The 71,540-nt window shown below is 39.2% G+C and overlaps 5 protein-coding genes across 6 annotated transcripts; 1 reads left to right on the forward strand and 4 right to left on the reverse strand.

Annotated features, from left to right (window-relative positions):
* Positions 1 to 6,324: 6,324 nt before the first annotated feature.
* Positions 6,325 to 13,357, reverse strand: gmppaa (GDP-mannose pyrophosphorylase Aa). 2 transcript variants are annotated; one of them, XM_079254504.1, is made up of 13 exons: positions 13,222 to 13,357; positions 12,601 to 12,698; positions 11,999 to 12,102; positions 11,618 to 11,810; positions 11,425 to 11,484; positions 11,210 to 11,340; positions 11,038 to 11,052; positions 9,156 to 9,290; positions 8,855 to 8,952; positions 8,730 to 8,776; positions 8,453 to 8,545; positions 7,717 to 7,885; positions 6,325 to 6,580 (listed from the first exon to the last, which is right to left on the reverse strand). In XM_079254504.1, exons 1-13 carry the CDS (start codon positions 13,259 to 13,261, stop codon positions 6,480 to 6,482), a joined length of 1,284 nt encoding a protein of 427 aa, XP_079110630.1. In that variant the 5' UTR covers positions 13,262 to 13,357; the 3' UTR covers positions 6,325 to 6,479. The 2 variants fall into 2 exon arrangements, with proteins under 2 accessions (XP_079110630.1, XP_079110631.1); XM_079254505.1 differs by lacking the exon at positions 11,038 to 11,052.
* A 4,337-nt stretch (positions 13,358 to 17,694) lies between these two features.
* On the reverse strand, positions 17,695 to 23,619 carry pnkd (PNKD metallo-beta-lactamase domain containing; the record flags this gene model as incomplete). The annotated part of the gene is made up of 9 exons (XM_079254834.1): positions 17,695 to 18,436; positions 19,431 to 19,546; positions 19,742 to 19,828; positions 20,954 to 21,117; positions 21,537 to 21,629; positions 21,930 to 21,988; positions 22,568 to 22,680; positions 22,894 to 23,009; positions 23,462 to 23,619. 9 exons carry the CDS (start codon positions 23,617 to 23,619, stop codon positions 18,263 to 18,265), a joined length of 1,080 nt encoding a protein of 359 aa, XP_079110960.1. The 3' UTR covers positions 17,695 to 18,262.
* A 1,360-nt stretch (positions 23,620 to 24,979) lies between these two features.
* Positions 24,980 to 29,380, forward strand: LOC306766982 (protein lifeguard 3-like; the record flags this gene model as incomplete). The annotated part of the gene is made up of 11 exons (XM_079254855.1): positions 24,980 to 25,235; positions 25,332 to 25,399; positions 25,526 to 25,590; positions 25,704 to 25,757; positions 25,903 to 25,953; positions 26,052 to 26,091; positions 26,290 to 26,327; positions 26,443 to 26,530; positions 26,906 to 27,001; positions 27,128 to 27,181; positions 29,231 to 29,380. The coding sequence occupies 11 exons, from the start codon at positions 24,980 to 24,982 to the stop codon at positions 29,378 to 29,380; spliced, it is 960 nt and encodes a 319-aa protein (XP_079110981.1).
* Positions 29,381 to 29,750: 370 nt separating this feature from the next.
* Positions 29,751 to 55,622, reverse strand: dars1 (aspartyl-tRNA synthetase 1). Its single transcript, XM_079253847.1, has 18 exons — positions 55,505 to 55,622; positions 53,331 to 53,433; positions 49,649 to 49,678; positions 49,273 to 49,330; positions 47,770 to 47,862; positions 46,401 to 46,503; positions 42,357 to 42,459; positions 41,764 to 41,844; positions 40,256 to 40,315; positions 36,721 to 36,832; positions 35,371 to 35,505; positions 34,250 to 34,397; positions 32,614 to 32,760; positions 32,299 to 32,341; positions 31,778 to 31,858; positions 30,510 to 30,621; positions 30,316 to 30,387; positions 29,751 to 30,182 (listed from the first exon to the last, which is right to left on the reverse strand). Exons 1-18 carry the CDS (start codon positions 55,525 to 55,527, stop codon positions 30,091 to 30,093), a joined length of 1,596 nt encoding a protein of 531 aa, XP_079109973.1. The 5' UTR covers positions 55,528 to 55,622; the 3' UTR covers positions 29,751 to 30,090.
* A 2,789-nt stretch (positions 55,623 to 58,411) lies between these two features.
* Positions 58,412 to 60,294, reverse strand: cxcr4b (chemokine (C-X-C motif), receptor 4b). Its single transcript, XM_079254545.1, has 2 exons — positions 60,230 to 60,294; positions 58,412 to 59,995 (listed from the first exon to the last, which is right to left on the reverse strand). The coding sequence occupies exons 1-2, from the start codon at positions 60,236 to 60,238 to the stop codon at positions 58,868 to 58,870; spliced, it is 1,137 nt and encodes a 378-aa protein (XP_079110671.1). The 5' UTR covers positions 60,239 to 60,294; the 3' UTR covers positions 58,412 to 58,867.
* Positions 60,295 to 71,540: the final 11,246 nt, after the last annotated feature.

Genomic DNA, 71,540 nt, shown 5'->3' on the forward strand with positions numbered 1-71,540 from the left:
GAGGCATTGTTTACTCACTGTTACGGGCACAAACTGAACCTCGTCCTCTCGCAGTCTGCACAGGTGATCCCTGACTGTAAAGTCTTTTTCAAGACTCTGGAAGGCCTTGCTGCTTATTTCAGCAAATCCACAAAACGCAGCAATCTGCTGGATGAAGTGGTCAGAAGACGCATTCCACGCGCAGCAGCGACCTCCAGGCTTGTTCAGACTGTCTTGTTCCACTATGCAGAACTTCTTGAGGTGTTCAGGCTCATTCAGGAAAACCCTGATGACTGGGATGGACCAGCTCTGACTTTGGCCTCTGGTTTCAGCATCTGGCTCTCCAAAGCGTCGACCTGCTTCCTCCTCATGGTGTACGGCGCGGTTTTCCGTGTTCTTCAGGCCAAGGTGATGGACATAGGATTCTGCACTCTACGGGTCAGAGACACGATGAAAGCCTTGAGCAACCAGCGCGAGTCTTTTGACTCATTTTATGCGCAGTTTCAGCAGCGGTGCAAAGTGCTGAACTTGGTGCACAGCGACACCCGCAGCCGCTGGCTGCGACGTCAGCTGTTTTACCGCATCCTGGATAACATCAACTTACACATGGAGGCCAGATTCAAAAACTTGGGAGAGCTGGATTTTCTGACTTTAATCAATCATCGAAATTTTGATGTATTGTCAGCCAAATTTGATGATGCAAAACTGCCCAGCCTTGCTAAATATGGGAAGCATTTCGAGTTTGTGAGGCTAAAGGCCGACCTTTATTGGCCTGTACAGCTCACAGATGACCAGAAACAAGTCACCTCATGAACTGCTTGCTTTCGTGGTTGAACACAACCTAGAACACACTGTTCCAGAGGCTGCAAAACTCTTGAAGTTGGCGTTGACCATTCCAGCCACCACAGCATCAGCGGAGAGGTCTTTTTCAACCTTAAAACGGATCAAAACCTACAGCCGCAACAGGACAGAGCAAGGAAGACTTTCATCTCTCGCTCTGATATCGATTGAAAAGGAGAGGCTCATCAAACTGAAGGCAAACACAGAAGAGTTTTACAACGCTGTGATCAGCAACTTTATCCAGAAGGACAGGCGCATGGACTTCATCTTCAAATAAAGTAAGGTTAAACTCTTCCCTCCCTCTCTGTTGTTATGACGGTGTTCACGTCTAAGCCATGTGGTGATTATGGTCCAACATCACGTTGTTGTTTTGTTTATGGATCTAAAATACTGACATGAATTTTTTTTTTTTATTCTTAAACCTTAATAACCGTGTAAATTGCATAACAAAGGTACGTGGAGCTGCACATGGCTGCAGTAGAGTATTCTTGGTTTTGGTGTTGCGCTCAGGTATTTTTACATTAAATGTCTATCTGGGGTGTGGACCCTTGAGATACCGACGTTTCAGCACCGCAGACAGCTCCGAGTTGTCAGTCTCTCTACTTATTGCATTTGGGATACAATCAGGCTGAGCTGTCATCAGTTGCGTAAACGTGGACGGTCCATACGTCTCTGTTGAATTTGCTAAGCATTAAGTTCGTAAGATTCTCCGTTATGATTTACGGGAATTTGGGGGATGTGGCAACTTCTAACTTGTATGTCGGAAAATTTAGCACTTCTGCTGTGTATTCTGTGTCCAGGTTGATTAAATTAGATTTCCTTTAGATGGCTGTGTAGAGGAAATGTTCTAAGAAATTGGGAATTTTTCAGGAATAATAGTTTTAAGTGCTGTTATATTACAAGCAATGATACGAAGCTTTGGCTGCTGCACTTGGTGCGGAAAGGCTGGTTTGCTGGATGGGTATATTGCCAGTCACAAATGGCTGTGCTGCGTATGTATGTCCAAGCTCATGCGTGCTCGCTGCTGTGCGAACGAGCATGTCCATGAGTTTAGAGCGGGGATGGTGCGCACAAAAATATTTTCACAAAGGCATATAACCATAATGTTATTTATCCTACTCGTTGTCGTGGCGTAAAATTATTGTGAGAATCTTTTGTTAGATTAAGTAGGGAACTTTTATAAATGATCACTTCATTTAAAAAAAAAAAAAAAAAAAAAAAAAAAAAAAAAAAAAAGAAATATTGTCACTTGCAATTTGCCACTGCCTACCTAAGCCTAGAACTCACGGCACGTGCCTGCTCGGCATAACATTTTTTTTTTTTTTTTTTTAAAGTTACTTGTAATATTTAACTAGTTGGACAGCAATTTTGATTGTGTAACTAGTGGTGTCTAACTTGTAAAATATATTGCTTACATATTAGGATTAGCAAGGCACTGTTTTACTGTTGATACAGCACTCAGTTTACTGTTGCTTTTTTCCTTTTAAGAATTTTATATCAACTTAATCCTGTAGTTAAAAACTGTTAGAATAAGAAAAAGGTTATTTAAAGTTGGATTAAGTTGTGATTATAGCCCCTTAATCACTAAATAAACCTGAGAGGCAATGAACATTTACACAGAAACAGCTAGCAACCCTTTTATCAGCTAACAGCAAGTTATAGCAGAAGCACTGTGTAGTTACCTTTTCTTTTTTTTTCTTAAAAATCTCTATATTGAAGTAGATAGGAGTTTCTTAAGATGTTTCAAATGCCATAGTAACAAGTTAATAACTATTTTGGATATTTTTAGTTGCTTGTCTTCATTCCGCCATATCATAAAGATTTTCCAGAGTAGCCAAATGCAGGTGTGTTTTGTTCATGTTCAGAAAAGCAGATGTTTGTTTTCTCTTTAGAGAAACTAATATAACCTCTCATCACATTAAAACTCCACAGAAATTTATGGAGGCATTTAGTGTTTACAATAACTTTGAAAAAAGAGAAAGCACACAAAAAACTGAAACATTTAGTATTATTTGAAAAGCTATTAAACTACCAGTAGGCCTGTTTTGTTTTGTTTTTTAATTATTTTATCACATATGTGAATAAGTAACTGATGTAAATATTTTTGGAGGGAACAGAGAAAGTGTTTGGAAACAGAGAAAGAATTAGAGCTATGGCATAAATAAGATGAATTAAATGGATAATGACAAGCGCCTCAATACTGCAGCTTACATTCTAATAGGAAGGTTGCACAGATGGACAGTATCTCTTGGCCTTTTGAAAATCTGCAGTTTTGGAAGACCAGGCTACAACTCAAGTTTTTCAAGGGTCAATGGCAATGAAAGAACAGGTTGGACATTGCTCAGCAGCCAGAAACTTCGAGCATCTGAAGCGCAAGTTGGATTCAAATGACCGTGACCTTAATGTTGCTGGAAGAGAGGCCAGAATGCTGGATATCACTAGACAGCTGATCAATGGATAGCTCCATGGATAGAGATAAGAAACAAGGACGGAACAAACCTGGACTCTGAACTAATCAGAACTCAATAGGAATTAAAAGTAGTTTGTTTTGTTTTTTTCTAGCAAAGAATTGTGTTTTCTTTGAAACAGTGTCCAACACTTAGGTATTTATATCATATATATATATATATATATATATATATATATATATATATATATATATATATATATATATGTATATCCTTTGACTGCAGAGCATTCTTTCTGTCTTTGCTACTCTATGATCAATCAAGTCATTTCACTGATGATTAAAATTGACATCTCAAATTAAAATACTTCACTTTGGTATTTATTTAAAAACAAGCAGGATAGATGCAAAAACAAAAGATATATAAAATATATCTGTGCTTTTGTTAATGGCAGGGGGCTTGCTACGTTGCTGCCCTCTGATCACCTCATCATTATCGTGTGTTATCACAGATTGTTGTTATAAACTAAATGGATTCTGGAAGCATTGCAGACCCTAATAGATACACTTAGACTTTTCTCATGCTTCGCTTACAGAAGCCCTGTCAGCCCTGACTCCCCACCATCGGACAGACCTTATGTCACACCAGTGACTTGTCAGTAAGTGTAAATAATTAAAATGGTCTCCGTGTAATATAGATGCGTACAAACTGTATGAAGCAGATTTTCAAGGCAAACTTTTGTTTTTCTTTGTGATTTTTTAAAAGTATCTGTTTGTTTTATGAATACATGCATCTGTTAAAACAATGGATTAAATCCTTTGTTAGTAGTACCGCCTGTACCCTCAATGATTCACAGTGGAGAGAATCAGAGTTACATGTAACAACTTAATCTTTCAAGGTACGACTACATGAAGAGACAGAATTACAAGGCACCCTGCTGGCTGGGATGAACTACAGTTTGTGATAAGCACAACTGGATTATTCCCTTTGACTGGTTTACATGGGTTAACTCCATACAGTTAAATTAGCTGCAAAGACACTGGTAGTTTCCAGTTGTCTTTGCAGTCATGCAAAAATTGTTAAACCTTGTTACTTGGTAAGCATGTTGCTGCACTCAGTTTCAGAGCTTTTACATCATGCTGCAGCTGGTAAACACCTCTTTCTGTCGAGAATAGTAAGCTTTTCTTACTCTCACAATTCACTCACTAGAAATGTACATACACATAGGTGTTATGTTCTCATCAATGATGACTGGAGCTGATAAATATCCACAGCTTCGCAGATGGGAATTTAACATTGGGCTGAATGCTGATTAAACACGGCCTTTCACCTAAAACCAAATGCTTTTTTTTGTTTTTTTTTTCTTTTTTTTAAACCACTTTAAAAAGAGCTTAACCCCAGTGCCCTCCTCATATTTAATACCCTCTGGTGAGCAGGTCTCAAGTTGGTTAAGTGGTTTATGAAAAGAAAGAAAAATAAGCTGAAAAAATATTAATGTATTCATTTCAGAACAGGTTTTTTTTTTTTTTTTTTGTATTGGCATTTTTTTCTTGCCCACAAACATCACTAGAGGGGGGAAAAAAAAAGCATAAACATAGAATAAATATATTATACAGAAAAAAAATTAACTGTCAGTTTATCCTAAAATTCATGCCACTACCTGAAATATTCCCCACATTAAAGAGAAAAATACTGTAAAACTAAATTTGATATTAAAAAAAAAAAAAAAAAAGCCACAGAAGGATAAAAAGGTTAAAAAGTTATTTTGCTGGCTGTGAAATTAAGCATTTTGCGATGAGTCTTCATATTGTCATAACGACTGGTTTGGTATTCATCTTCTTAGGAAACAATTATTGAATGAGTGAAGTCACGCAACTTGACAATTAGACATGAATAAATTATGCAGAAAATCTTATTAAGGAAAACAAGCAGAGACATTAACACTCAAGTGAAACGAGAAAAACTGTTTATCTGACCACAAAGCAACATTCAGTTGTAACCCAGTATATTTGTGAACTTCCAGCTCCACAATAAACTCACTAACAGGTGAACAAACCAGTTTCCTAATGAGGCTGAAGTCCAGATTAGCTAAGAGCAACTTGTTATTACATTAAGATTACTAAATTTAGGACCTGCAAGCTTTACCCCCACTGTGATCCCTTCTCTACATTCCCAATATGAAGGCGGGAATCCTATTTGATCTAATGAGTTTTAGGGCCAACTTGCCTTTCATGTTAGGATCGCTCAGGTTTTAGCCCCACTGATAAGATCCCACCAAAGGGACGCAAGCAAGACGGAGATGAGTCAGCCTTTTCAATAAACGAGGCACGAAAAATCACTTTTGAAGAACAGTTACATTTAAATAAATCCGTGAATAAAAAAGGCCATTAAGACGTTGATAGACTTGATTAAAAGTAAATTATGCAGCTATTCCTGTACAACAAAGTACATCGCTCCTGAACAGACACTCCTAGCAACACTAAACAAAAGTACTGACGTGATCATGAGTGCTCAAGGGCTTAATAAGCAAATGTTAATATGCTGTATAAAAAAAAAAAAAATTGGAACAGCTTCTTCGGTGATTGCGAACACACAATTTAAAGCATGCCGCTATTGGGGGGGTGATGGGGAGGGGGTCACATTTTAAAAGGCAACATTTCTTGATTGCAGTGTAAATCTCAATCCTGCTGATTTATGTTGATAGTCTTTAATTTTTTTAGACTGACAATGAAGCTGCTAAAAGCTTTCAATCAGAGCTCCGCAGAAATAATTACGACTTAAAATGAACAGCCAGTGATTTTTATTTTCAATTACTCGTCTCACATTTAGGTAACAAACCAAGTTTGTCAAGAATAACCTTGAGAACTAAAAAGGAGCAGTGTATAAACTTTTCTTTAATGCACATATTATATCCAGCTACATATATTACACTCCTTTCTGCAGTAATTTTACAGTTGAGTTAAGCTGATAAGGGGAAAAAAGCCCCAATAAAAAAAAACCTCTGGCAAGACAGCACTGCTCAAGGTGAATCAACATGCATGATTAGCCTCGCTGTAATGCTGTTGACACCCATCGCTGCATCAAAGCTCGAGGACAAATATATAAAAATCTAGTTTTCAAAACAATTTAATGAGGTCTCCATACATCCATTTTTGACATCTTATATACAGTAACTCTGAGGCAGTGCCAAGGCTCGGACAGCAGCCTCTTTCATCAGTGTCGGCAGAGGGACAGAAGCGAGAGGAAGATAAACTAGAGAATGATTTGGTTTTTGAAGCCGCGGTTCAGGTCTTTGTGTGGAAGCACAATCGAGTTCAGTATAATCACTTCGGATGGGATGGTGACGTTACAACCTGAGAAACAAAACAAAGAGTGAAGACATTATTTTGCTGTTCAGCCTTGCGACAGGTGACTGGATTTAATGCGTTTCTGCTCGGCTGGAGGGGAGTAAAAGCACATGAATGTAGCCTGACATGTGACCTTGGGAGGTTATTACAAAAATATTGAAATAAAAATGTAACACCCAAGAAAATTTTGAGAATGAAGAAAAAAAAAAAGACTTTAAGGAATGCTTTTAAAATACAATGAATACAAATATTGAAGGATTTTAAAAGTAAAATGGAAAAGGAGGACACAGTGTGGCAGTCGTGTTGGGTTTGTATTCAGTCAGACTGGTGAAAGTGTGACAAAGTGTTTCACTGGCTGATTCATACACTGTGTACGTTAAATTACGGCTACAGGACCAGCACTGGTAAAGGGAAAAAAAAAAAAAAACCTTGAATAATGAACTAAGACATGAGTTTAACTTTTATTTTCTGAGACCAATCTCATTAATGCCACCAGGAATTTCTGCCTCTGTGTGTCCGTCTGCTCGTATTCATCTTCATCAACAAGTGCCTGTTGTACAGCTAGAAGATCCTGAGTACAGTGCTGAGTTTTGTAGAACTTCAGATGGAGGAATTGGTCTCATTTTAGGACACATCTTCAATTTTACGACTTCGAATCAAGTCACGTCAATATAAGGTAAAAAGTTGTTGAATCTAAGATATCATTTAAATAGATTAGACCTAAAAGAAGCCTTGTTTATTACCAAATGCACCACAGTAATTCTGCATTAGATGTTCCCTGGATGTGAGAAGTCACTACCACATCAGTTTCTGCCTGAATGCAGAAAGTGGAGAAAAACATGGTTCTCTCATCAACAGTCAGGCAGTTCACCCTGACTGAAGCAAAAGATGACGTAAGAGGTGATCGTTGTTCTGATATTTTGGTGAATTAACCAGGAAAGACTTTGTATTTACTTTCTAAACTGTGTCTTTGGGGGTGAAGAGTTCACAGTTTCATTAAATGGAGCATTATGGTGAATTTGTCATGCCACATGAACGCCTCATTCCTCACAATGATCCAAGTAATAACATAACATGACAACAGGTGTATGCATACTTGTATATAGTGAACCGAAACATGTCTGTTCATATAGAAGGCTTACCGAGAATAGTAATGGAAGGTGTGAGTTTTCCATCTCTGAACAGAGTCTCGCTGTCAATCTTTGCAAATGGATCATTTGGATTTGGGTCACTTGGGGTTCCTTCTACTCTTGCCCACTTTCCAATGATGCTATCCCATCCAACAATACTGTTCAAAACACAGCAGTGATCCTAAAAAGACAAACAAACAGCAAAAGTCATCTTGTGTTATAACGTTTATGATGAAAAACCATCATCAGAAATCTGATAAAGTAAGTTCCTGTTCCCATAAAGAGCAACAGTTCATTTTATTTTGTTTCCTCACGACCACGAGCACTTATTTAGAAGTTAAGCTCAACTTAGGTAATGTCCTTGCAGGTATTATGCAATGACAACTAATAAATCACCAGCAACATTCATTCTGAAAGGCGCCCAGTCGCCTCTGGAGACAAAGGATTTAATTATGCCAGCTTCAAATTTATTTGACACATCTTTACGAGGAGGAAACGGCAACAATATTTCTGATGAGACAGGAGGATGTAAACGTACATTTCAAACATGTCAGTGCAGATGCATTGACAGTGTTACTAATAAAATGTAAAGTGAAAGAGCAGGTCAATTTACCTTGAACTGAATTAATATAAGGTCCACTAACTGTAGGCGGGGGGGTATACTGCTATGATGCATTCATGATCAAAATCTTGTCTTAAATATTCCAAATTGTCACTTGATAATGTGGTAAAACAAGTCTTTGATTACCTGTAGAGTTGCACCGTGGAGAATGATGGACTCTCGGACTCTGACCCCAGCTCCAATAGTCACACCAGTGCCAATGGAGACATTGGGTCCCAGCTGCACGGGGAAAAGAAGACCATACATCAGAGTGATAACTAACACAAACTTCATCTGCCAACACAGATTTAACTTAGGCCCTCCAGTTACTTAGATGTGAGGACAAATAGTCAATAAAATATTAATAACACAAGGCTGCTCTGCTTTTATTTATAGTTGGAACACACCATGAAACAGCTCTTACCATGGCAGTGGGATCAATATTGGCTGTGGGATGTATGTAGACATTTCCTAAACAAAAGAAAGAGGATGTAAATAGAATTGTGTCTACATCTGAGAAAGGAGCCCAGCTATGGTGGGTTAATTTACCACTTATTTTAGGTCCTCCCTCCTTGTTCGTTGCCAGTCTTTCAGGATGACTTGTGTGATACTGATTGAGGTACAAGCGACTGGCATAGATTGCAGATCTACAAAACAAACAAACACACAACAATGGACGTTCAGTTAATTCGAGACTGCAATAGTTTGTCTAATTTTGAAGAAACACTCGCGTTCTGCATAAGTATCTCCTAAACAAGGACACAACAGGAATGAACATCAAATACATTCCACATAATACCCATGTTTGACAGATGAGGTTATCTGCACTGTAGATCGTTTTGCTGCTTACCCTGCAGATTTAATCTGGCTCCAGAAGCTGAGTGTTTTGTAGACAAAGAGTTTACGCTGTCCAGCCAGGGCAGTGAAAATATCCTGCTCCAGCCTGATGGCCTCTGCTCGGTGCCAACCATTGGTGGGCTCTTCTCTGTGAGAGAAACATCATCAGACTGTGGAGATGCTCTGCAAACCAGTTTTTGAAATTCAGATCCTGTACAAAAAGCTATGGATTATATTTAAAAGCACGCGTCTGCACCTCCGCTGACCCTAGATGGACTTGATTTTCTTAACCATCCACACCTGCAAGTATGTGGACAGTTGCATTGCACCTGCTTTTCCAAACTTCAGTAGAAAAGCTAATGCACGATCCAGCAGTAGCCAAGTCAAACATGAGGCATTCCAGTCAAAGCTGGTCGCAGCGCGATCAGGAAAACTAACAATTCCCATTTGGATGCTGGAACTAAACGACGCAGTTAATCTTTTCACGTAGCCACATAATGAAAAATACAATTAAGCTTTGCTCCTTATGCATATAAAAAGTCACAAAGCCAGAAAAAAAACTTTAGCAGAAGGTGAAAAGAAATTGTGTACAAGAAAAAAAAACAAAAAACAAAACAGCGACTTTGTAACTTCTGAAATCTTTTAGACATATATTTACTGCCCAACGATCCAGCCTTAACATTAAAATGCAAGTTAAAATCCAGATGCTAACTTTGATGGTGTCCGTACTGGGCTGAAACCACAGCTGATTAGTAGTACCGGTAATCCAAAACTGAAGTAGAAGAGTCTACATGTTCCATATTAATCAGGTTCTTTGGCATAGTGTATTGTAAGTGCCTAGAGATGAAACAGCATGTTAAATATTGATGAAAAGAATATTTTAAAGAATTACTCCCATAATCGAAGCTTTACGGAAAAAAAGGAGGGGATGTGGTTTGAGGCAAAGCGGTCCCTGAGAGACTGCAGTCGAAGCCCGCTCATTTCTATCAAGCATCTCTGATGTGTTCCGCAGTTTTGCTGACTCGGCGCCCAGCTTAAATTAAGCGCTATTGATGTTAGCAGGTGAATTATGCATAGCGTGGTTGTCTTTTTGTAACAAATTCAAAGTGTCCTTGGTGGGCTAATTGTTAGGTCAGCTACTTTGGACTGAATGTTAATATACAAAAAAAAAATAAGGTGTCAGAGAGTATTTAAAAAGCTTCTGTAAGGCGTGGCTAACAATTGTTCCATACGCACATTTCCCTAAAATTAAAAGAAGAGCACATCTGGAGGGCAGAAAGTATCAAGAGCTTCTGAGTTAAAGGACCAGTGCAATTCCTAATGGCTACACACACACAAAGTTAGACCAACTCTGCTCCAAGTCTCTCCAAAAAGTCTTCTAGACAAGGAATCAGCAAAAGTTCTCACTGTCTTTAAAAAAAAAAAAAAAAAAAGTGAACAAATTGACATTAAATGCAGGAAAAAAAGTCCAGATAATGAAGTTGATAAACATGATAAACATCTGTGAATTTTACACACACATTAACTGCGCATTTGCTTTCAAGAACAGGGTTGGATGAGAAGATCTCTGCTCTCTTTAAATATGAACTGACAGACAAATGGAAACAAAGCAGCTTCATATTTACCAAACACAGACGAGAGATTTGCTCCTCCAGCTCAGAGACAAAGCGAGTACATATACTGCTCCAAAAGTCAAGCGAGCAAGTTTAGCACAAGCTACAACAACATAAAAAAAGCTTATTTTCAGAAAAAATGAATAAGGAAAAGAAGGTGCATTTGGGAAAATGAGCGCAAGGACAGACTCACACAGAATCCTATGCTGTCTTGTTACAGTTGATATGGCTACAGCTCACAGCATACAACTCACACCATGCAGCCTAAATTTACCAACTTACCCATCATATGGATAACTGACGATTGTGTGAGGAAACAGAAAACATGGCATGGAGGAGAAGGGAAGGAAAAAAAAAACAAAAAGACAAATGAAGAGAACCAAAGAAATGAGAAAAATGGTTTTTGACATGCATTCCCAGGTACAGACAGCAACGAGAGAGAGCTGCAACTTACAGCAACATGTCCTGTTGGTTCTTCTGAAAGACGGCGCCGATGTGCTGGAAGATCTCAGGGTTAAAGAGGTAAACTCCGCAGTTGATGATGTCACTCACAAACGTGCTCGGCTTTTCCACATAGTGCAAGACCTGCAAAGAGCGACATTAGAAATGTTTACAATTCAATATCAACGCATGACTATCTACAGAAATAACAAGATAACGGTTACATACCTCATTCGTGTCTTCATTTTCCACAATACAGCCATAATTCAAGGACTGCGTCCTGTTCGCCTGAGAAATAAGGAAAATACGTATGATGCATTTTAACATCAGGGGTCTAATACAACTATTTCCATCATGCCAAACAAAACACCGCAAATTCACAAGTTCTCCTTAAAAGCTGCTGCCAATCCTGGAGTCTCACCGTTGTCCCCAGGATGACAAAGCTGTTTGGTTCTCCATGTTCCTTCTGGAAGCTGAGCATCTCTGTGAGAGGAAATGCCGAGCAGACATCAGCATTCAGGACAAAGAAAGCCTCTGGACTGCCAGAGACAATCTGATCTCTGAAGTGATAGATGCCCCCTCCAGTACCCAGGGCCGCATACTCCTGTAAGTACCTGCAGTGCAGAGCCAAGAAGAACGGCACAACAAGTCATTCTGCAAAGTTGGTGAACAGTAGCAAGACAAGCACTTCTACAGGCATGACCAACGTTTGACTTCATTGTGTGTTCTCATAACTAACACAGAGTTGTCAATATTTGTTCAAGAAAATCCACATTATTGCTAATGATTTGTTGCACTGTACCTGATGGAAATTTTAAACTCCTGCTGCATGTTAAACAGGAATCTGTTGAGTTCTTCATTTGGCTGATAAAAGCCGATGAGCAAAATCTCCTTCAGATTTGGTACCTGTAAAGTTTAGTCTGTTGTTACACTGCGAGGACCACTGCCTGCATCAGATTACCAACACCGCCCAAAACCAACAAACCTTTCACCATTTTAACCTTTTGATTGGTTTAACCGCTACATACATACAACTAAAGCCAAGAATATATTCATAATAAATGAATTTCTTATTTTAAAAAGATTTCAATAATCTAAAGTAATGATCACATCAACTTTTTTCTTTTTTTATTCAATATATTTAATGTACAACTTTTTATACGTTATGTTGAGCAACATATTAAACTGTGCAGCTCAACAGGACTAAATCTACTATTCTGGAGAGATATGATGTTGGAAAAATGAGTTTTTTTCTCTTATCAAAAATCAAGTTGAAGTCTAGCCCGAGAAACACAAATAAATTTCTGGATTGTCTTGACTGCTTTCTCTGAAAATCATATTAACCAAGTGTCTTGCTTTAGAATAATTTACCCAGACACAAAGAAATGCACCATTACTGCTCACCTTGATGCATGCTTCAATGTGGTGCTGAAGCATGGGGACACCGGCTACTGGAAACAAGGGTTTAGGCACTTCAAATGACAGCGGCCTGAACCGTGTGCCTGAAAAAAACATAGAAAAACTGTCCAGCTGATCACCCACAAATTAAATGACAATGACATCCCTCATTTTCAGTGTGTTTCAGTGTGTATGTATCTAAACCCTCAGTGACATGTGATCTCCTGTTTTATTCTATATTATGTTAATCTTCTGTCTTAAAGGTATACACAAGTTTAAAAAAAAAAAAAAAAAAAAATGAAAAGTCATCAATTATTTCTAAAGTTGGACTATCTTGTTAAATAGGAAAATGAATTTCTTGTTCAGGAAAAACTTGCAACGTTTTGTCAGTGTTTACTGAATAAACTGTGTTGTTACTAGGACGTATTTGCTGGGGTTTTGGTCCAGAAACTTTATCAGGTTGGACATTTATGTTGGTTTTCTTTGTGAGACATCCTCACTTCATCGTTGTGCCACGTCAGTCATATAAACAAGCTCGGCTAGTTTGTTAGCATTAGCAGCTTAGCTACTACATAACAACATGCACATGCTTGACGATTAAAACACAACAAAAAGATTCCCTCTCACCTTTCTGGGGCCCCCCAATTAAAATGACTGCTTTCAACATCTTTCCTGAGGAGCTGCTTTGTAACAGAAGCACCACCTGGTAGACACCTGCAGCAGCTGAGTGTGTTGATCACCCACTTCCTACTTGTGACGTTGCGACGTTGACGAGATTATCGGAAAAACACGGAGCAGATCATCGTGGCGTAGAGGAGCGGAGTGGAGCATCTCTTACATTTCAGCAGCTTTGGTAAATGTTGCAAGGCGGTTCTTACTGTAGCATAGAAACTTAATGAAATGATAACATGAATGAAATGTTTGGATTAAGTCTAAATCATACATACAATTTGCAGTACACAAAAAGAAAGAAAAGAGAAAGGAAGGAAAAAAGAAAGAACAATTACCTCATATGCATAGACTTAAGTCTTAAATCTCACTTTTATTCTCTGGCTTTTAACACCGCGTGAGTTGTGTGGTCCACTGTGTCTTTTACTTATTTATTTATTTATTTATCTATCTATTATGTCAATTTTATTAAATTATTTATTGGATTTTACCTGTTTATTAGGATTGATTTAAGTTTATTACTTTGTATTTATTGATATTTTAGTATTGTAACATTGTTTTTGTTTTATTCTGTGCAGCACTTTGGAAATTGTTTACATTTATAAAAATGTGCTATATAAATTAAGTGGATTGGATTGGATTGGATAGACTGAACCATGTTGCAAAGGAACATGGACTACACTTCTGAATGCACTACCTATGAACATGACTAGCACATGGCAAACAATATCTTCATGCAAAGGATGCCCTTTGTGTTCGTTTAAAAATAAAAAATCCAAGAAAGATTATAAACAAATTTGCTGAATTTAGCACTGACAGTGTGTAAGATCTGCTTATTTAAATGTTTTGAAATTTAATTTTGGTTTGATCACAGAATTCCTTAAACAAGTGTTTTGTTCATTCATTTATTTAAGATTTACAGTCTTGCTTTGTCCTGAACAAATGGACTGGCACCTAATTTAAGAAACAAGTTTTTTAGTGTGTGTATAAAACATGATCCTAAAGGGGATTACATTGTGGATAGAGTAGTAGCACAACAAGCATAGGAAGCCCCTCTTAACCAACTTGTAATGATATTATTTGTAAAGCTGGTTCATCCCATTTATCTGGATCCAAACAAAGTGCAAATGAATACACAGTTAATATAATGTACATGTGACTAATCCTCATTAAAATAGTTTTAGGCAAGCTTCAGACTGTATGAACGAGAAACTTCTCAAAGATTTTATGGTACTGATGGTGAAAAAAAGAAAAAAAAAAGCAATATTTTCTTTGTTTTCTATGATCTTTCAATGTGTTAAAACTCGATTATTCTACCTCAGTCTCACATGAATGACTGGTTGTGATCCCTTTTAATATAATATTTTATCACCATGCTTTATCAACTGAAAACTCTTTTAGCATTAATAAATCTGTTTTTATTCTTTTACAGACTACCCTCTGCATCTACATAAAGTAGGTTATGTTCTTATTTGAGATGAAAAAAGTTACAGGAGAGAGAAAAATAACTCAATTGTCAGTTTTGAACGCTCATAAAGACAATAAATAACACACAGAAACAGCCCTGCTATCATATTTCCTCATTAAAACATAACCTGAAGTAAAACCGTCTCCCGTGTGGCAATATTCATAACTCAAACATATGCAAATAAGGTGCAGATCTGCATGAAACAAACAGAATAAAATTTTAGTCAACAATCACCAGGGGAGACAGTGTTCTGTAAGAGATGCTTTTGCTGGAGTGAAGGAGGACTTGCTTTCAAACCTCTGGCAAAGTTCAAGGATCTTTTTTTTTTCTCCATTCCTGGCCTTGAACACCTTCGCAGAGGAAGTATTATTTTATAACATGTTTGAAGCATTAGGCTTTTTCTGGTGTTTTGTTACAGATAGGGGTATGGCTCAGGAACAACTAATACTGTTTTAACTAAATAAATAAGCAGAAAAAATAAAATCCCAAATCCTTTTGTCTCTGTTATAGATGAGGTCGTTTTTCTTACCATCCATGTGTCAAACGGAATATTGCACATATAAAAAGTCTGCAGCCATGATTCAGGGCTTGTTCTTATCTATTCAGCTTCATTATCCTGAAAAACTTGTTTTTCCAGTTTGCTATGGCTAATCCATGTGTTAAAAAAAACCAAAGCGTTAGGTTTCATATCTCAAACCCATAAGAACCCAGTGTGACATATATGATCCATACAGTTTGTGAGACATTTGGTATCACTTTATGGTGCCATCTTTGCTCAAAATCCTGTGGAACACAGTCAGATTTTTGTCTTCTGCCCCTTAATGTACACCAGAAAGAAGATTACACTAAAAAATGGACATATTACTTGGTAATAAATGGTAAATGAAAACTGTAAAATATAAGATTAAATGGAAATATAATGACCTCATATGAAAAAAAATTGGACTTGCTTTAACATATTTCAGTCTTTATGGGTTAAAGAGGCCGTAGCTATAACTGAGCAAATCAGACAAAAGGTAACAAGAGGACCAGTTTTAGTGTACAGCATGAAAAAAACTGTTTCATGAGCATTAAAACCCATGAACTCTTCTAGTATACATCAAACATGCACAAGAGCATATTATGGATGGACTCTTTCACAGATTCTTTAACTTTTATCATTTTCAAGTCCAAACACAACTTCCAGACATTTTGGCAAGTTTTCTGACATACAAAAAAGCAAACAAAAAGAGGCTGAACTCTTCACTTATTTACTTTATTGAACCATTATTTAACAGACACAAATATATAGGAAATAATTTAGATTCTCTCTCTCTCTCTCTCTCTCTCTCTCTATATATATATATATATATATGTATTGTCCAGAAGAAACGTTGAACAAGGAGAAACGTTGCAAGTTTCTCCTGGACAACAGTCTGATCGGTCAAGCAAACACAGTATGCAGTATGCATACTGTACAATGCATACAGTGCATAGAGTATGCATTATGCAGAATTATCTGGCATCCTGCTTGAATAGCCATCGGCCTCTTGGAAAAACATTTGTGTGTCAAAAACTCCATATACAGTAAATCGTACATGCTAAGCATTGATGCACCCCCCACACCTTTTACCAATCAGTCTCTATGGCCAGTGCCATTTCTGGCGCAGAGAGCCAGGCATCAGCTTTTTGCGTCCCAAAAGCAGCAGAAATTCTTTTAGCAAATAGTTTTAAATCACATGGTGTTCATTGACGTGTTTTTTTTTTTTTGTTTTTTTTTTAAAGTGATCCTGATCACAGTGACATGAAACCTTCTAATGCAGTGCAACCTAAAGGCTTAAAGGTCATACACATCTAACAGTGGTTTCCAGCTTTGACCTTTATGTTGTTTTTCCTTGAATCTGTTCAAAATACTCTGTTCCATGTTGAAAAATGGATAGTCTGCATTTTTCCCCACATCAAAAATGTTTTTAATCATCCAATAATTCCCTTAGATCCCCTGATGGGTATTAAGTTGGTAAAGCATATTCTTGCGTGAAAACATAAAACAGAAAAAAAAAACAACGAAAATGAGAAAAAATTCTGGAAATACTGATTTTAAAAAAAAAAAACACTAAAAAAAAAAAAAGAGGATGTCCACTTAAAGTTTTGTTTATTGACTCTTCTGACATGTCATTTAAACTGGGCTGCGTGACGATGAGAAACCGGCTACTGTCACTAGCAGCTCATATACACATAACAAAAAGCCAAAATAAAATCTAAGAAGAAGATTAAAGTTTTATAATTCAGGGCACTGAAGCAACAACATGGCTCATCCCAAATACAACATTCACATGTTAATTCTTGTCACAGCAGAATAAATTCTTCCAAAAATATGCACATTTCTTTCTCCCAAAGATCTAATATTTAGCTTAGAAAATTCCTTCAAATAAAATTCCAGCCAGTGTTTTATGGCATGCTTGCATATCTGAAAGAAAATAAAGTTTAAATAAAATCCCATTTTTTTTAAATTTCAGAGAAAAAAGATCTGTACAATTATTATAAATAGTTTGATTAAACATAATCCTGTCTTCATTATAAATGCAGTCAGAAATCTGCATACAAAATGAATCCCTTCAAAAAGCAATTTCACACATTCCTGCACATCACCAGTCAGGATCTTCACGTTTTGCAGTTCACATTCATAAAGTGAAAGAATATCTAAACAAAAAATTGAACAAATTATGTAAATATCAAAATATGTGTTGAGAAAAATTCAAAGCAGAGGCACAGCAGAGTTTTTTTGTTTCAACTTTGGCCCCAGTTGTTAGTTTTCTTCTTGTAAACAAATTCAAATTCTCAGAAAAACAACTATTTCAGTACCAATTTAGAGATTCAGCATTTTTAAAACACTCACATCAAAACCTAATTTTCTTTTGTAATCTGTGTGAAGCAAACAAAAAGGTACCCGAAAGACTGCTGAACACAAGATCAGACTATCAAATATTCTAACACAAAGTCTCTCCTGTTAAACATTAACTTCTCTTCAGCAGCACTGCAAATGATCAACAAGGCCAGAAAAAAAGCCTGTGTACCAAAAGATGGTCAAGAAAAGCTCTTGAAGACTGTCATTGTTTACCAGTTATCCAAAGACTTTAACCGGTGGAGTAAACTATGAAATACCTGGCAAACTATCTAGACTTATCTGTTGTCTTCCTGTGTTTTCAACCAGAATAAAAACTCTTGATTGTAGCTATTTATAAAATAACCTAAACCACTACTCGTGCAAATCTACAGTATATTATTACATGTATGTCACTATGTCATAAAGGTACACAGCTCCACAAGCACATTACAAAATACCACAGCACCTGAAACGACGACAGGACTGGTAGTAAAAGTAGCGTTGATATAACAAAGCAGAGACTAAGTCTTCCTAGTGGTCACAGATTCAGGTTGAGAAGAATCCAAAAAGCCTTAATGCCCCTTCACATTCACCACACAGATCAGCTTTTTCTCACAATGATCACTGTGCAAAAGGAGCCTTCTCCTTCAGCACAGCTCCCTGTGCTACTATCTCCTGTTGTAGAAGTCTTTGCGTCTCCGTAGCTCCTCCAGCACTCGAGCTCTGAACTGGGTCCAGTCTTCATCCTGGAACTGCTGGATCCCCAGCGCCACATGGAGCTCCGCAGAGTGGCTGCGCAGGAAAGGGTTGTACTGCTTCTCTTCACCGATAGTGGAGGGACACTAAAAATGAAGCCAAATACAGTTTTAAAAAAATTATGTCAAAATATGCTTTACATTTTATAACAAACACAGTTAAATGATTTTTTTGTCATGGTGGCCAGTCTTTGCGTCGTAGACACGTCATACAGGACAAGCACGGGCATCAATACAAATGATGAATTAAACCTGAATCCCATTGAGCTGCTTCAGTTTCAGTGTCTTGGCATCGTCTGCGTTGGCTTACCGTCACACTGTCGCAGCTTACTGGGACACTTGGGAACAATGGAGCTATTGTTAATCTTATTAGTAACACCTGCGTTTTCCCTGCTATGACAAGCCAAAATGTTTGCCTGAAGTGAGATCAGCTTTCCTTTTCCTACAACCTTCGCAGAACATAAGCCAGTAATATTTGGAAAGAGAGATCTTCTTTTAAAGCTTCCATTTGAGGATTAAAAACTGGGCATCATTTTCATACAATGAGACACTGACACCAGAAACCAGCTTCAAGAGTGGAGATTTATTCTCCAAACTATGTACCTATCTCATTAGCTCAAACAGAAGCAGCAGGCGCATCCGCTTTAGACTCGTTCTCACACAATTTATCTTTGCTAAAAGCCTGTTTGCATTCACGGCTTCTCATTTAATAAAAATCATGCTCAATTCAGAGAAAACAATACAGTCACACATTTAATAAGTTCAGGGAATAGAAGTTGACAAAATTCAGGGAGGCACAAACTTGCCTCTAGAGTCATGCCGTATTGATAACAGATAAAAAGCAATCTAAATTCTGGATAAGCCCTTCACTGAGCTGAGACCCTTTGCTCCGCTGCAGACTGTATCGCAGATGAAACTCGACAGAAGAGGAGGAAGTGAGAAGCAAGTGTGCATGCAGGGCTTTGACAGCGCATACACTGTATTCAGGTGATAAGCCTGTCTTCCCAGATGCAGGACAACACGTATCCTTTCTGGAACAGCGTGCTCAAGAGGCATAACAATGGCGATAGATCATTCTTACCGTACAAAGCTTCTGGCCCCGCCGCTGAACGACCCACTGATATTTGTTTTCCCCGGCAGCATTACGTGGCTCGACCTCAGCAGCGAAGAGCAAGTTGTCCTCTGCATACTCATGACCTGTGGGACAGTCAGAGGACGCAAACAGAAATGAAATAAAACCCACACGTACTACCGAGAATCTTGAACTCAGCATAGGCTTCTGCGCAAACGTCTGGAAGATTTTGACTGTAGAAAGATGTGTTGAAGTAAAGAAAACAAAAACAACTTTTCTTTTACAAGGTTTCCTCTCTGACTCTGAAAAGACTTTCCTACCAGGCCATAAAAGAGTGTCGTCACTTAAGGAGCCGACTGTGTCCAGAGATGATAACATTGTTGTGGCGCTGCCCTCAAACATCCTACCTGAAATCAATAAGAACAAAACCACAAATTATTTAAACTCTGAGCTGAGTAATCCACAAATTTAAGAAAGCGTTTTATCTGAACGTCACACGAATGAGAGCTTTTCACTGCTGCTGAGATTTCATTTGGACACAACTATTTACATGTCATCACGCTGCAAGGCAAAATAACACTCCTGACTCCCCAGCTGTCTGTAGGACAGTTACTCCAGTAAATGTTAGAATAATAATAATAATAAAAAAAAAAGACATTAAGCTGTTTGTAAACTTGGGTTTATGTTACTGTGCAAAAACATCTGTTTACTGCACAAAGAACACCAATCACACAAAATCACATGCACTGCATGCTCACCTAATACAAGCATGTTAGCGACTAGAAGACAGTGAACTTTAGTTTGTTGAGTTTATGATTTTTTTCCTCAAACACCTCCCCACAATCTCTTTTCAACAGAGTAGAAGAATAAAAAATGAAAACCATTAAGAATCTGACCCAAAGGGAACAAACCAAGTGCAATGTGCTCTTGAAATGTGTCGTTTCTTAGTAATACCTTAAAATATGGGACATTATGTAGAACTTAAATAAACGCAACATTTACTGGTTTGCATGTACATATTTCTACTTCTGTCTCTCTGGGATTATCAGTTATCCTACAGATCGGTTGCCAATCGAGCTTTCTGCGATATTATTTGGTGCATTGTAGAATTTTTGAAGACTTTTGTTCATCGCTGTCTAAACTGAGAAAATCCCAAAGAGCAAGGAAGAAATGTAGAAGAAGTGTGAGATGAAGTCTTTCTTCATAACAGACATATATATGCTGGAGGAAACCATTCATTTTGAGGCCTTACTCAAGTATGATAACTAAAGTGTGAAACTTTTCCCCCTTACAGTCCTCACATCTGACTTTCAGTATTTGTTTTAATTGACATCTTATCCTTAAACCTAACACTAGCTGACAGCTTTTATATTAGTCCTCAACAAGAACTTAAACTAAAAGTAAAGTATTTCCTCATAAAACAAAGTCCACTAGTCAGTATTTTCCTCAGTTCTTGCTTTTTATAGAAAAAGACACATTTATACACAATCAAATGAAACTAGTGTTCTTTAAAAGTTCACTGCAAAACTCACCACAGCCTGAGAGAAACACCAGGTCACCAGAGAAAAGGCTGGAGGGAGCACCGACCGCTTGGCCATCCAGGAGGTAGATCATGTGGCCCACTGTGTGTCCAGGAGTGAAAAGGGCTTTGAAGTGCAACCGACCAACTATTACTGAGTCCTTGTGTGAGAGGGGGCTGAAAAGGAAGGGGGGAAAAAAGCCAAATTAACTGTAGTACAGCAGCATTGTTTCACTTCATACTGTGAAGCTTATACATTACCCTAATAAGAGATTTATTACACAGAAAAAATATGAAAAACTGCAATAATTTAGGACAATTACTGAGAAAAAAGTGGCTTAAAGGTAAAGCTGCTAAATCTGTTGTGAGTAAAACAAAAAAGAAATATTTTAATTGATCTGCTCTAAACCTTAATTTTTTTCTTGTTAATCAATTATCAAAATAAACCTCTTCAGTCAGGCCACAGAGAAAATGAAAAAATGTATCATACTGTGGTAATTTACTGTGAAGTCAGCTGCTACGTTTGCTGACAGAAAACAAGACAGGACTCCGTACAGCGAAGTGAAAACTGTGAAGAGCCGTGTGCTGGGACCTACTGTGTGAGACCAGGAATGTTATCAGCTGCGTTTCCGTACACTCGACATGAGCTGTGGAGCCTTTTCAGCCCTTTGTTTCCCCCACTGTGGTCCCTACACAGGGAACAAAAAGCCACAGCGTAACAATCTGGACAATATCCGACATTTTTACAAACATGTTTGAAAATTAATCAAAAGTCTGGACATTTAAACTTATAAAATATGAAGAAATACTTTCATCGGCACAAAAAAACCCCCAAACAAACAAGAAAAACATTCTTATTTCCATGGACATGACCACTTCAGTAAGTTATAAATCCATCACAAAACATGTTTGTAGACATGAAATCTTTAACACAAACCAACACAAAAATAAATAAAATAGCAAGGCTACATGAAATCTCTACAACTCACCAGTGCTTGTGTGTGCACAAGATGGCTTCGAGCATCACTCCCTCTTCTTTGAGGACAGACTAAAAAGTCATAATGAGAACGTTTAAAAAATCTTCACTGGACATTTTAAAGCAAGACATCAGCAACACTGGAGGCAAAACTGCAGTGTGCTGCAAAACCAAGCTGAATGATAGAAACAGTAAATCATAAACATGCTCAGTGCAGGTAGAGAAAGTTAATAAACCCTGCAAGCCGTGGGTACACTGGTTAATCCACACTGACGACCATTTTAAAGTAGATATCAACAATGTGTGTATTTGAATGTACTTGCAGTGTCAAAGAAAAAGCATAAAACTGCACAGTTACCGGCAGTAACAATAAAGAAGTAACAAATATAATTATGCAGCCCTTTTTTGCTATGAATACTCTCTTTTCACACATAAGCTGATTTTAGACAAGCCTTTATATCAGGGAGTCGACACAATACCAAATTAATGTCATATGGACATTCTCACATGATAGTGTCACAAGATAATATCATTTTCAAGTCTTCCAGTCCATGTGTGAACTTTACAAAAGTGCCTTAAGTTAAAAACTCAAATGACTAGCATGTGATATATGCAGAGATCTTACACAAAACTGACTGCAAAGACACTCACCTGAACCGTTTGAGGGTCTGCAGGGTCTACGACAACTGCAACACTGGATGCCGTATCAATTATAAGGTAGCTATAGTTGTCAGACAACACGGAAATGGGAATTATCTTAATACCTGTAAGCATAACAAAAGAAAGACTCGATTAGGTACATGCATGGCCTTATAAGTACAACATTAATATTTTTCATTTAGAAAGGTAAATGTAACATTAGAATCAGTAAAGTATGTGCACAGCTCGTCTTGAAGTAATAGTTATGTGTGTGTGTGCATGTGTATAAGTAATAAATAACTGGTGAAAACTAAAATTCATAGTCGACTGATGCATACCACTGAACTCCATTGGATAAGATGTGGAATGTCCAGCAGGGTAATTCTCCCTGGCTTTCCTCATTTGCCTCTTGTAGTACATGTAACCAAGTCTTGTCCTGGTGTAAAGTGTGTACCTGCAAGACAAAGAAGAAGAAAGAAACAAGGGGTCTGAAATCATTGTGCTTTGGTCGTAGGATTTGTCAAAGCTTTCCCCATATATACCACGCTGAAGTCACACCCACGAAGATTAAACAGGGACTTTGTATTCAACCAAAACGAGTTGTTAAACCACGAGTTTTCCACGGGTTATTATCCTCAAAGTAACAAATCGCTTGAGATAAAACCATTGACTGACGTGTAAACAATGTTACACTAAGTTAAAGTAGTCTTTAGCATATACACCAAATAAAACAGTGGGTACTGTTAGTTTAGGAGAAAAACAAAATATCTGCATGAATGTCTATTCTCATTGTAAATCGTATCTGGGGGATGGACCCCTGAAAATGCTATAGGTAGCTAAAGTGCGCTACTGTTTCGCTGAGAAACATATTTGTTTTGTTATTATATATGGAGACACCGTACTCACGCAATTCGGAACAACGGCTTCTCCGTGCGGGCCATTATCTTACTAAACAATTTCCTCCAAATTACTTGTGCGCTTCGTCTGTAACGAATACACAAACATAAGAAACCGAGGAGGGATGCAGTGGCCAGCAGCGTTACCATCAAGTCGGGAAGCGCCATAGCCTCTGAGCAAAACGTGATGACGTAGTCAGCGTAATGAATCCCGGAAGCGAGATGACTCGCTTAAATTTTATTTTATTTTATTTTATTTTATTTTATTTTATTTTATTTTATTTTATTTTATTTTAACTCGGTCAGATCAGGGTATGACTATGGGAATTCATGGAATTGTATTTCAGAGTTTTGTTGCGAAGCGACAACTGTTGCATTCGAAGACAGCTGGGACATGCGAGTATCTACCTTCAGATTTTTTTTAATTCTCTTTTTTTACGAGCAATAAAAGGAAGAAAATGCTTTAAGAGGGAGGACCTCAATATTTCTCTACCACAGAAAAGTTTGGCACCTCATTTGTTCACCAAATCACACAGAACGAGAGTAATCATTTATTTGGTTTAGAATAATTCAATGGATTTAATAAGATCAAAGTTTATTGATGTTTTTCGCAATAATTGACCATTTTCACACGTAAGCATAGCATTTCAGTTACTGGAACTTAAGACTGACCACATTTAAATACTACCTTGAGATCCTACAATTAATGCTTGTTTTATGTTCACCTTCACCACAGCACAGAAATTGTCCTCATAGTTGTCAATAATTTCAAAATCAGTTCAGTAACAAAGTTTCCACATTTTTCAACCTAAAATAAAAAAGAATGAATAAATAAATAAATAAATATGTCAGCACAGGCATGTTTGTGTGTAATAATCTAAAATGCTGAAGCTAAAATGGGAAAAAATGTTTATTCAACATCTCACTTTAAATTATATTCATTCATGTTAAATTTTCTGTAGTTTTCCCTCTTCTTCTCTTAACATTATTTTTGCATTATACTTAACAGAAGCAGCCTGGCCAACCAGCCTGCAAGCTTTCAGAGAAACAGCAGTTTGAGTTTCAGTGAACATATCCAGTTACAAAGATGACATCTACCTGCGGTGAGAGTCTGCAGACCAGCGAGGAGACAGTACTGGGGTACGTTGTGCTCCTTTTGTAGGCCAGTTAGAGCCACAAGGTAAGTAACTTTTATTGGCTTTTTATGTTTATTATGTGAATGAACTTGACATTAATTACAAAACCAGTTTGAGCTGCTTCCTTCATTTATAAAATTTACAGTAATAGAAACAATCAGACTTTCCAGAGAAAATTACTAGACCTTTGTTAAAGAAAAAAAAAGTGTACATTTAAGCATTTTTATTGTGTTGTAGTTTTCTTTCTATAAAAACAAAATATTGTACTGTAGCTAAGACAATGAAAAAAAGTGTGTTGTATATTGTCTTCTTGTGTCCATCATCCAGCCTTGAGAATAAAAGTGCAATCCTGATATAGAATTTTACTATTCTCTTCAAAGTGGTCTTAAAAAATGACATCTAAAACTGATAGTCCACCATCCTATGAGGACGCGCTGCATCATCCCAAGTCTGGTGACTACCCCTACCAGTCACAACATGGCAGCCCTCTTCCCCCACCTCCATCTTACAGCCCCAGCCCCGGCATGCCTGGGTACTGGGGCCAGGGGGGCGTCTACCCTCAGGCCAGCATGTATCCAGGCTCAGGCTTCTGTCCATCTGGGATGCCCATACCCACTCTGTCTGCCGGACTGCCTGCGTCCAACCAAGGTTTTGAAGCCTTAGCACACACTTTGACCAAGCCACAAACATTTCATTTAGTTTCCAAAGGGGGAAATGACGATTTTGCTCTTCCTAATTCTGCAGGAGACATGGATGATTATTTCAGCACCCAGTGGGAAAGCACATCTGTTCGGCATGCCTTCATCAGAAAGGTAAGAATTTTTCCCACTCCTCATGCCACACACAAAAACAGAAACTGTCTTGTCCTGTTGCTGAGAGTGACACTGTTTTCATTCTGCTTGCTTAACCTCAACTTTTGTTTTTGTGTTTATGGACAGGTCTACTTGATTTTAACTGCTCAGCTGTCAGTCACCTTTTCAGTTGTAGCTGTCTTTACTTTTGTGTAAGTCTACTAGTTCATATTTGTACAACAATCCCTCTTGTTGCATAAAATGTTTGACAAAGGAAAGGAGTGGTGCACTCCTCGGTGATCCATTATTAACTGTGCTTACACAGTGACCCAGTGAAGGAGTTTGTCATCAAATACCCTGGCATCTATTGGGCATCTTTGTGAGTTACTGTCAAGCATTAGCAGCTAAGCCTTTAGTCCATTTAGTTAATAAATAGTTATACTAGGAAAAAAAAAAGTATCTGCAACTCTTCATTATTCATTATAATTATTGTTATATAGTGACATTGATTTATTTCTCCATAGTGTGGTTTATTTTCTGGTTTACTGCATTCTCATCTGCTGCAAAGAGCCGAGGTAAGCAATGCCTACGTCTGAATAACTTCATAACTAGCATTGTTTTCTTTTTTTCTTTTTTTTTTTTTTTTTCAAATTCCCATGCATGTTTTGGTTAGGAGGCGTTTTCCATGGAATCTTGTGCTGCTGGGGATTTTTGTAAGTATTGTGTACTAAATTACGGGACATCTGAGGGTCCAGCAGACCCATACAGTAACACCAGGTGAGAAGTTCTTACGTGAGAAGAAGATTGACTATGTGAAAACAAAACAAAGGTAGCCAGTCAGTCAGAAAGGTGTAGATACTTTCTGAATGTTTTTCAAGACGCACTGATGGTCACCGTATTGTATCTTCCAGACTCTTGCCTTGTCTTACATGGCTGGAACAATTTCAAGGTTTGTCTGTGGCTCCAGTTCAAGCACTTTTTCTAAATGTGCAAATATACTAATAAGATGTCCTAAAATGCATCTATTTATTCTGTTTTGATTACACTGTATGCATCTTTTGCAGCTATTACGAAACAAGAGCAGTGTTTCTGGCGATGGGTATAACAGCAATCGTGTGCATAGCTGTGACAATCTTCTGCTTCCAAACGAAGGTACATGAAGATGTAAAACATTTCACTGCAGCTCAGTAGCCTGTGGCTTGTTAGAGGATGTCTTTGTTGTCAGTGTAAAAGAACTCCTTTGTCTCGCATTACAATGGGGCACAGAGTTCCTTTAAATATTTATAACATTTTGGGATAAGAAGTGAATCCAACTTTTCTGTGTGATGCAACTGGAGATACAGGAGTTACATTTTTGGCTGGTACATGACAAATCCAATCCACTTTTTGATATATCTATGCTTTTTTTTTTTTATATTTTAAAATTTACTCTGATCTTATTTCCAAATGATTCTCCCTGCTCCTTTATGTAGCTTGAAGCACATCAATTTCCCTTTCATCCAGTTAATGGCTCGTTTCTCATCACAGGTGGACTTCACTTCCTGTGGGGGATTTCTCTGCATCGCTGCCGTGTTGCTCATGATCGTTGGGATTGTTACAGCTATTGTGCTTTCCTTCAAATATGTGAGGGCTCTTTGGTCAAAGCCTTTAGTTTATTGTCTGTCCTCAGTTCCAGCTGCTCAGACAGGGTGCATCAGGGCAACCAATGTTACACTAAGAGGCCTTTTTTTTTTTTATGTCACTCGACAGGTCCCCTGGCTCCATATGCTCTACGCTGCAATCGGAGCCATCGTTTACACTCTGGTGAGTCCACCCAGGCATGAATTTATGGAGAGCTATTCAGCATGGTATTACGAGGGCGTTGTTGAATAACAGAAAGGGTGATAGTGCTGAATTACAGAGTAATTTGGTAGATCTAAATAAGAAGCTGACAACTTGCTATTTCTGGAGCCTTAGATCTTCAGTCTTGTCTTCATGTTGGATCAGTCAAATTAAAACTGTTTACCACCCAACAAGCATGCTCGAGGAAACTCATAGCAACATATTTAGATAGCTGCGTGGTGAACTGGTAGGGCTTGAAGGTTTTCTGTTCCCTTTTGATGTTTTTTTGTTTTTTTTAAGACTCGCCACAAGCATGGGTCTCGACATGATGTTTTATTCACTCGTTTTATGATTTATCTTTAAAACTAATCACATCTGTGAAAAAGAAAACATGTGCTCTTTGATTCTGAGATTTTACATTTCGCTCGATAATAAGAGTCTGAAACATCTGATAAGACATGAGTAGGTGTGAGCAGCTCCACAAAGGCCATTGTTCTTGCAGTTTGTTGGTCTGAAGAGTTCAAATGTGTGTTAACACAACGTCGAGGAGGAAAGACATCAGCAAAAAGCTGTGATGTGAAGCAACTGTTGATGCCCATCAGTGTGGGGAGGAAGATAAAACCATTTCCAAAGTGAGAAAGATGATTCACAAGTGAAAATATTCCAGAGAGAGAACGTTCCAACAAGTGGCTGTCCCCACAAGTTTACCCCAAAGTCAGATTGTGTGTTGCTCAGGGAAATGACAAAAACCCCTCTGCTACATCTCAAGACTTTCTAGGCCTCAGTTAGCATGCTACATTTTAATATTCAGTAGCATAAATGCAGAACTTGCTGAAAGAATTCCTGGAAGAAAGCTTATTTTCTCTCCAGAAAACATGGCATCATAGTTCAGGTTTGTAGGGTTACAGTCTGCCAGAGGGTTTTAGGAGCGGGTTCAAAACCCACCTTTTTAGTTTGGCTTTTACTTGATTTCTACTGTTTCATTGATCCTTTCTCTTTGGGATCATCCAGTTTTTCCTTTGTGGGCTCTGTCTGTAACCGGGGTGGTGGCGGCAGACTGGGTGCAGTGCCGCTTGTGCCTTGGTGGGAGCTGGCGTTCCAGCTACATCTCCACTGGGCGCCTGGGCCTGTGTTCCTATTCCTATGGTTGCTACCAATGTGCCGCCCGGGTGCAGACAGCTGCTCTGATGGGATGTGTGTGAGTGTGTTTCTACTCTGTCTGTAATATTTGTGATCGGAGGGTTTGTTGGGCAGGAATGATATTCAACTGTAAAGTTCTTTAAGTCACATATTATTCATAAATAAAGTTTGAAAGTGGATGAATAAATTTAGGGACAACTGTTTGTACCCTGCGGCATTAAATGAGATTTGTGTGAATACTTATGAGGACAGGATGGAGAGTGTGAACATTTTAGAACTTATTATGCCAACATATTATAGAGGTAAAAACATGACAAAGCATTTTTAAAAATGTGATTTATTTCAACATTTGTAGTTTTACTGCTGCAGATTGAAATCACTGTTTAATGTGGTCAGATACTCATCCCAGCAAGGTAGCTTTTCCCAAGACATTTCTTATTTTCTATTCCATCTTTCTACATTCCCTTTACATTTTCAGGTCAAGTTAAAGAGCTTCAAAAAAAAAAAAATATATATATATATATATAAATACATATATAAATACATATATATATATATATATATATATATATTTTTTTTTTTTTTTTTTTTTTTTTCACTATTTTTGTCTCTTAGGACTACAACCTTTAGAGTCTCAAAGGTGCATGTACATCTGGAGATTAAACTTGATGGCTACTCAGTGTAATGTAAATGTGTAATGATTCACTGAGCTGGTCTCAGACATGAAAAATCAATATCAAATGCCATGGCAGTAGATCAGCCAAGTTAAGTCAATCTGGCCGAGTGATCAGTGTATGAAGCTAAAGGGAAAATGTATGAATGAGATGACAAAATGTCCAACTTGTTACACATTTAACAAAGTCATTTCTTCCTCTCTTGTCCCCACTTCAGTTTTTAGTGTACAACACACAGCTTCTTATTGGGAATCGCGAGTTGGCCATCAGCCCAGAGGAGTACGTCTACGGAGCGCTTTCTCTCTACGTTGATATCGTTCACATTTTCCTCTTCATACTTCAAGTCAGTGGAGCAGCAACTGAGTAGACAAAAGCTTTGAGGACATTTTGTCATCTAGAGTTTGGACTTACGGAGTGTTTGTTGACAGTAGTGTCACACATCAGGTTGAATCACCTCTATCAGGGTTGAGATGACTGTATATAGCTGTATTTATATGTCAATAACACTGAAGCACTTTGAAACAGGGCTGTAGTTTTAAGCTTTGAGTAACCAAGTATGAATGAAGTGACATGCTTCAGCTTTGCAGTATTGTTGTAAATCACTATTTATGTTCATGTTAATCGATGAGATTTGTGAATTTATTTATTTATACGGTGACCCTTGAGAGCAAAAGCTCTTCTACTCTGACCTCTCGCTCCAAAATATGATAGCAAAGTCATATTGTTGTCATTGTCAGTGTTTAATTCTGTCAATTACTTACAAAACATGTAAAGTTACAGTCATACTGGAGGACACCACAATCATTCTGTGCTGGTAGAAGGAAGGGCTCAGATCTGTGTTAAAGTATTTCAATATCCTCATGTTTCATGTGTCTCTTAACAATTGTTGTTAGAAAGCTACACACCGGTCAATAAAGTACTCCCCACTGTTAGAAGTGCTTCATTCTTCATGGTTAGCATTTAGTAGCACGTTAGAGTCGGAGGATGGAACTAGCTCCTACGCTCTTTCTTTCTTGATTGTGGATTAGTAGTATTTCCCTTCGCTGCATCTGCGTGTCTGTCCACGCAGAGGAGAGTTCAAGGTGTCAGGCGCTTGGGGTCACGTGGGAACATGGAGGTTTGACGCACATTGTGGAGACCCAGGTAGAGCATGCAGACTCTCTCCAGGCCTATGAAAGATAACAGTTTGGTTACTTAAAGTATCTTATTATTCACATTTTCAAAACAACAGGAATTATTCATTTACTTAAATAAATTCAACCTCATACATGTTTTTTTTTTTAAAAAGAGAGTTTTCCTTACCAATGCCTCCACCAGCATGAGGGGGAGCTCCGTAGCGGAAGGAGTCGATATAAGACTTGATCTTCTCCAGATCTAGAGTTTTATAGGAAAGAATGTGTTTTGTCCTGCTTTTGCAATTACCACTGATCACCCATAGAGGGAGACAAATAATTCTAAATCCATTCATGAAATTAATGCCGGATTCTCAGTCTTACCAATCTGGTGATGGAGAGCCCTCTCAGTCAGCAGCTGAGCGTCGTGGACTCTCTGAGCTCCGGACAAGATCTCCTCCCCTCTCATGAACATGTCATAAGAGTTGGAGTATTTCTGTATAAAAACAAACAAACTCACAAATTAGGCAGTCTGGAAAGCAGAATTACAAATATTTAAAAAAAAAAAACCTGTAAAAAACTGTATTAACTCTGAAGAGATTAAACCTTTTATCCATTATGTGCACAACAATAAAAACACATTTTTAAAGGCTGTTTTCTAGTGTACTCATAAATGATTATGTATATTTGAAATGTTGCCACTTCAGCGGACATCAGGATGGTCACCCTACACACTGCCACTCACTGAAGAATAAACTAATGTAGTATAAAAATTCATACATACATGTACATGTTATTACCTACTTTACCTCAGTGATAAACAGGACAAGAAAATAATATGAGTCCATTTTTATTGAATAATTTTATTATATAAATTTGACATTATTTAAGGAGATATTTCTGAGAAATAGATGAAAAATAAACTACATAAAAAGTCAAATAATAGTAAGAAAAGTATTTCTGTACATGTAGAAGTAAAATATGGCATATGAAAAAATAGGGGTGGGAAAATCTAATCGAAAAATCAAATATTGGGACTCTTTGTTTAACAATTTTAAAAGAAATTTTTTTGTAAAATTTTTCAAATAAAAATAATCCATAATCATTTTTTGTCATTTTAACTTTTTTTTATTGATCTTTTTACTCATCTTGGGCATTATAGCGGCAGAATGATAGTCTGGCTACTGTGTTGTTTTTTGCTAATTTAAATATAGAAAAATGACAAGTAAAAAAGTTTTGTACATCTTTTTTTTTTTGTTTTTTTTAGTGAATCATGAGAGGCGCATTTTAAATTAAATCGGCACCCAAAAAACATTGGAATCAAATCGAATCGGGACAAAAATATATCGTCACAGCCCCCAAAAAATGTGGCAATTGTGTTTTATTTCATGCATCAGAGGGTTATAAATCAACAGATCTGATATATTCAGCATATCATTACCACATCCTTTCTGTGACACTTCATGACTCTTCGTTTTCTTGAGACATTGTGATTGTGAAAACACTTCACCAGTCTGTTCCAGTAAATGTAGCCGTGACTCAAACTTAACAGAGGGGCTGTAAATCTCTTATTTATAGAAATTCAAACATTCTGTATTGAGCATTTTTATTTAGTAGTTAATATTTTGGGTTTGAGTTAGAAAAAGACTTACGGGGTTGTTTGGGTCAGGCATGGTGTAAAAGGGTCTGACAGCCAGCGGGTATTTGTCCAGCACGTAGAAGTCAGTATCATACTGAGAAAAAAAAAAAAAGGATGTAAACAGTCAATAACAACGTCGCTGTGGACCAACAGAGACACAGGAGCATTATGTAACTTTGGGACTGAATTATAAACTTTTCAGCACTAAAACTGCAGCTCAGGGATGCACAATGTGACAAAGCTCCCGTCTCCTGTGAGAGCAGTGCCTCTTCTCCATGATCCATACATCCTGGCTGATTTAATCAGAAACTGAGATTATGAGGGTTACACTGTAATATTTTTAGCTCAACCTCGAGAAACAGTAGGTGAAGAATTCAGTCGTTCGGGTATAAAGACTGTATAATCACATCAGCCTGGGTTTTTCAGTACTCTTTTGAGGCTAAGCCTTTTGTCTGCTGACATCCTTTTCTACAGTCAGACTCACTAAATGACCTTTATAAATACACTCACAGAGGGAAAGACATTTGCACAAACCTTTTCTTTGACAAGACGACCCAGCAGCTTCTCATTGGGTGTACTGCAGGACAAAAAACAAACAAATACTTTCTGATTACTAACTAAAACTCATGTGATGACAACTTTCTTCCAACCTTATTTTACTTCCTGCAATATTTGCATCAACTGAATGTGCTTCAAACAGTGAAGAAGAACCACTTGATAAACAAACATTATTAAAATGTTTTACAAAAGTGATGTTTCAACTCATGGTGTTACAGATTTATCTGTTTTAAGCAAACCAGACATCTGACAAGACGTACAGGCTGCAGGGTGTGTGTGACGTTTTCTGACCTGAGATCATCTTCGTCACCCATCTCCACCCCGGCCTCTCGCAGCATGGCCACCCCCTCAGTGTACTCTAGTCTCAGAGTAGGCTCCAGGAATTTGAAGGGCTCACTTGGGAACTGCTTGTTCACTGTCTGGATCTCCGTCTGGAAGCTGAAGCAGAAACACACATGTTGTTTTGAGAGGACATTCCACTGACTCACTGAATGCTGCAGATTTAGCTCAAACATTAACCTTCTAACAATTTAACCCTGAAATTAGTTTCAAACTTGAAATGTACTGAATTATTTGTGATCTAAGTGCACAAAAACACATTTACATATACAAAGAGAGAGAAATGCTGCAACCTACAATTCGAAGGTTTTTAAATTCCTACCCACACAGAGATACATGTCAGCGAACACATGCCATAGCTCATCTAGTCTCAGTTTTTAAAACCTCTCTGTGAACTAATTCATCTGCTTATTATCATCATCTTATTTTATCAGGCATACAAATGTCAATGTTTAATAAATGACAAGAAACCCAGCTAAATTAGATGCAGGTGTTTCACCTTTTAGATCTTTTAAATCCCATTTAGTTATAAAAGTATTTGTTACGTTGAAAGAGGAACAACGAGCGACAAACAAAGGCTGAGTCATATGTACGCAAAGCGCTGAAACACACAACAGACTGAAAATAATCTGATACATCAGAGAGAACTGTCTGGAAAGTCATGAGAACAAAACTGCCAAACGATCCTGTGAAAGAGGAAGAGAGGTCACAAGCTGCAACTGACAACAGGGTGATATCAGAGGTGAAGTGGGTTTTAGATAGCTGCTATTAATCAGTTTACAACGCAATGATTCACCTTCACTTCCATGAGATATTTGATCTGGCTTTAGTTAAATGTCTTTATTCATGAGGTCAGAGTTTCAGTTGTACTCAAGAGTCCCGCGCAAATCCCCTTATTTTATCACTGACATAAGGAAGCCTGGAAATCTCTGCCATATAAAGAAACAGCTTCCAGCTGCTCACATAAAAAGATCTTTACCCAACTCTCATTTCAGTCATCTGCTTCTGAAGATTTGTTTGCACGCAGTACTCGTTTATACCACTAGGAGGCAATAAAGCCACATCAGAGTGATTTCTTCCAACTTGCTCACTAAACAAAGCCTGAAGAAATTACTGCTGCTTTTCACCAGACAACACAAAACACTTAAGATGAGACGCTGCAAGCAAAACAATGTCATCAATGTGGGCTTTTTGTCCTCCACAACAGTCTGTAGGAAAGAAAACATATAAAATCAGCAAATACACTATTAGAAGAGATACTAGTTAAGAGTTTTTCAGTCAGTATGAAAATGAATTAAAATTTTAGCTTGCATGTTTTTAGCAACAGCATTAGATGATGTTCTGGGAATTTACTGAGGATATTTCACATTTTGTACACAAATCTATTGATTGTGTTTTCTTCATCTGTATCCAACTCTTCTGAGATTTCATCATGGTATTTTGGTCTGTTTCCAGTACATTTATTATTCTGTCTCAAACAAGTCTGACTGCGAGAAATGTACTGAGAATGTGAAAGCCAAAAGAAACTACAGGGGAAAAAAAAGCTCATTAACTTGGATTTTTCTCTGTATAAATCCTCATATCTTACTTGTCTCTCAAGCCCTTGAAAATCTGCACCATGGTATCAGTGATGGAGTCTATCACTTCATGGTAGTGATAGTTGAAGGCCATTTCAATATCCAGCCCGACAAACTCTGTCAGGTGACGGTGGGTGTTGGAGTCCTCAGCTCTGAAAACTGAGAGGAAGCAGATTTAACACAACAAAATGGTAAAAAAAAAAAAAAAAACAGTTGGAGACAATAAGAAGGAAAGCTTCACCACATCTTATGGTGTCCTGACATGAACGTAAAGTTCATTCTTCAATTGCTAAACTGGTATTAGAGCTCAATTTCATTTAAAAACATTGACATTTACATTTCAACATCTGTAGCGATGCATTACTGAACTTACAAGCCTGCTGCATCCGATCCATGCATTCATCTTAAAGACATGGATATAAACTTACAGCACTTGCATCTGTAAATATCTGCATCCGTTTGTTACCTTGTGGAATCACTTTGCTCCTTTCAGACACCAGCACCGCAGATGTGGAGGCTAATTTTAAACTCAGCTGACCTTGTGGCTGCTGGGTTGATCCCAGTTCTCCTTACATGCTGAATCAGTGTGAATGTAACTAAAGCAATGGTGAAGAGTACAATGGTGCCTGAAAAGCAGTAATAACCTTAAGCCCTTTGATTTCTCTGTTGAAGCCGCACAGAAGCAAGATAAAACACATCATCCCAGTCAGCCAGTCCCTTTTCATCCTGGTTAAAAATCCTAGAAAAACTGCAAATCCGACTCATGTGGCAGTTTAACAAGGACGGCTCCGCTAAGGGTCATTTCTTTAGGAATACAATGCATTAAAGGTGTTAGCTTAACTAATCAGATGGTGGCAGTGTTTGCTTAGCTGAATAGCAGAAGGTCACCTTAACTCAGCATATAAAAGCTTTTACAAGCCCCACTGTGTCACTAACATGCCGAGGTCTGGCCACAGTAAAAGCAGAGGCATCTCTGTTAACCGTTAAAAGAAATCCTAAACACATTTAGAGGCGTTTAAAATGAGTCATCTCAGTTAATGGGGTCCACATTTTTCATGAAGCTCCTGGTGCTCATTTTGCTGTTTTAAGTACTTTGCTGGCATGTGATGTACCAGATGGGAGGAAGGCTTACCTGGACCCACACAGAAGACCTTGTCAAAGTCAGCACAGATGCACATCTGCTTGTAAAGTTGAGGGGACTGGGCCAGGTAGGCGCTGGTTTTAAAGTAAGACACTGTGAAGACGTTTGCGCCACCTTCACTGGCCGCTGGAAAGGGGAGGAGAAAGAAACGGTTTTAGGAATGATGGGAAGGTTTTGTTGCTCCAAAGGATAAAATGACCAGAATCTGCAAAGATTCTCCATAAAATAAGTCAACCGATCCCTCCTGATGATGATGATGATGATGATGTTGCATTTCACCTGTTCAGATGCTTCAGTTAAAACTAAAATCAACCAATAATTTTTTTTTGTTTTTGTTTTTAACCCCAAATCTAGCATCTTTTTCAAGCATGTTGATGAGAATTATATAACATCTGCAGCTTCCTTTTTTTTTTAAATTTATACAGACGTCATGGGGCACTATCTGATTTTCTTTTGTGACCCAGAGTTGGGTGGGGGTTCACACATAGCACAAACTGTACGCTGCCGGTGCCGAGGGTGTTGGCATGCAGGAAGATGTGGTTTTACGAAAAGTACACAATGTTATTTGACAGATACCGCCAAAAGAAAAACAGCGGCAGTTTTAAATTAAACCAAAGTCAAGTTTATTGGCTCACAAAAAGGAAGTGAAAGTAACACGTGTCTTTTCAAATGTGACAACGTGGGAGGCCGAGCACCAGAGTACACACTTTTCATCCTCATAACATAAAATCTTTTTAAATCGATGACCACAGCTCAACATATACACAACTATTTATCTATTATCAGGACAAGCTAGCTAAGTGAGATTAATCTCTAGGCTGAAAGAGAGGTTGTGTACAAATATTTTATCCTTTACTCTGTTTATTTCACCTCATCGTTGGTAAATAATGGCAGAAAAAGACAGGATTTCAGGTCCTTTTCACACCTGCAAGAGGATTTCTACCTGAATTAGATTTTTTCTTTTCATTCTCTCCCCCAGTAAAGTTAGATGAGCTATTAAAGGAAGCCTGTGGAGGTGTCAGAGCAGAGTAGCTGATGAGGAAGCCGGCATCAGCGTTCCCGCTGGCCTGGTTTACTGACGGTTTGGTTTGAAACCTCTGAAAATGTTTGTTACTGTCAAGAAAACTTCAATATCATAATTTGAATTTGTAGTCTCGAGCGGCGCCCGTAGAGGAAGTCATCCTTACAACTGTCACTGTGACTCATGGGACAGCTGTGGGTGGAGAGAGGGGGGAAAAAAAGTGTCTCTACTGAAACGTCGCGTGTTAATGCTAATTTCGGTTTTCCCATGAGGAATGAATGATCAGACAGCAAGCGTTTTTGTTTTTTTTGTTTTTTTACCTGATATTATTTTAGGGGTTTGGATCTCCACAAAGCCCTTTTTGGTGAGGGTGTCTCTGAAGAGCTGGCACACTCCTGACTGCAGGCGAAAGATGGCCTGGCTGGTGGTGGTCTTAGGGAGGAAACACACACACACACAAACACAGGCAGAAGGCCATTACTACATTGGCTTCATTTCACAATCACAGCAGATGTGCCAAAACGAGACTGACAGATTTTTTTTTTTTTTTTTTCTCTTGCACCTCCTGTCTGCACGAAGGTTGGAACATTTATTTGCTGGCAAGGGTGAGACACGCATTTATGAACAGCAAGGGCCCCAGGAACTTAAAACCAGTCATTATGAAAGTAAAATGCTGAGGGCAGGGCAGGGAGTATTCAAAGTTAATCAGGAGATTCCGGTAAAAGCCAAACAACCCCCCCAAAAACCCCAAAAGTGGAACCGTTGGGCAACAAAGCACGATGAAATGTTAAAAAAAAAAAAAAATTATACTTCTTAAAATCCAGTGACTCATCTCTGAAATTAGTCACAGTTCACTGATTTCTAACTGTAGTTGTACATCAATATGAAAGAAACTAGGTTGCAGCAGACTGGTCGTTACGCTCTCACCAGTCTTCAACTAGTTTTCTGAGACGACCTGCTGGCAGGGAGAGATAATGTTCGTTACTCTGCAGACAATGCTTCAGGGTGGACTGGGAATCTTCATCTTTTCTGTGCAAAAAAACACTTTTCTCACCACCGTTGCAAAGCTGTGAACTGCAGCATCTATGACTCATATGTGTCACTGAGCAGTGCCCAACGGCAAACCTGACAAAATCAACGACAAGCCAGTCTGAGATGAAAGACAACATTCAAAACTTCGAAAGTGCTTCCTGTTTGCAGCACGTCTGCAGCGAGTAGGTGTGATGCTGGTAGGTGGGTATCTGAAACTGCCAGCTCTTCAGGTGTGGTCCTTCATAGCTTGTGTGTGAATGTGAAAGAGCTCTTGACTGCAAATTGCGGCGCTGCTTCAGAGGATGGTTGCGGTGACGATGTACCACAGGTGGGTTTCAAATCCCAAAGTAAAAAATAGAAATTTATGCCACGGCTGAAGCATGGGCTCTACTCTTTAACTAAAATATGGCGTTGTCGTAGCTGGACCTGCTGAACACGAGACATGTTGGGAAGTTTTCCGAAGAATGTAAAAAGGAAAAAAAAAAAAGAAGAAAAAAAAAGAAAAAAGTAAAATTTGTAATTACTAGTATTTTACTTGAGTATTTCCATTATACACCACTCAATCTTTCCATTTTATATTATTTAAGAAAAAAACTTCTTCCCTTCTACTTCACTGCATCAACTTGACAACTTTACATGAGAGGAAAAGTCCAAAATAGAACAAGCAGATTTATGCTCCAGACCCTTTTTTTTTTTTCCTTCCATCCCGGAAACATTTAGCTTCAGTTTTATTTATAGCTCCAGTTCCAAACCTGAGTCTTCCCAGGGCGCTTCACATATTTCATTTCACCTATCTAACCATCCCTCAGATTTATCAGGTGAACGTGTAAATAAAGTAGTTTGAACTAGCTCCATGTGTCGCAGCGGCAGCAGCGATATTCTGCTTCCAACTGTTACGCAGCACAAAAGGCATTCACACCGAAGACTTTAGTAAAACACAAACAAATCTGAGTGTTTCTGGGGGAAAATAGCTACACACAAACATAAACTATGTTAAGAGTTTCAGCCTCTGAGTTTTTATAGGAAATGATTGACTTCAGTTATAAGTCTTGTTAATGAGGAGACAAAGCACCGACCGAATCAGGCTGTGTCCGGCTGCAACTCTGTGTCTAAAAGGGAGATGTTGCATCAGCTCTGAACTAGTTAAGAAACTGGACATGTATGACATCATAATGCATCAGGTAGAAGGACCAAGAAGCAGATTTACTTTTCAGTATAAACACTGAATCTGAAATGAGTCCTTTTGGGTCAAATGCCTAATTTTTTAGACTTCTACTTGAAAACTGCAAACCAGTAAGGAAATGAGCAACCACAAGGTCTATTTGAATACTTATGGAGTTACAGTGAAGATGTACATGTATGTGTGTTACTGGCAAAGAAAGAATGAAATTGGCACATGGCACAAATGAAAAAAGTTTCAGGCTCTCCTTTAAAAAGAAAAACCTTTCATGACTAACATGAATATCTCTTTGATGCATCAGCAGCTCTACGCCTCTGTCTTATATTAGTACAACATGTGAACATATCAGAGTGGGTTTATCACAGATAGTTCAGGCAAAAGTTTCTAAATGGTCATTTTGACATCGCTTGGCACCATCTGTTCTCACAGACCCTCGACTGTCGGACCTCAGGTTTTAAGGACGTAAATACTTCAATCACTGGAAACTACCTAGATTTGACACATTAAAGGTACTCTGTGATTACATTGGTATGTAATTATTTTTCTTTAATATTCTATTAGACTAATTGAAACTGGTTGTTTCACTGAATCCAAAGAAATCATACAGCATTAACGATACCGGGGACCTGGATAAATATAGAGGTAAACTCCCCAGTCCAAGTTGTTGTAACTCACAACAGACGAGTATTAAAAAGCATACTGAAGTGGAAACATCACTCACTCACACTATGACTGAACTGCTCAGATCTTGACCTGCACCCACCTACAAGATATCAGGGATACGAGTGAGGTCCAGTGTACAAGTTAAAAAAAAAAAAAAAAAAAAGCGACCCGCTGTAATGTGAAAAAGAAGCCTCTCCAGCTGCCCTGCACAAATTAAATGAACAAAAGTGAACTTTTCCAGTTTTTTTTTTTTGTGTGAAGCACCTGATGTCTAAGCCTGGTGTAAGGGGAGTTTCACAGGAAATAAATTATTATTACAGAGGTTTTATAGGTCCCTCTTGGAGTGTTTGTCAGCCAGTGTGGGAACCACTTTATGGCTTCATTGGATTCTTAAGTGCCAAGCTGATGACAGGCCTCCGTCTGGATGCACTGTGTTGCAGAAACAGGTGTTGTTATGAGGACTGTGAGCTGTGCTGTGGTGTTGATGCCTTCCTGCCAGTCGTCTCATCTATACATATCAAAACAAAGACACACTTTGTGGCCGTTTGCCTGCTGCTGCTGCTGCTGGGTTTAGCACATCTCCCACACAGAGACGGCCCAGTAAATCAAAGAGGGACGCTTTTGCTTCTGAGGTGCAGACTTCGCGCTGTTTATTCTTCAGGTTATGAGGCTTTTTGCGTTCTGTTTGATGTGAAAATACTTTCCATTCCTCCTACGATTGTTTCACATTTCCTTTTAAAGCAGCTCTAAATCTACAGCGTGATTGGATTGTGAAAGCTTCAGGAGTTGAGACATTTAAGGTGTAATTAGCCTCAACTAATCTGCTGATAAGCGTGTGAATAACTCATCAACTTAAACAGAAAATGTCTTAAATATTCAATCGAGTCATTTGTTTTGTTCTCATTCTGTGTAACTTTGTGGGTGAGATGCAGATTCTGTCAAGTAATTTCACCCCCCCCCCTCACTGCTCTGTAACTTACCCTGAGATCAATCACCCGGTTGTCCAGCTTGGTGTCCTGGTTAACGGTGGCTCTGCCTTCCTGAGGGCAAACCAAGAACATTATCACATCAACAAAAAAAAGCTCTCAGACTATGAAATATTCAACAGTGTTGAACTACTCAGCTCATGCCTTTTACACAAGGTAGAGGGGGGTTGTGGTCAGCCATGTATAAATATTGCTAGAGGAAAAAAAACTTTTCAAAGCACAGAGAATTTAAAGAAAATATAAGAAAAAGGGGAATTTCTGATTATTTGCAACATTTAATTAGACATGCAATTAGACAATTCAGACAACATTGTTTTACAAACTGCAAAAACTGAGCACAGTGCAGTTTCAGGCATTAACAATGACTGAGCCCACTGCAACAAAAAAACACATCTGCCATCTAAAACAACAGGGAACCAAAAGAGAAAAACGAGGGGAAAAGGTAAATGTTTCATCACAGGAGGAACCACTGTTTCCAGGGTCATGGATGTTGGGCTTCCTCTGGAGATCCACTGGGGTTTGAGCTAATAGCCTGTGTAGCCACATCCTGCTCTAAACAGCCCCTTGCAGAGGGACAAAATGCTGGACGGTCAAATAGACAGAGCTGTTGAAGCTTGTGTCTCTGGGGACGACAGGTGCTGCTACAAGTGCATGAGTGGCATGCTGAATCCCTGCAGAAAACACCTGAAAAGCTGCTGCAGCTGCAAGAGGCTGAAATGTGGACAAACACGGGCAGATTCACAGCGAATTCCATATTTGCTCGTTGCAAATGATACCATAATAAAACTGGATATGATAGCCAGCGATCTGTACAGAGTGTGCTCTGCCTCTCATCCGTGTTGGCTGGGACAGCCTTCAGGTTCCTGCAACCCTCTACAAGACACAGCAAGAACAGCTAAAGAATGCATATGATGTACCAAGAGATGAAGAAAAATCTTAGCTGCTGGCAAGTCGAACTCATTTACTGCATCCTCTATATATAAACAGTAACTCCACCACTAAAACAGGACAGCATTTCCACCTGCAAGTTTGGGGGCAGCAGCTTGTCCTATTTAATAACACATAAAGTTATTTCTGGTGTATTTAAAAAAAAAAAAAAAAAATTGACTTTTACAAAAACAAACTGCAGATGAGGCAGAAATGTACAACTCTGCCACAGCAGCCTCCAACTTTAACAGCCACAGATAACACACTAACTGGAGCAGGAAAAAGCAGCTTTTCTCACACATCAAGTCAGTCAGAATTCAGACCTGTCACCTTCATTAGTATTAGTAAGTAAAGCAAAGTTTACAGCAGTTTGTTGGCAGACGCTAAACCAAGGCTTTAACATATCCTTCAGACTTTTTTTTTTTTTTAAATAGTTTGAGCTGCTTCAGTGAAAATAACGAATATGCCAAACAGACATTTACAGGCAGAAAAAACAGAATAAGAAAGAAAACAACTGGATATTGTGCAGTAATTAGGAACTCAGATGACACGTGCCATCCCCCATCCATCCTCACCTCTTCCCCCTCTCCATCGGGTCTGACAGCATCCTCCAGCTGCAGGGGGAGACGAGGTTCTGCCTGGCTGATGACAAAAATCTGACGAGAAAAAAAAAACAAAAAACAAACACCATTTAAATCAAAAGTGCAAAAAAAAAACAAAAAAAAAAAACACTAAAGTTTCCATTTGACGCTTAGAAAACGGAAAGTACTGGGACTTAACCTACCGACAAAAGTAAAAGCGTCAATACCTCACAGGGGTGTGAAACACTGTGACAATAATGACAAACTGCTGGGTCTCAGGGCTGCTAAGAATCCTGTTTATTTGTAGCACACTTGTCTACCAACCACAATATATGCCACTGTACATATATTGTTTACATTTTAATGATCATGTAACACATTGAGAGGAATAACTGAACGTTAATTGCGTAAGATTTACCTGCCTGAACTAAAAGAATTGAGCACACCTCAATGGGTGGACTGTTTCTGCGCAGGCAGGTAAAAATGAAACAAAAAAAGACACAGCTTAAGTGTTTTCATTCAAATGCAAACTGATATTAATGTGAATTAGAGGAGTGTGTGTGTAACTGTGGTGAAAGTAAGCTAACCCTCTCTACGTGGAGCTCCACGTCCTGCTGGGAACAGCTCTCAATCTTCTGCTCCACTTTCCTCACCACCGCCTCCACGTCTATGATGCTCTCCTTGGTGATGCTGGAGGAGTGCGAGCAACAAACAGCACTTAGGAAAACAAACTCATCCGTTTGTGTCAACACAGCATCCCCGTTAAACTCTGACCTGCGCTTGCTGACAAGCTTTTACATTTTTCATGATGTAATGTGGTGAAGCTGCCGTGGGTTATGGGTGAGTGATTTTTAGACTGCCTCAAAATAAAACTACTGCAGTGACATTTGCCGATAGGGGGAAAAGGGGGCAGTTGAGATACCACAAGAGTTTGTGGCTTTAATAACACACTATAACCACGTTTTTTTTGGGGGGGGGGGGGGTTTCCACTCAGTTTAAACAGCAAGCTGCAGCGTTATGTTGGACAAACAGCCCAGTTTCTTTGGAGAAAAATAAAGACAAATTTACACATTTTACAGAAGAAAACTCAAACTTTCAATTAAACTAGAACCAGTTTATACCAGGACAAATTATACACAAAGTGTATAACCCCAGGGGGGTTATACACTTTGAGAAAAGTTGCATCAGATAGCAGTTCTTGGGAAGTACCCAGATCTACAACAAAAGCTGATATTGAGAAGTACAGTAAGAATTCCCCCATCACAATGAAATGAAACTAAACAAAGAATGAATGTCTTCGATTTAGTCACTCTGTACACACTCTTTATTCAGACACCTCGCTGAAACTCAGGGTATCATCCAAGATAAGACCACCACCCACAGCCAAACAGCACAAGACCAGATGGGGAAAACCTGCGGTAATCCGTCACTCTTCCTCATTAAAAAGCATTAATGAGGGGCTGAACGCTGGGACGCTGCTGCCCCTTCAGCCTCGCGACAGCTGCCTCCGCAGTCCTTCCCTTCTAATAGGAGATCAGTAAAATAAATAAATCTGCACATTAATAAGCTCCGCTGCTGGGCCACAAAGACTGGTGGTGACGACACACTGAGAGGAAGAGACTGAAATTTGACAATGTCTCAGCAAGAGGAGACGTATGAGAGAGAGAGAGAGAAGAACGGTGATTGTGAAGTTTGCAACCCTGCTTTTCCTTTGGGTCAACTATAACAGGGTTTTTAGCTACAATTACGATCAGATTTAAATGAAAAAAAAAAAAGAAAGTCTATTTTGGCAACTACAACCCAGACTCTCTATATGGTTGAATAAAAATACAACAAAGAACTCAAGAGTTTTCATATCAACATCATTGTTTATGAGACAAAGCAGGTAATATGAAGGACTGGGAAGTCTTTAACTTAAACCTTCTTCAGCTCTGTTGCCTCGGTCCTAAAGGTTCAACGTTCTGAACAACTAAAAGTAGAATAATCTTATGAGGAAATCACTAAATAATCAAACTAGCTAAGATCCCTTATAACAACCATGTAAAGAAACATATTTCTATAATCAGGTCAGAACAAGCTTCTACATCACACCCAGGTGCAGCGGTTTGGGTTTAGGTCAGCTAAACATAAACCAAACCAACAGATAGGTTTCAGAGCATATATACTGCCTATTTCAGAGTGTTAAAGGAGGAAGGGACTTGGATATCCAGTACAAGATAGAATACTCCCCCCCTACAATGTCACCTGTGCCTTCGGCATGATTATGGGAGGATTTCCTTTTAATCCAGGGTCTCACTGAGCTGTCAATCACCAAACCAAAGTATGTGAAACTGGATGTGCAACAGAAAGTCATAAGAACTAAAGGCACCACCTGCTCTTGCTGATAAATATAAACAACACTGAAGATTTTGGTGACAACCATGGGTTAAAACCTTTTCGGTAAACTGCTGGACTTTTTGCTGTTTCTTTATTTATTTATTTTTTCTTTTGATGGAAGACAATGTTGTCTTGGCAACTGTGTCATCAAGTTTACTTGCTTTGTTGTTAGGTGTTCATTTTGTAAAGCGGTGTGATGACACTGACAAGATTACAGAAGCAGATTGAAGAAGTTCGGAACATAAAACAAAACAACTGTTCTGCAAAACAGATTTACATGGACGGCATAAAAAAACAAACAAAAAAAAACAATATATTTGCTCGTGCTTCATGTCAATCTGCAGCAAAGAAAGTTGGATTTGTATATTGTTACAAATCAGGTCAAATGAAGAGGAACTGTGATACAGTGAAGGGTTTGTGTCTGCTGACAAATAAGGTCAGGGTGTTCAGGCAGCTTAGGTCAAAGCCTGCTATGACCTCAGTACCAGTGAAAAACCACTTCGGTCAGGTTTTCTGAAAACTCAGACACACGGCAACAATGTGCCACAAGGCTTCTGCATGGTCTCATTTACATAACATGAGCATCAGTTTCTGTCAACTTCATGCACGCAGAATGTGAAACATGTCGTATCTGACAAGTTTGCAATTAAGTTAAAAATAAAGATTCTTGTTACTTTAGTTGTTTAGCAAAACACATTCAAGTTACAGTCATAAACATAATGATTTGTTTCGCAGCTTTAACCTTAATATGTTAAAACTCTTTCTAGGGTCCAAATGTACTTGGTAAAAGACAAAAAAAAAAAAACATCTAAGAAAAAATGTCTTTACAAAATAAATATAAAGGTTAGGCGTAGTTATTGTGTTGGTTGTTGTAAAACACATTTAAGATCCCTGTCCATCTAAACTGTGAGATATTTTCTAGTCAACTTTGCTGCACTTTGCTGAATCCAAACAGACAGTTTATCTTTATACCAAGCAGTGTATTTTTATAAACTTTAAAATTCATCAGACTGCTTCCATCTTCTGTCACATAATCTGTAGACACTAGTACTTTTAGTTTACTTTTGTAGCCGTGAATTTGCTCTTTTAGTTTATATTCAATATTTAACAATACCTGAAAAGTTTGGTAAAAAAAAAACCAAAAAAAACCCAAAAACATAATCTGTGTGTATCACCAGTCCTAAGAGTATGCACACACTTAAGCAGGTGGGAGAGTCATTCATCTTGTATAAATTTTACATTTTGGAATTAAAATGGTTAACTTAAGCAACAGAAAATGCTTCCTACAAATCTTATAGTTTGTCGTCTACTGTACTAGACTATCCGTGTCATAAAACAGACTTTTCGGTGGCTCATTAGAAGCAAAAAGAGAAGCTGCAGAGATCCAAGAAAGGCTTTCAGGCTCTGCTGACTTCACAAAGCTACAGCGATGGAGCCCGGCATATCTCTAAATGCTGCTCTCTTCACACCTGTCAATCAAACAGGTTCCTATCAACTTTTCAGGATCCTCTGGAAGTATGGCAGAACATACAAATCTGAAGCCACACATTTAGCATGCTCACTAGTTGAAATATACTAAACAAACATGCCAAACGGCAGTTATTGCTGCAATGCCTACATTACTCATGCTGAATAATAACTTTCTGGTGAAACTGACTGCAGCTTGCCTAATTTGGCAACACCTACAGAAAAGCCACTTAAGTAACAAATATTAAAGTCTTCCATGTTAAATTCACTAAACACTGGGCGTACTGCAAAACAAATTGTTTTGAAATCCGTCTTCTGCATATCTGAGTAAATTCCACCTATTGCATCATAACACCTTTAGATTTATTGTACGAATGAGGCCCGTTGTGAACAACCACCGTCAGCTTGAGGCAGCGTTATTTTAAGCGTTCCACTCTCCATATCTTTCAATACAGTACATATCCTCTGAAAGCTGTGCTCATTCATATTCTATCAGTAATGGGCCACGATTTAGCTGCTAACATGACTAATGATGCTTGGCACTTAAGCATGCCTCATTCCTCCGATCCAAGCTGCTGTATCTGCCATCTTGACAGGAAGTGCTCCATTAAAACACGGCTGTATTCCGCCCTGTTAAAAGCCAGCTTTGGCCTGTCAAGTGAAAAAATGACTGATGTGTGCCCCCCCTGTCTGAATGTGTGAAAATGGATCAGTGGACGATCGGGGCCCAGGATTTTCCCACCATTGTTTTTGCTGCGTCTGACAGGAAAAGCAGTCTCGCTACTCACTTTGCTGCAAACTTGACCATCTGCTTGCTGGCACGATCTCCCACTGCGACCAGTGCTTGCACGTTGAACTGCTGCTGACGCAGGACCAAGAAGCACTGCTTCCCTGCAAACGAAGCAGCAACAATAGATAGTGGAGGCTTAGTGGGTTTGTCGGGACAAGACCCTGGGCGGTCTGTTTGAAGCAGTCATTTTGATCAGCGTTTAACTCTAGATGAAGAAGGTGTCCTGCAGCTGCAGGGATCAGGTAAGGGTGTCAAACATTTACTAACAGAGGCTTGTCTTTGAAGGGCTCTGTGTGGAGAAAGTGGGATTGCTACCTTCCTATCAAGCATGCACACACAAACACACACCTACAAAGAGTGTAAACAAGCAAGTCAACAAAAAGCCAGGGCAGCAGATAATGGGACCACCCAAACACTTTGAAGTTCACTGCCTGTGAGGACGAGGAGGAGGAGGAGGAGGAGGAGGAAGGTGGTGGGGATAATAGCAATGCCAAAATCCCACCAACAGAAGCACCTCATCCCACACTACATCAGGATGTTGTTCTGTTCACACGGACATCCTACAGCGAGCACGGAGAATGACAACACAAGTGGATGGGAAGTGACTCTTGACTCTGGAAGTTATCTTGGAAAGGAAATGGCAAAAAAGACCATCATCGTTAGGCCTTCAGTTTGTTTGTAATCACAGTTTTACCACAACAAAAAAAAAAAAAAAACACACACAACATGTGAGTTTTGGAACTGAGGTGTAAAAACCAGGTGAGGTTCAGTGGGCTCATTGTATTCAAAGAGATGCTTCATAGCTGGAACTGAGGAAGGACGGGTTATCTGATCTTCCAGTTGGCAGCGACATGCTAGTCTGACAATATCTCGACTAGCCCCAGGTTGTCAAACTACTTGACAAGGACACACTGGGGTAAAAAAAAAAAAAAAAAAAAAGCCTTGCAAGTACACAGAATCCTAAAAAGGGGATCGAGTCTTATTAAATTCATTCTAGGTTTGTTTAATGCATAATGGCCTGTGATGTTACAATCAAAGCTGCCCTTTTCTTTAAAGGGCTGCACATAAAGAGAGTGATGTCACTCACTGAAGCTAGAAGAAATCCAACAAGGCAGAGTTAAAGCCGGCTGGCACTGCTGTTTGATTTTGAAGTAAAAGGAGAGCAGTGGAGAAATGGCCCAGGGGCAGATGCTTTTGAATGCTGAGTGCAGCACACAGAGGATTAACACAGAGAGCATCTCATCTTGGCTGTTTGTATCTTTCATACAACAGAAAGCCAAAAAGAAAAAAAAAAAAAATAATAAAAAATTGAACAAAGGGCTTTTAGGAGGGGTGGGGGGATGAAAATGAGAGTGTGTTGATCTCACCTTTGGCTCGGCTGGTATGGACTCGAGCGCGCAGCCAGATCAGCTGGTCAGCTTTCGTAGGAGTGAGGTCTTGGACGCGCACCAACACCCTGTCTGGCTCGCAGAGGCATAGACAAAAACATGTTTTATTACTTCAAAGAACTTTTCTTCACCCGTTTTGAGAACCCTCCTCGCCTGCCCTTCCCGACTCCCAGAGACAGAAAAGGATTCAGAGTGAGCATGCATGTGCACGCGTTGAAGCAAGCGCAATAAAATGCTCAAATTACATGCAAGGCTAATAAATAAGACACACTAGGAGGCCTGCTGAAAGCTGTCTAAAACTCCGCTTCTCTCTTTGGGTTTTTATGACAAATTGACTTTAGTTTCACCTGTATCACTCTGAGGCATGCTTACTCCTAATTATTGTAGGCCGGCAGAGGCAGACACCGAGGCTACACCAGAGAAAACAGAGCCTGCCCCTTTGGCTGAGAGCTCTCCATCAACCCACATGAAAGGCCGCGCCATTCAACCCACCCCCACCCATCCCCGTGGCTGGGCTTGGCATGCAGGTAAGGGAGGCCCTGCTTTGTCTGCTGCCACTGGAGCTGAAAGAGCACCTAGACAGATGGACGGCGTCAACAGGTCCTTCTGCTGCCTTACTTTACGACCAGCTCTCAAATGCTGTGAGTTGGAGCGATTACCCCAGACGTCGCCGAAATCGTGACGAGGTGAAACCAAAAGCGTCTCTCGTGATGTTTATCAGCTTTCACGCTGAATTTACGCAGCTTACGTACTTTCTTCTTCAGGACATCTTATCTTAATGTACTACGACACGTTTCACAGGGAAAAAATGCATAATATTTTGTGCGTGAACCTGTTTCCCAACAAAGCGTCTAAATCGTGCGGGACTTTAGATAAACTGTTAATGGTGACTTGTTGCGCTTTGTCACTGCAGCTTGCCTCTCATTTTTTTTTTTTGGGGGGGGGGGGGGGGGGGGGGGAGAATTGGAAAGCATTAAGTTTCAGCAAAGATGTCTACATTTAAGCATCAAATGATTGACAGGAAACAGACGACTGCAGCGTGCAGATAAGCAAAAGAAGGCATTCAACTTGAAAAACATGTTTTTATATCTTTCACCTCTTTGTGTTTACTACATTTGCTGAATTATCTCAGTCTGTTCATCTCTTTTTCACACTTTGTGGTAAAGAATGATTACACATGTCTGAGATAGTTTGCCTTCAGTTTGGTGTTCTTATTTTTGACCGGGAAAAAGACACCAAAAAAAAGCAGATAAGGACAAACAAATATTATGTTTGACTGTCATGAGTCCAATGTGGTGCTTTGAGACACAAGTTAATACAGTCCAAGTGGATGAATAATAAAAAAAAGACCAGTTTTATTCCTTGTTTCTTCCCTTGCAAAACATTATTGGGTTATTAAATATAATTTTCCTTTTGTCGTTATCTTTAACTATAAGTGAGTATGTGAGTGTGGTGGTGACTGAGGATAACTTCCATACTAACCAAGCTTTTGTTGGGACTGAACCATAGCTGAAACCCCATATCGGTCCTTGGCAAAGTCCTTCAAAAAGCATAAAAAGCACAACACACCTATTAGTGTGTACACACTGAAGACAGTTCTGCTGCTCTGATCCAACAAGTATCTGACGTCTGTCTGTCTGCTACATCTGGGAAAACAGATAACACAGCTTAACTCGATCTTTGTTTAAAAAAAACAAAACAATGAAAAAATAACTGTAGTGCAGAAAACAGGAATAACACAATCAGGTGAGCAGGTATTTCACATTCAAATGATATCAACAGTGTGAAAGCTTTAGGACACAGAAGCAGGAAGCTGGTTTTTATAGTGTGAGTGGAGCGGTCTGTTGGGGATACTTACATCTTCCTCTGCGGTTTGTTGTTCGGCAGCCTGAAACACAAAAAGACAGAATTGTTAAAGTTGCAAACAGAGAGTCCTCTTGGTATTTGGCCATTAGATTCAACATAAAAAAAGAATGCTTCAAAAACACTCCATTTCAAATGGAAGGACGTTTTGCTACAACAGTCATGTAAATTGTGTTTTTATCTTGTGCCACCGGGGATCTGAATAAAAATAATAAATCATAGCTCAGTCCGAGAGCCAAGTCTCAGATCCCTGGAATGCACAGCCCTTATACACATTACTCCGACGCATCACAGACAATGAGTAATGGCAGCAGGAGATATTGCTATGTAATAGAAAACTGTGTAATTGGACAGATATTCTTTATCTCTGCACTGACTTGTAGGCAAAATGACTTCCAGAGTCCGATGAGATCGAGTCTGGGCAATGCTGCGCTTCCATTTTCTATGCAAATTGATATTGGTGAGCAGAAATGGCTGGTGGCAGTGGAGTGAATTGGAATCACCCATCCTTGATATGATAAACCAGTCACATGATGGATGACATTGGATCTTATGATCAACTGAATATAGACCTGCAATAGCCGTAAATGTGACCGAGCCACATCGGTCCCACAAAAGCGACAAGTGTTTGCGGGATAAAAGCAGAGCAGAAGCTAACACACTCAAACATTCAACTCAGCTCTCAGGCCTTCCCTGAGGCAATGCTGCTTACTATGCCACGCCGAAGTCAGCAGCCAGTGGAGCCGACAGTGACAGCACCTACTTCCTCCATGAAAGCCTTTTGACTGGAACGTATGCTGCTTTCACATCTCAAAGCCACCTGAGTGATGACAGCGCTGCACCGGGTGTCAAATTGTGCCGATTTTGAAGGCAACGCCCGAGGAAAATATCAAATTCCTTCCTCTTAAAGTACAATGTAAACAGATTTCAGAAACTTTGTGATTAAGTGTCAAATGCAAGGAGCCGAAGCTGTAGGAGAATGGTTTCATCTTCTACCAGGACAACAAGCCGGCAAGTACAAAGCTCACAGTCAAGCAGCTTTGGCTGCTGTAGTGCCATGGAACTTTTTCCCCCCTTCTGCCTAAAATCATGTCTCCTCTACGAATCCAAGTTCAAATCTTCCAGATTTGAAGAAGAAACCAGCAGAACTTCAGAAACAACTTATAGAAAAGTCTGTAAGAAGTGCTTTGATCAGTGAATGCAGCAGTGGGCTGGTGTAGAGGGGGAATATCAAGTGAAGGTGAAAGGAAGTGAAATCTGAGTCCTCTTCAGTGAAATTGGATTAGGGCTTTACCCACTCCTTGTGTCCCACACCTTGTGTAAGGTACAACAGGAACCACTTTCTATAGTAACTTCTTTAAAAAAAAAGAAAAAAAAAATCAGATAAAAGGAAGTATAAGTTTTGTACAGTGGAACCAGGCATGATGCATCTGCTACAAGTTAGCTAATGTTGCCAAGATCTGAGTAAACATTCAGTCTTCTCAACATAAAAGAAATACTAGTTCAGCATAACTGAACTTATAAATAATTGTTTCAAAAAGTGACTACACAGATATATGGAAAAGTGTCATATACTGACCAAAAACCTTTAAATCAAAAAGAGAGTAGTACGTAAAGTACTGAGATGCAGGTTTTACTGATAAAAACTTAACAAAGAGGACGTCATGACAGAGTGACAGGCAGATCTTGCATCATGAACAAACCACTTTCATATTATTTCTAATCTATTATTTGCAGAAAAGTGACAACTTTTACTTTAAATGAAAATGTGGCAGAGCAGCATCAAGACAAAACCTGGGATGTATGACAGAGAAGAAAAGAGGAATAATAAAACCTTGTTTAGATGAACAAGGTTTTAAACAAGGTCGGTGTTTTTGTGTCAGTTTACTGCATCATTTCTTCCTTCACAGTACAGTATGGTAAACTTCAGTGTCTCTGCATCAATTAGGACATTCCTCATTTAAAGCTGCAGCAGATGTACTGTTAGTCACTTTATCTAACCATGCATAGTCTTGTGTCACCGACCAGTTGTGCCAGTTTTTCCCCCAACAAATGTTGGGCTGTAGAAAACCATACATTAAATTAATGGCAATAGTTTGCAGTGTCTTTACCACTCAAAGTCTACAAGTATTCTTACGTTCTAGTTTTCTGGAGCGGGGTAAGAGTGACAGGAGGATCAGGCAGATGTGAAAGCTGGTGCCACCCTGCCTTGTAGCAATGTTGAAAGCCTCATGTAAGCTTTACACTCTCTGTCACTCACACATGATGGAGTTCACCTTCATCCAGTCCCATTCTGCAGTTCCAGTGGATGTGGGATTATAAAGAACAATAATGGATAAAAACAAAATAGGGAAATGTTTCCAGGTTATTTTGAAGCAGCTGGTTGGAACATTTGTGTTACATGATCTGCAAAGTGCAACTAAATGGTAACTGTCTGCAACCCTGAATTTAAAAAAAAATATATATATCCAAACCCTTAATAATGAAGCTACTATAAAGAAGAAAGCTCATTGTTGTTGTTTTTTTTTCTCTTTCTTTTAAATAAATGAGCAAATTAGCCCTGAATGGACTGAACCAGCCGATCCAAATCAGAAACTCAACTTCATCACATCTTCTGCAGGTAACTCTTCAACTGTTGGTGTCAAAGTGCATGCGATTAAAACCATGACAGATTTATGTGAATTTGATCATATATAATACCGCCGTTGTCGCTTAAAAAAACTAAAGCTGCCTGAACATTTTGCAACTGAGGAAACTGTGTGTAGAAATTAAGTTTTAAAAAATTCAGCAGGTCACTGTCATCAACAAGTGGAGACTTATTTGAAACTCTAGATGAAGTTTTCTCTGCTGAAGGGGGAACCTTTTGTCTTTTACATTCTCCTGAGACAGACATCTTCTGCAAGAAATATGTCAGGCATGTCCTTATTGAGTTCTAACGGTATTACAATGTGTGTTACAAGTACTAGAAAGGAACTGTCTAAAACAAATGCAGTGGTGGTGGTGGTGGTATCTGATTGGATGACACAATTTGGACATAAAAATTGGTATCTGGAGAGAAAGAATGACACGTAATCCAAAAGTTCACGAGGCTTATAAAGTTCTATGAATTTAGATGAAGGTAAACTACAGGGCTTGATTCATAATTCTGAACTATGTCACATTTGTAAAAAGTTACGCAAGCTTTGCTGAATATGAAGAAACATTGTAATCTGTCTGCACACGTTTGTTCTGTGTTCTACCTGCCAGAGGTGATGGTGGAGTCATTAAGGAGCTAATAAAATCTTTTTCTGCATTAAAAAAAAAAAGAGTGATTAGAATTGTAAATGATATTTTACTTCCTGAGTAAACATTTATAAGACCTTCTAAATGCAAAACTGTTATCATAAAAGTGACCTATGCTGTGTGGCTTTGCTGTAACGTCATGTTAACTGCATGCACTTCCAGTCAAGAAGAAAATAGCACTTTGTGTGGGTCAACATAAACACAACTAAAAAGGCAGGAATACTTTAACAATGGACACTTTTGCCTCCCTGTCGGCTTACCAACCCTGCTGGGCCCACAATGCCCATCAGAGCAGCATGTCACAGTCTAACCAGCTGTAAAAAGGTTGGCGGATGTGAAACATCAAAACAGAAAATGGCTTAAACAAAAAAAAAAAAAAAACACAAATGGCTGACCAGCTTTGCCTGTTTCTCAGCCTTCTTTGCAGCTTTCTCTGCTTCCTTCTGCTGTTTCTTCATGGCTTTCTTTGACTGAGCCTGCTGCTCCTCCTCTGTCGCTCTGAAACAGGAAGAAACACATAACATAAACATAAAAGTCAGCTTCCAGTCTCTATTTCTTTTGCATCCCACAAGGAAGGAGTTGACTGCCTGGGAAAATGAATTCTGAGCCATCACCACCTCCAGCTTTTAAGTCTGTGCAACCTTTAATCCTATTGTTCTTTCTGTCAAAGTGGTTTCAACCTGGAAGAATGAATGGGTGAGAGTTTGTGAAACAGCTGAACCTGAGACACAAGATAGTAAGATTAGCTAGATAAACACCACAGCTCAGTACAATGGCCAACACTCTAATGCAGGGACTAAATTAGTGAAGAATGCAGTTTATCAGATAATGATAACACGTTTATTTTATCTAAAAGTAAAGATGTCTTCATTTGCAACATTAAACACGATACAGTGTTACTGTTAATAATAGTTTGATATTTGCCGACAACTGTGGCTGCAATGGGGTAACAGATCAAAACTAACATGTCTTTTGGCTTCAAAGTTAAAATGCATCACCTAAAAGAGCAAAAATGACAATAAGTGTACACAAGTAGTGTTTTTACTTCAGTTAAAAAGGTTAAGCTTCTAAATCCTGATGTCAAATCAAGTGAATAAGAAATGCCGTCTTTGACATTGTTGGCCACGATATCAGTGCTGACCCACATTTATGAAAAGGTGAAAAGCCCTATCCATCTGGTCACAAACTAAAGGCTGCCAAAGATGAAATAGCAATAAACCAGCAGGAAATAGAACTGAACATCATAAATAGTCTGACCTTCGTGCTTTGCATTAACTGCCACAGCTGTATACTGGATTGCAGGTGAATGAATAAGCAGTTTATTTTCTGAAAAACAACAGGTGTCTTGACCTAAAGGAAGCCCATGAGGACTGTGAGAGCTGCTCTTGTATAGTAACAGGAAATAACAAGAACCAAAGGCCAGCTATGAATAGCAATAAAACCTAAACAAATGCTGAAATCAAAACATATTATGACTTCCAAGGGAGGACTTCAGACTACAATTGTACTTCCTCTACAAGCAAATGTGACACTGACACTGCCGATCCAGCCGACAGCAATCCCAAATTTCTCCAAAGCACCTTAAAACTACACTTTAAAATGTATTCTTACTCAAATTATTATTTTTAGGAAGGTAAACCTTTTCCTTCACTGTACCAATTGGTTTATTCTGCAAGTGTGGCACATGTCCAACAGCTGGAACGTTACCATATCAGAATACAGAACTATTATTGCACTCTCAAGGACATTACTGATATGTGGTCATTATTTCTTTTATTGACTTATAGTAAAAGTACAATAAAAAGGTGACAGCAGTTTTACATAAAACAAAATGGCACTAGTGTATGTTTCATTTAAAAAAAAAAAAAAATCAAAGCACACCATGTCACCAGAACTACTGAGAGGATGTCCTCCTATACAGGACTTCAGCCTTTTAAAGGATGTGATAAATGATTTCCTAAACATAACAGATGGATGGGTAGAGTGATTAACATTTAGATAACTTTATATACTAATTTAGATCATCTTTATGAGATATAATATTAAAAACATTTTGTATTTTATATCAGCCGTTATTTCTTGGGAGACATATTAAGTCAAAACACAAACAGGGACAGTTTCAGTTCTGTTATTTGCAGGGCAGGCCTAAGTTTAAACTCCCATGGTTTTAGTTTTCTTTCTTCTTGTTTATTAAGTGTGAACTGAAGCTCAAAACAATAATTTAAACCTATTTGACCGACCAAACCACACTGCCTGTCTTGTTAACGTGGCTCATGACCAGAAGGCAAAGTGACAGGATCCATCCGACTGAAATGACTAAAACTCACCAGACGAACTTTGCAAATCGAAAGGTAATTGTTCACTTGCATATTTCTGATATTTTAGACTTTTATTCACACGAGTATAATTTGATAATATGTTAATTTAAACTACCAGATGATGCAATCCACTGCAGGTTAAAGCAATACGCGCTAGCACCTAGCCAAGCTAGCACACTGCAGAGTTAAATGTCCTAAAGTGGCAAAAAGGACGTAAGTCGCAGGAGACGCAACCCTGACTCTGTTCTTACCCCTGTACTTCCTCTTTCGTCATGTTGAGCTATATTCTTGTAAAATAAGGAAAAATATTTTTTAACTGTTTGCTAAGGAGAAGCACCGCATCAGCTGTTCACAGCATGGACAGGCACAGGAAGGAAGGACCTGTTTTGACGAAGCACGAAATACCGGATGCTAGTAAGTCCGGCTAGAAACGAACTACAGACTGTAGTTCCGGCTGGATTATATTTATCCGGTGGATTGATGGAGTAGACAAAACAGGCTTGCTATAAACAAGATGAAGGGAAATACCTATTTGTAAGAATAACATATTGGATGATATTACTTTAAAGCCAGGGCTGGGGCTGTACATTTTCAGAACACACACACACACACACACACACACACACACACACACACACACACACACACACACACACACACACACACACACACACACACACACACACAAACTTCAATAAATTCTTTAAATGAAATGGCAAATTTGACTATTTGTCTAATAGCAACTTTTCTGGAAAGAGATGGCTCCTGTGAAATGTAGATTTTGTTCAAATAGCATGCTACCTGGGCTAAAGTGTAAAGTTTCTAATGATCATATGTGACAACAAATAAACTTCATTCACATTTATGTTTACCATACTTTTATGTAATTTCTGAGTGTTTCATGTCTTAAGTGAAAATATTTATAGTATTATTACACAGAAATATGTCTGTCTACCTGATGTTTGTGTATCTCATTAAAACTGGTCTCACTTGCACAAAGCTTATGAGCCTGTGTGCAAGCAGCCTACCAATGGGTTTGAAATCCTCTTATTTTTGGTAGTTTCAAATCAGGGGGTTTTGTCCTGTCCTCAATGTTAGGAATTATGAAATATTTGTCAATTTTGGTGTAATATATTTTGTGACTTACCAAATGATTTTACAATGTAATTTCTGACCTGACTGTAATGCCAAAAAAAAAAAAAAACCAAAAGTGGCAACTGTGTGTGGGATGCTTTTTATCCACATAAATACTAAAAGAGTGACATGACTTTCACGCCTTTGGTTGAGTGCACTAAGTGCATCCAGGTATCCAGTGACCTTTGCAGGAATGGTCAGGCACAACAAATGTTGGTGATTTGAATACAGTGGGGGTGTCATCAAAGCTTTCTGCTCCCAATGCAGGAAATGGCCTTCCTGTGGCTCACTTTCTAACTACAACAACGTAACCTTTAGTGGAGCGTGTCAGAACGCAAAAACTAACTGGGCAGCTGCATGAAGCCCCAGTTTGAAACTTAGTGTTAGGATATGTGGAGGTAATGAATTACAGAACAATTACCTGCTTATTTCAAAAGTTTAGCTTTTAACTCAGGAAACTGCTGGAGCACACATGCATGAACTTTTTAGACGTAAAGTTAGGCGGTCACCAAAGTGCTAAGAAAATTAGAGTTCTCTTATCAATAAATAAACATTCCTAAGAGCACAGAGGATGCAGCATTGGAAAAGCGAGCTGCAGTACAGTTTTTTCCTCTTCACACAGAGAGAATAAAGGTTTTAATAATGAATGAAAGAGAACCTTCTGCTGTCCAAGAGCGATTTCCTATATCGCAGAATTTAGGATTTATTCATTCCAGTGGGCATTTGAGTTAGTTTCCGTGTGCATTGTTTATCCTCATGATAATGCTTGGTGTGTTTACAGCAGAACACACTAAAAAGGGTTCCTTCAGCAGGACATTTACTTATTTCTAATTGCTGAATTCAACTGTGTTCTTCAAGCAGTTGATATCAATCTGGTCTATCAAAAAAGGGTAATTTATGAGGCAAGTGGATATTTTGCTCTGTGCAAGGCGATGCAGCCAGCCTGTTATGCTAATTTGGGATCATTTGGGTACATTTCCAACTGAAAAAAGTGCCTCTTATTTTATTCTGATTCACTGTGAGAGACCAGCGCCCCCCCCAAACAGCCAATAACTTTAATCAGAGCACTTTACACCTTTTTTTTTTCTTTTCCTTTTAAAGACATGGAAATGCATCTCCACTGGAGTTTGGAATGAATGCCCTGTGCTGCATTGTGAAGAGACCATTTTAAAGCTTCACACTCTTTGACATCCATTATTGTCTGCTTCCTTTGGTTTCCAGCTTGAACATTATTCTGTCACCAGTCCACCCAGCTTAAATCCACCACATATATCTTAAGAGTCTACAGAATGATTAATGTGGGTACTCGTTCAAAATGTGTCATTTTTATGTCTTATCTTGTCACTATCTTGTTCTAAGGGATTCATTACAACTGATATATTACACAAATCCTAATGAAAGACAAAGCCTGCCTATTTACATCTTCAGGCTATTTAAGCAGAACTCTGCATTTCGGTTTTGTGATTTAGTTAATGGCCAAGTTGACCCACTGACCCATTCTATTAGGTGGATGAGGAAATTACTTGTTTACAAGCCAAAGATAATGAAGGCAGTATATCTTGCAAAGTGGAAAGAAAGAAAATAATTCAAGGGAGAACTCAACATGCTAATTTCTTTGTTATGGAGCCATATGGGGGCTAATTATAAGTGAAGCTTTTACCTTTTGTGCCATGGCTGCTTAAGATGTAAAGTGCACAGATGTTCTAGCAATTACAGGGCCTGTCTGCTCAGTCCTCCTGCTTCTCAGTCAGTTCAGGTGGTGACATTTGTTGAGGAGACTCCCCACCCCCACCCCTCCATCACCACCCAAGACGCGCGCGCACACACACACACTCCTACTCACTCACTCCCTAAGGGGAGGAAGAACTGGTTTAAAAAAAAGTAGAAGAGAAAAAAAGAACAAACCATATTGTATCAATAGGAAGCATTCAAAAACTTTTATTTTACATTAAAAACACATTTAGAAATGGCGAGAAAACAAAGCGGCTTGCAGTGTCCTTATTTTACAAAGATCCAGTGGGAATGACTAATAAATAACAGCTTTTAGATAATCACACAGTTTAAGTGCGAACACACAAATGCTACAAACTATGTACAGGGTTTTACAAAAGCAGCTACTAGTCCAGAAAACAACTGGGCACAGAATATGTCTGAGCTGTCGTGTGACATCACAGACTTTAGGGCAATAACAGGGGATAATGGGGTCTTGATTGTAAAGTTTAAGGAATGGAAATGAGGCACTGCCTGAGGACACAACTTTCTTTGAAGAACAAAAAAAAACCCAAACAAACCACAAAATCCTCACAAAAAAACACAATCGCAGCTGTAAAGCCATAAAAGTAAAAACCCATTAAAAAAAAACAAAAAAACTGTTTATTTACAGCTGTACAAAATGTAGTAAGTTCTTTGAAATGAAAGCTTGTTTTTTATTTTTCTTCGGTCCTGAGTGTAAAGTTACAGTCTCTGAAGTGGACTAGAAGTTAGCTTGACAGAACACTTGAGGACTCCGACTCGGTTGACACAGAAGAAATCGGCCCTCGCTTTTTGGCCATGAGAGCCAGGCTTGATCTGCTGCTGCTTGTCAGTGTATTCCTGGCTGCTGTCTTAAACTTCACTCCCAGGAAGGCGTAGAGGATGGGGTTTAAGCAACAGTGAAAATAGGCCAGCGCCTCGGTGATACAAATCCACTTCTCCACTGCTTGTTGCAGCTCACAAGGAGAAGAGACCACGTTTAGCATCATGAGGGTGTCCAAAAAGATGCCGACGCAGTAGGGCAGCCAGCAACTGAAGAAACACAGGATGAGGATGACTGTGGTCTTAAGAGCTTTCTTCTTCTGTGCCTGGCCCTTGGTACCTTGAGATAGTTTGGCAATGATGATGCAGTAGCAGATGAGAATGACCAGGCCGGGCAGGACGAAGCCAACAAGGATGTGCTGGAACCGGAAAATAACCATCCATATGAGATTATTCTCCGCTGGGTAGATGCGCTGGCAGATCGTCTTGAGTTCTGCTGTCTCCTGGCTATCTTGGGAGAAGAAGAAATTTGAGGACGTAACATCCTGCACACGTGCAAACACCAGGTCAGGTACAGTCAAAATGGTAGCAGGCAGCCACACACCCACATAGATCACTCTGCTTGCAAGCAGCTTTCTTGTGCCTTGGCTGTTAGTGGCCCGAACAACAGCCAGATATCTGTCCAAGCTGATGAAAGCCAGGATCAATACGCTGCTGTACAAGTTCACGGTGTAGATCATGTGCACAGACACACAAAGGAAGCTTCCAAAGTACCAGGTTTTCACTGCATCCACAGCCCAGAAGGGCAGCGTGAGGACAAACAAGAGGTCAGCCACAGAGAGATGGAGCCGGTACTTGTCTGTCATCGTTCTGACCTTCTTCTGGTAGCCCATGACAACAACGACCAGTCCATTGCCAACTATCCCCAGGATGAATATTATTCCATAAACTGTGGGGAGGAAGATTTTGCTGAAGTCGGTGCTCAGCGCTCTGCCACATGGTTCTTCATAGGTTAGGTCTGGAAAGTCTCCAGACTCCTCTGAGCTGTTGTCAGTATTGTTGACGAAAAATATGTTGTCGAATGTCAAGTCAAACTGCAAAGAGGGAAAGAAAGAAAAATCAACATTTTTAATTAATAAAACAGCTAATAAATACCGTCACTTATTGTTTACATCATGTAAAAACTAGTCAACTAGTGTTAAAAAAGTTGGAACTGTCCCACAAGCTACTTTTTCTTAAAAATGAGGCAGAGAAGTCAAAGATGACGAGCACAGAGGAAGGATGCGTTTCAAGTTAACAGCTTCAAGCAGGAAAATAACAAGACTCACCTCCTCCATCTTCACCACTCGTTGATCATAGAAGTTTTGAAGCAGTTTGCGCGTGCTTGCGTGTGTTGGGAAGGGCTCAGTGAGCGCTGCAGGCGACCCTACGCCTCCATAAGTAGCCTCCGACCGGTGGCATGACCCCTCCCCGCGGAGGAGGAGCAGCAGCACGCGCGCTCCGTCTCCAAAAACAGCACCATATATAAAAAGCAAACAGTCTGCCTGTGTTGCACTAAGAGCATTGTGAAACTTGTTGCTTCTAGTAAAAAACAAAAAAACGACATCGGTTTGTTAGGTCATTGCATTAAATCAGGGGCGCAACTGAGCGAAGCTGCGTGAGTTCGCCCTCATGAACTTTTTCACAATGTTTTCTATTTAAACATCCTACTTGACCTGCAAATTACAATCTTACTGATTAATATCTGAGTTATTTCCTCCACCACGGCGGATTTTATATATCCAACAGCTTTGTTTTGCCTGTCTGTCTGTTAGGAAGTTATGGATGAATTTTGATTAAATTGCCAGGAGATCTAAAGAAATAAATTAAGTGATTAGAGTTTGGAGATGATCCTGATCACACTGCTTGGATCCAGGATTTATTGATAATAATAATAATAAAAAAAAAAAAAGAATTATTTACTAGAATGGGTAAATATTAATTGTGCTATTAAGCTTCTAACTAAAACATAATTCTCACAACACCTGGCCAATAAAGAAATAAATAACTTATAATGGTTTTGGAGGTCTGCACTCTCCCAGTGTATCCAGTTATTATTTTAGGGCGATGATTCCCCCCATGCAGTTAATCAAATGTGCCTTTATATCTGTTTATCTTCTCATTAATAGTGCAAAGAGTAGGTCTTGAGGCTTTTAAAGTTCCACAACACAACATAATGCAGCTGTAATAAGAGTTCAGTATAGATGCCATTTAGTTCCTTAAAAATGAACCTCCAGCACAGATATTTGCAAATTAGAGCTACTTTAGGATTAAATAGGCTTGTCATTTCATCTGAGCAGCATTGTGCACTTCCCTCTTTTAGTCAGTATGAAGTAATGACGTTCATTAAGCCTCCCACTTCTTTCTCCATATCACTGTATAACTGTCTGATGACAGTTTTCATCATCAGAGGTTCGAATCTGTCCGCACCTTTCGCCACATTCTGTCACTTCTCAACTGCTGTTATGTCTCTGCTCCCTAAGAGCTGCTAAATGGCCCTCTGGATTTGGAGTTGAAAAAAAAAAAAAAGCACACACACACACCCAATAACGTGAGACCTCTTTCAAACAGCTTTGGGAACTGAGTGTGTTGAACATCCATCCCCACACGTCTAACCGCAGCTCTGTTTCAGTTAGGCCACTGACGACAGGACCAGACGACATGAAACTCCACGCCCTCTTCTCAGACAGGGTTGAATTCAGTATCTTCTTTCTGGCACAAAACGCTACTTTATGTCTTTGATACATGAGGGCAAGATTATATACAGTGAGTTATTTTGCATCACTGAGTCTAAATTTCCCTTTTGTGCCAAAGGAAAGGGACCGTTGATGCTTATGCATCTGTTTTGGGTTGAAAATTAGATTTAAGAGATGGGGTAATGATTGTTGCTATGTGAACGGCACTGAAAACATCCATTAAGTGTTTATTCCTTGGTGTGAATGGGGTATGTGAAGGTATGCTAGTGTTTCAGCAGCAAGAATGATTCTACTCAAGGTATTTTTGAACTTTAAAAGCATGCCAAAAGTTGGCAGCTGATTGGCAAGAGATCAGCCGGGAGATGTGATGCACTGTAGATTGTGAATTGCTTATAAAGATGGGAAAGTTTGGGGCCAAAACTTGCTATGACTGAGTCATTAAAAAAAAATCCTGTTATTAACCGATGGGATGAACAGCTATTTATTTGTGTTGTGGCTGTTTGACGTAATTTCCTAAGAAGTTCTGGACATTACCGACCAATCTAAATGCACTAGTGGAAAAACAGGTTCATTTTTCTTTCAACCTATGTTTATACAGCATGTACAAATGTGGTTCCACGTGGTGCTGTATGGCTAAAATCCCCCGGTGTGAGAGCAACATTGTCACTTTTGTTCTTGTTTTTGTCGTTTTTGCTGGTTAAAAACACAGTGCAGGTATGAAACACAGCAACAGTGAGAACCAAGCTGAAAATTAAAGTAGACAAAAGAATTAAAAGCTTGTTGATTATTAATTAAATATGATATCAAAACATCCATGACTTAATAAAATTATACTGAGCAACAATTTAGCTTTTGAAAATGTACGAATCACACAGTTCTGGGTATAAATTAAAGTGATGAGGATGTGCTGAGCCTTATCAAGGCGGTTGGATTAATCCTGCTTGTGTCGTCCTCAGATCTCCCTGCAGCGGGATTCCCGACTGAGAGCAAACTCAGGGAATCGTCTGCTCAGAGAGAGGCTACTGTATGGGTATGATGCTCTTATCAACAGCATTCAGAAACAGACAGTTGCTGCGTTATCTGTCGGCAAGCAGAACCCTTGCATTTCATCTAAGTTACACACAGGATTTCATTTTTTACATTCCTCAAATCACTTTCATTACAGAGGGGAAATTTCACTGACTGCCTTCTCAAAAGGAATTCTTCTAAAGAATTTTGCATGTTTTTCTAAACTTCAAATTTAGATCAAATTCCCTGAAGGTTGGTAAATTCAAATGCGTGTGTTTGGCTTGTGTGAGGCTGATGCTGTGAATAAAAGTTGGTTTATCTCCGTGGAACTTTAAAAGTTAAAATTCTTCAGATTTAGCACACATCTATTGAGGTGAGACACCAAAGTGATATACGTTTTTGCCCTGTTTTGCCTTATATTCCTTGAGTTAAAAACAACAATCCTTTTAAAATCATTTTTGACAGACAGAACATACAATTTTCTTCCCACATGTATGTCTTGCCTTGTAGCCCTGAATATTAGACATAATGAGCATGCTGCAACCAAATCCTCTTGCAATTTACCTTCTCGTCATCTTTTAAACCTGACACCACAAGGAGCTTATCAGTTGGTTGAGAGAAAAAAAATCACTCCCTGTAATAAATGTGCCATTTTTTTTCTGGTTCCTTCAGGATACCTGCAGCCTCCCATGTCAGCATGAGGAGTCAGATTGCTATCAGCTCGGAATACAAAAGATTCGCGAGCTACTTGAATACAAATCATGAGAAGTGTGAACGGCAGCAAAGGGGCCTCTTGAGTGAAGAATGGCTATTGAAATGAGGCAGAAGAATGCCAGCGAGATAAAGACAAGAATGAGCGCTGCTGTTCAGTCAACACCGGCACCTCCAGTTCCAACTCATCCCAGGCAACTCATCAGCAAGTCGGCACGGGATAGTTCTTCATAATGATAGCTCGGATCAAATATCACTTTCATGCGCTTTTATAATGACAACACAGAAAACAACATCCTGCCTTCGCTGACGAGACTGACTCTGGGTGTTGCTCAAAAAATCCACAAAAGTGTTTTGGTAACTCAGATACCTTTAATCCCATGTCTGAGCACTGAAAAGTCTGTGTATATACTAGCCTGACACATGCAAAGCTGAGCTGCATCTGCTTGCAAACACACTTTCAACACTGAAAAACAGCATATTGAGATCTTGATAAGGTGCACTAGTAACATCATGTAGTTCCCGCAGATCTGGTTTATCTCGAGTTATTAGTCACACACTGTTTTATGTCAATATCTGTGTCATATAGATTGAGATTCATACCCTTCTGTAAAGTTGATGTTTTTAAAGTTGATGACTATGAATGCTCTGAATGCATCGCTGCATGTGTGTGCATACTTTGCTCATGATTCATATTGGAATGCATAACTTCTTTATCAATCCATCAGTCAAGGTCCTGTCAGGCTGCTTTTGTTTTTCTGTCTGTCTGCTTGAAGGGAGACATTTGGCTGGGGGGGGGGGTTATGATCGGTGGCTCTGGGCCAAGAGGAGAAATCCGTCCTTTGCATGCTCAGCACTATTGTTTTGGTTTTTATCTCGCTCGAAGACAAGACACGTCAAGCCTCACCGAGGAAAACAAGACAGCAGAAAAATACTTCTCTTCATGCACAAGTTACACTTGAATTTTGAATTTAATTTAAACATGTAAAAGGCAAATAATATTCATACTTTAATAACCAGACAGAAAAAGTCATTCATAGATAAAGCAAACATAACTGAAATCTACATATTACTACATATCTGAAAATGAGTGGGAGGAAGTTAAAACCATATATTAACCCACCCCCACTTTAATCATGATGTTGCACAGAAGTGACTGTACACTCACAACGTGCATTATTCTGTATCCAGTTGACATGTTGGAGCTGTTGCTGACAGAGGAAATTGTTCTGTTGGCGCAAAGAAATATTAATGATTATAAATCCACATGGAAAAACAAAATATTTGTAAAAGCGTCCGGCCTGCTTGCAATCTACATTTGTGCTCTAAGAGAGAGCTTGAAGTTGAACAATAGAGCTACTTTAAAGACAAAGCTTGCTGCTTATCTTTGGACTTCACCCTCTTAAACTTCCTACTTTGCTATGGGGTGGCATGGGCTGTTGGCCCTTTTTAAAAACTTGTGTCTTGACCCCAGTCAAGTTCACAATACCTTGGTGAATTCTTGTTGAAATGCAGGCCTGTGCAAAAAAAACATGACAAAAATAACATTGATATCACGTCCTGTACTTATAAACCAACAACTAAAATGCTTTCTTTTCCTTTGCAGAGAAACAGTTTTGTCTATATCAGCAAACAGAAGTCAGGATACATGAAGCCAGAATTATATGTTGATGTGTATTTCACTTGAAACCTTAAATGTCTGATTAAAGTAGTTTAAAATATATATTTACTGCCCTGACTGTCACCTGTTTGATGATAATAATAAGCTTACTCCTGAACAGCCGTGGTCTCTCTGTTGGTGGGTGTCAGCTGGAAGCAGGCAGCTCTTCACCCCTCAACAGTTTCATGTTGATTAGCATGGATCCTGACGCTGCCTGTTCTGACATGGAGTCCTGGCAGATATAGACAGAAGGGCATGAACCGGTAAAAAAAACTGAAATGTGTGACATGACCCTCCAGCAGTTAGTGGAGAAACAGACCCAAATTTGGCCCAGATCCAAAACATGTCACATGGCTGCTTGAGTAACACAGCTAGTTGTTGCGAAGGAAGTGTTTTATATGAGTCCATGATAAATGCAACCGGGGGTTGCTTTTCCTTTTTCACCAACGTCTCCACTGTGGTTTTTTTTTTTCTTTTTTTTTTTTTTTAATCTTGCAACAGCATTACAATATTTAAACAGCAACCTGTGCCTCATGCAATACTGAGTGTAAAATAATTATACAAAGTGATACAAATTTTCCTATCTCACATGATTTGAATGAACTCATTTACATGACAGTTCTGATGTTCAATTTGATACCAGTTCTTGTTAGGTTTCTATAAACCTGCCATGACACCAGCACTCCAGAGACCTTCAGCAGCGAGGACTTCAATCATGTTCTGAAAGAGCAGCCTGAGTCACTATTTTTCTCCAGACACTGTGAGACCCTCCTGCTTCATTTGTATCCAGCACAAGATCCCAGTTAGAGTTCTTTCAGGCTCTCTGCAGGTGGAGAACCTCCATCTGGCCTGTGTGCACTGAAGGAGATTCAAATGCGAACAGAGGCCCAGCTCAGCCCTGATCACCTCAGATAACAGGAACAATGGACCAGATGACAGTAGGTAAGCTTTCTAGAGTTGAGGGAAAAGGGGAATATAAGCCTGCTGCCAGGTCAGATTGCCTTCTGCTCCCTTCTAACCTACGACTATGATCACATCAATAAAGTTTTCGAAGAGAATTTTTTTAAAAACAGCTTTGTTTTTCACAGACATACCAGGAAACACTGTGAAGATGACAACTTTTTGACCTCTTATGCGATTGCAGCTGTGACTCAGAGGTTACGTTGAAATAGAAAGCATTTGTAGACCGTTTGTTGAGAGGCCCCCTCCCACAAAATTACACCTCCACTATCAATGAAAGCCACGTTTTCATCAACATCTTTTGACACTTATTGCACCAAATAAATGTTGCATCATGTATTTTGTGCAACTGCAGCTTTTGAAAAAACTTCCTTAATTATCCAAAAAAAAAAACCAAAAAAAACAAAAGCAAAGAAAGGGTTGTATTTTTCTACTGCGGTGGTTTATATCTTATTCAGAAAGAACTGATGGCTTATAGAGAGGAGAAACAACCTTAAGGGATAAGTTCTGATGTTAAAAGTTGAGCTCACACATTGTTTCCGCTTTCAGAGAAAATACTGTACATGATCAATCTGACATAAACTATGAGTGCAAAGTATAACCAGCCAAAATGGGATCGGCCATTAGGGAGCTTTGAGGGTTTTCAGGCTTGGGAGAAGGTTTTCCGTTACAAAAATAAAACAAAAAGAGCAACTTTGACTATCATTATGCCTCTTTAGCTGTTTGGAAGTTACATTTATCACTTTCTGCTTTTGTAACTCTGCAGAATGTGATCGATTAGATGGATGGCATCGCCCGCTGGACTTCAGCTCCCCGCCAACCAGTCCTACAGATTAGCATCACAGGTTCTGTGCAAAATGGCCATTTTGACACAGTTTGGCCATCTGTTCTTAACATCTTCCAGTTGGGGGATCTCAGGTTTTAAACGGTTAATCAGTAGTTCGGTAACTAAGTTAAGCTGCTAAGAAAAGCTTCTCCGAGCTGCAACTTGTGCTGAACAGAAGCAGCTCACTGGCTCAGGGGAACTTTAAGGCCTTTATGCTAATGCCAACAAGACAGTAATAAATGAAGCTGCAGAAACCAGCACACTGTTTTCACTGCAATGAATCATCCTAATAAAAATTGCATGATAGTGAGAACTAATCGTTTGTTAAATTTACCCTCCAGATTAAATCGTGTCCGCTGAAAAAGCAGTGGCCAGTTTTTTTTAATGTCTGTGCCAGCAGGTTAGTGTCTGTGGATGTTATCTCAACAGTGTTACGCATTATCAGGAAAGATTTTTAAGGTAAAAACGATGTTTTCTGATAACTGAAGACACAAAACCTAAATCAGAGATCCTCATTCCTGGTCCTCGAGGACCGGTGACCTGCAGGTTTTCTAAGTGACCCTGCTGGAACACACCTGACTCAGACTCAGACAAGCTCTGCACATGCCAGCTAAATCCACATTGATTTCTATTTGGTGTGTTCCAGCAGGGACACTTGGAAAATAAATAAAACCCTTTTTCTTTTTCTGTGCCACTCTTCAGAACTGGTCTCCATTTGTAACTTAAGTGTGTCTGCAAAAAGTCTGGAACATTTGATGGCAGCCTTCAGTTTAAGTGCTCGCTGAGTCATCATACTGTGATATCTCAAAGCATTTGTGGAGACCCACAGGGATACTCGACAGACAGCTGGGCTAAGAACATTTAACCCCTCCACCCCCCCCATTCCTTTTTTGCAGAAAGCATGCTTAATTGTTATTTTTCTTTCTAATGTGTGTTTAACTCTATTTGTTCAGTAGTTTCAGAGATACAGAAGATACAGTTATAATTACTACAGATGTTCTGGGAGGTCACGTTAATATGAGCAATTTACACAGGCATCACAGGTGGCTTAGGGGGTCCTTGAGATTGAAACAAGGAAGTGCTCTGTAAGCTACGGAGTCCATTACATACAGCCACCATTTGAAATGCGTGTTTTTGTGTTACAGGTAAGCAAAAGTAGTGAGAAAAATGATAAAGTTGTGAGTGAAAAGCGAAATGTGAACTTAGTGCGTTACCTGTTTCAAAACTCAGTAGAACGTCATAGATGTAACCACCGTGTCTGCCAGTACAGTAGTTTAAAAGTGTACGAAATGTTGTCGGTATGAATGCGGTCCTTGAGATTGAAAACAAGGAAGTGCTCTGTAAGCTACGGAGTTCATTACGTACAGCCACCGTTTGAAATGCGTGTTTTTGTGTTACAGAAATAAAGTGGATGTCACGTTTCTTCACTCATGCACGCCTGGGAGTCGTTTGTGTTCAAGTGTGCAACACATTACTCAGGATATTTTCCTGCTCAAGTTAAACAAAGTGTAGTTTAACAGTTGCCTCTTGGTGTTGGACTGTTCGGTTGTGGACGCCCTTTTAATCTCTCAGGGGCTACGTGTGTGAAACCGGTTGCCTTTGGCAGTTTGCTTTGACTGCAGATTTACAACACTACTCGACACAAGAGAACCACCTTCATGTATTATTAAATCACTGTGATGAAACAACTGACACGCCGGATTGGCACACATGAGCATCCTTGACGTTAGGCTCCGGTCTGGAGCGAGTGTCCAACACCAGAGCAGAACAAAGCATCGGTAGAGGAACATATATCAGTCTCGGCCATAGGGGATGCATCACCGCCCCCGTTGTGTCTCCTTGTCTGAAAGGTGACACCGTCTGCAGTGACTGCCTGCAGCAAACAGAAAACAAATAGTTGTTTTATCTTCTTCTTCCTATGGTGGATGCAGTTGGCAGAAACATATAAAATTGAGAATTTTTCTGCTCCTTTCTGTTTGTGTATGAGTCACATTTTAGTCATGGTCTGCCGATCGGGCTGGAGCCTCTTCTGAATGTGAAGCAACTCGGATTATGTGGCAACTTTTTTATTTCTCAGGCACGCTCATTGTTTTTCTCGTATTCTTCTCCTACGCCGGCGATGCAGTCAAACATGTACAAACAGAGCAAGCTCGGAGTCTGAAATGTGTAGTATTTCTCAGAGAAAGAACTCCATAAAATGTTCGAAAGGGGGTCATGAATTGTTACTACTCGTGCTTCTGAGGAGTGCCCCCTGTGAATTAAAACATTTATAGCCAAACAAACCAGCTCTCATTACTCCCTCATAGATTCCTGCTCAGACCAACCATTCGGCTGAATCCTGGAGGTGCTCGCTTGGGACCGGCGCCCCCTTTGTACTCAGCTGCCTTTGGGTTTATTTTCACTGCACAATTGAATTCTTTACTTTTCTAAAGGCTGCAAACACAGTAGATCCCTCTGCTGATACAGAGTGCTGCATTTCCTGCCACCCCCAACACTGCCCCCAAATCGGAGAGGATTATTGTGTTTTTGTGTAAACAACGATGTGGGGTAAATAATTCATCGGGATTTTCTGTGCCCAGACCAGCATCCTGGTCTTCTGACTATGATTATTTAGAAGGACTATGCTTCGGAGTTGTTTATGACAGGATTCTGGACAGGCACTGGCCACTATGTCAGCATACCAATAGCGCTTCATTCCCGCAGGAAGGCCTATTGATCAGGATGTGACAGGAGTCTAATTTCTGCTGGAAATTTATGCCCGCTCTCTTTATGCTCTTTGAAATGACAAGGCTGTACCCCTCTCAGCCTCAGCAAACCCCATTTAGTCAAAACACACCCTCCTCTCGCAGGCTTTCAGACAGGAATATCTGTGAATGAATCCCACGCAGCAGGTCAGCACAGCGATCTGGAAGAGCAGGATGTGATAAAGTGTTTCCTCTCTGAGGACAGACGGAGAGTTTTCAGGCCTCAGGTGGGAGATGGCTTCTCTGAACTCATAATGTTTAGACTGATTATTATCTGTCAAGCGGCGAGAGACACTTAGATATTTGCTTTGAGCTGTGGTAGCCAGAGAGGACAGCCCCGAGGCAGGTGGCAGAATGTGTCATTATAAGAAGTGTCAACAGGGCTCCTGGCTCATCATCAATAACATCTGGATGACAGTGAGCGTAGTATGTGTGTGTTTCAGTTAGCGGCACTGTCTCACTGTGAGTCACTGTTTATTTTTTGTCTGAATCAGCAAGGTGTAAGTGTTTACAGCACGCATTTGGATGGTAACCTCGACGCTCGTGCGTCTCTTTGTTTTTTTGCTGGCTCCATCTTTCGTCGCCAACTGCTCTCTGCTGTAGTGCTGCTTCGCAACAACAGCCATCTGTCAGTCAGGCTGTGCTGGGAGGAATCTGGTTTTCTTCTGGTAAACTTTTCATTTTGGTTTCTGGTTTTTTTCTTTTTTTTCTTCTGCATTGCATGTCATCCACATAGCAGGTGCAAAGCACACCGGTTCCTGTACATCACAGAGGGGGTTTTTCCTGAGGCGTTATGTGAAAGTCTTTGTTAACTACTTGGAAGCTGATTCAGCGCTGCTGCAATTGAGGTCAACAACAAGCCTGCACAGATTTAACCAGGTACACACTTTAGTCACTGTTACATCATTATTAAAATGTCCTTTTCAGCTTCAGAGCCAGAATAATAATAATAATAATAATAAAAAAACAACAACAAAAAAACCAATTCATGTGCTTTGTTTTGTGAATGAAATGTGCCATGTGACTAAATATGCCTTGCCTTACTGTTAACTGTACAGTTAGGAAAAAAGAAAATACATTTTGCTGCATCAGCACTTAATAATCATAATAAATAATAATGTGACCCTTAGCAGGCATTAAAGTGAAGGAAGTGAGCGTCAGATGAACAACACATGACACATCCCTCCATGCCAGCATCTATCACGAAAACTGAACTGAAAACTGAACCAAAATGCAAAAGCAATGTGAAAAAACTCAACACATCTACATGACTCAGCAGCTTACTCCACCTTTAGCAACGAATTTGAATTAATATTTTTTACATATGACATGTCATAATTGTCAGTCTCTTTCATTATTGTGAAGCAATAATAACTCGGTTCATTTGTTTTTATGTTCTCTCAATGTGCCTGCGCCAGTTTTCCTTCTGGTTGATATCTGGATTTTGACGGGGTCATCACAACACTTCGATTCTTTTGTTTTTCAATCAGTCAGTTGATATGTTGCTGTTGTCCCATTGCATGACACACTTCCAGCTCAGCTTTAGCTGTCAGATAGACAGCCTCACATTTGACCTTAGAATACTTTGCTAAACAGAGAAGTTCATGTTGGACTGAATGATTGCAAGCTGTCCAAGTCATATGGCTGCACAACAACCACTTTGCTGACAGCTGGTATTAGATCTTGATGTTTGTATGATGGCAAAAAGTAGTTCAGTTAAGAAAAGACATTCTTTTTTTGGCATATTTTTTGCAGTTGGCATACATCCCTAAACTTCAACAAAGCGTGTAAATAATTATCTTTGCATTTCACTGATGAGCCTCAAGGGGAAACAACCTGATTTCCTCTTCCTTAACTGCCAACAGTCTGTTTGCATGTCTCTTTGTTTGTGATGTTCAACTGAGAAATACAAAAAACTAATAAAAGAAGCAGCAGATTTGATGGTATGGACGCAACTTTATTTTGTCTAGGCGTCACTTTTGGTTTTGACTTTGA

The sequence above is a fragment of the Telmatherina bonti genome (genome assembly GCF_933228915.1).
Source record: "Telmatherina bonti genome assembly, chromosome: 15".
In the NCBI taxonomy this organism is placed as follows: Eukaryota; Metazoa; Chordata; class Actinopteri; order Atheriniformes; family Telmatherinidae; genus Telmatherina; species Telmatherina bonti.

Coding starts and splice junctions, on each gene's coding strand:
- dars1 (XM_079253847.1), bottom strand. CDS start 55,527: ATGACGAAAGAGGAAGTACAGGG. Junction 40,316..41,763: donor CCGATGGAGAGGGGGAAGAG/GTGAGGATGGAT, acceptor GTTTGCCCTCAG/GAAGGCAGAGCCACCGTTAA. Junction 31,859..32,298: donor GTCGTCTTGTCAAAGAAAAG/GTTTGTGCAAAT, acceptor TTTTTTTCTCAG/TATGATACTGACTTCTACGT.
- gmppaa (XM_079254504.1), bottom strand. CDS start 13,261: ATGTTGAAAGCAGTCATTTTAATTGGGGGGCCCCAGAAAG. Junction 11,811..11,998: donor GAGTTTAAAATTTCCATCAG/GTACAGTGCAAC, acceptor TCTGCACTGCAG/GTACTTACAGGAGTATGCGG. Junction 8,777..8,854: donor GGGAGGACCTAAAATAAGTG/GTAAATTAACCC, acceptor TCTTTTGTTTAG/GAAATGTCTACATACATCCC.